We start from the raw sequence: 72,089 nt of genomic DNA, 5'->3' as shown, positions 1-72,089 counted from the left end.
ATGATTATACACTGAAAAAAACATATGAGGGAAGTGGTTCAATGGCAATTGGAAGTGTTTTAGATGAGGACAAAGACGATGCAAAAATGTCAATGTGGTCGTTTTGCCAGTTATGTAGAGAAATTCATGGAAAATGAAATTGAACGGCACACAAGGCTGTACTGATATACTGGCTGGACTCGCTATTGGGTTTGGGAAGTTTGATTTACTATCTCGGTTTGCCATGATTCCAATTTTTCGTGATCCTGTTCATCCACCCACATTCAGTACAATTTGAATTGATGCTCATAACATACGCCCATTGGCCCGGTTTGAATCCACTGGAACACTTCCACACCACAATGAGGCAGTGAGTGTGGGCTGGACAAACCAAAATCACTGAATGCAAAACCTCATATCCTCATATCTCACATTACAAATTTAGCACAAAGTAAAACTTCTCAGTTTAGCACAAATGAACCAAGCGAACCAAGCAAAGAAATAGTTAACATAAGAGGATCTACAGTATTATAGAATAGGCCAGCTATAGAATGGTCTACATAAAGTTTTACAATGTCACCTGTTCTCATTATGTGACATACATGCTGCTGGGCCCAGTCCTAAATTCCAGGGGAACTAATCCATCAGCTGGACTGGTGGCCTCCTTAATACACAGATGTGGATACATAATGAAATGCTGAAAATGTCAACAGTAGAAGTAATGTTGGCATAAAATATGTGCTGCAATAAGGATCCATGGATTTATCCATCTGCACTGTGCATTAATTTGGTATGCAGTTTCAATATCTCTGTATGGAAGTTCTATATTTGTTCTATATTTCACATACTGTATCCTACTATATTGAAAGTAAATACATGTCAAATATGTCATTGTTTTGTAAACATTGTAAACTAAAACTATGAATACATGTACGGTAACTTCCCTTGCTTGATTTCACTCTGTTCCACCTTTTACTGATGTATCGACATAATTTAGCCATGACTTGATTGTGGCCTTGACAATATACTTCACACATATAAGGGGTCTATCATACAATTTTAGCTGTGGAGATGAACACCACTATTAAAAGGAAAGATAAATAATGTAAAAAGATGATAGTAATTATATGATTTAAGGCTCAGCATAATATGCAGAGGTGGGAGGTCAGTTCATTTATGAGGCCAGTATTAACCTTGGTATCACACCAGAGAAACCTTGTGGAAAGGAGAGGGAAGTCAGATAAAGGGCATCTATTACTGAGGTATGGCATTACCACACAAATAAAGGTGAGGGAAACTAATGAGCCAAGTCTAGCAAACCTGTTAAGACCAAGCACACTGTTTGTTTAAAAGGCAAATCAAGTTCAATTAAAACTCTAAATCTGAATTTTCATTGATCAGTGACCATTCAACATTATTGATTTTGTCTGGAATTATAATGTTTAGGCATTAGATATTGTACTGTTATTGGATTATAATTGGTTAGTAAATGTTGAAGTCACAACTATGTGGTAAAAGGATGCTAAAAAGCAGTTCTATACAAAACTGTACTTTTGCAGTTCAGCTGTGAAGTGAGGTCGGCTTTTTTTCAGGAGAAAAGTATATCACTCCCCTGGCTTCCTGGCTATGTCCCCAAGTGTAGGGTGGGCTAGCCTAGGTGCACGAACAAAGAACACCTCTGTTTTATCCATGTCATTCTCAGGGTAGAATAACAACTTGGCAGTGGTGCATGTGTGTTTTAATTTAAGACCCTGCGAGCAGTTGAGAAGTGCACTTGGCATCGGAAACACCCATGTGCTCATGAGAGTGTGAGAGAGAATTCCACACCATTACACCAGCAAGACACAGAGAAGCAGAACCAGAATCCAACCCACTCTGCAAACCCATAGTCAAACCCACTCAGCAACAAGTTTTGCATGCAAGAATATTGTTACTCTGTAACAATGAATGCACTGTGGACAGAAGAAAAAGTTGAATTGTTACACATAACACATTTGCATTTTCCTTCTACATCAACATTGCAGGCGCATTAGCATTTACCACACAATGCTGACATTCAGAGGCAAACAATTTGTTGTCTATGGAATTCATTTTGTGTGGTTTTGCAAAAGTGCATTTTTGAGAGAACCTCAAACATGTTTCAGGCTGACTAAAGCCACTAACAACACAAGATCTATCACTTGAGACCAAAACACAAAATGTACTGTACTTCAGCAAAAACTTTTTATCACAAACATACCAAAAGCAATAAAACAATAGCTGTTGAAAATGAAGGAATAACAAAGATGGAAAAAGATCCAAACCTACTCACCCTGTCTTTGAGAATACAGACGTACTCTTATGGTCAAGAATAAAAGAAGTTTCCTTAATAGACAAGAGGAATGAAAGGTTTCCCAGAAATGTGCTGGGAAGGCATCACAGAATAAGATGAAGTGGTGATAATGATGCCTTGATGCTGGCCATGATATTGTTGTATTCCAACCCGAAAGACAGGTCCATCCTTTGGGATGAGACAGTTGAGGATGATAAGGCTGTCTCTATCACAGGCACTGGACCAGTATAAGACACAACTCTGTCCTTATCAAAGGCACTGGACCAGTATAAGACACGACTCTGCGTCTGGGAAACTGGCCGCCCTGCTCCCAGTCCCAGTTTGGAGCATTCCTGTCTGGCGCTGAGTGGGCAGGCTCAACGTTGGCCTGGTCTACACATGGGGCAGCCTGACTCCTGGTACATGCATATACAGTATGCTTCAACATTGACTACTAACCACCACGTCAAAGAGTCTGAGTTTGAGTTTGAGACAGACTAGTAAACCTTAGCCACAGCCCCAGGCCTCTTGTGTTCAAAACACAGCACAACAACCCCTACATAGTATAGCTCCCTAGATTCAGTATCTGATGTCTCCCTATGTAGACAAACCAAGTGACTCTAAAAGCAGCCACATTCCTCTGATACTGCTAGAGTTATTTTGGGTTGGCTTTGCCTGCTGGTGACACAGGACAAACCAATTCCAGAGGGGAATTTTCCATAGTATATATTTATCTTTGAATGGGAAATGCATAAAACAGGGGTTCATTAGGGTCTCATGAAAGTAACTGTGGAGCTTTCCAAAGTCTTATTGGTTGGGAGAACTTAATCTGGCGTTCAAGGGTGTTGCCACAACCATTGCAAGAGACTAGTGGTTATGACTTATCCAGACACAGATCTGAGACATGTCCCTGTTTTTTTTTCATCATGACATATAACAAGCTAAGGAATTTCTTTCCAAAGTTATGAGCTATGTGACAGAAAAATACATTATATGAAACATTATTCACATTTTAAATAATAACAACACCTAATTTGGCTAGTTTGTTCATGCCTTTCCCATTTCTAAAGTTACCTTATACTTTAAAACTTTAAGCCACAGTCACCAAGAGCAGGAAGTGGGTGTGACTTTCCTAAACCCTCCTGTATCTTTCTAGTAGTTGTAGAACTCGAGGAATGAATCATTCTCTGATTTATACACTTGACTTAGTCCCACTGAAATTACAGAACCATTTTTTTTTTGTGTTGAAATGTACATATCATTTCCATAGTATATCATGACAATGTAAATTAGTATCCTAGCCTGAGAAAGCGCAGGATGTGTTATATTTTGTTTTGCACTTAAAATGGCATGACATGATGTAGATATTGGTCTAAATTTGGGTAGAAACTGAAATGGCACCAATGCCATGGTTTATTAACTCCTCTACCACCCACACAGGGGCTCAAACTCGGGCTGTCAGAAAGATGTTTTTCTGAAGAAGGTGGAGCTCAATCATTTCCGACAGTGCAGTAAAAATACCAGGAGCCCATCAGTGGAAGTGACAGCCTCTGCTGTCAGCTCAGGCTTACACAATCAACCTGCATCCACGCTCAGATACTCTCTCACAATGGCAATCACAAACACACACACACAAATATTCAGATAGGGAAGAATTTAACAACATTATGTTAAGCTGGCCAGCACACACTCATACACACATGCGCACTAAAGCACACAAGACTTGGGAATCTGTGACAACAGCAATTTTCCCATACTGCAGATAGGGAGTGGACAAATGTTGCCTCAGATCGGTGCGACAGGAGTTGTTTTGGTTAATCACCCCTCAGAGAGAGAGGGGGGGGCTTAAGGATACTAGGAATTGAGATGCACCACAAAACATTTTTTAGAAAGAAAGCAAGAGAGAAAATCAAAAACAAACGAGAAAACAAAAAGTACAAAAAAGCTTTGGTGTTACAGAAATACATAAAGAGACAGACACCATGTGAGATATGGCAGAGAAGAATCCTACAACACTAATACAGTAATGTCCAGCAGTACACAAGTACTTAAGCTTCAGATTAAGCCTACTGTAAACAATGAAACTATGCCTTCTGAATTCAGCAACTGCACTTAAATATTCCCTATATGATTTTGCAGTGTCTTTCAAACCTAAAGCTATTCCAGAAACACAGCCACGTGGTTAGAAATAAATAAACCTTCCTACATTTTAAACTCTGATATTTTATTCAATGAGAGAACGGCCCTTACATTTACTGTATACCAAGAGGCCCACTGTCCATTAATCATTACTGAAAATTATACCACAAGGTATTGTGAGGTATGGAAGAGTGCACCGTTTTTATATAAAAAACACAATATTTTATAAATGGGTGTTTTTTTATAGTTACTTATTTCTTAGTTTTTTATCTTCTTCTTATTTGGGGGCATACTAGCCTGACGATGTCATACTCATAATTCTAGTCAGAATATGAGGTTGATACTGCTCCATTGAGCTGTGATTATGGGGCGTGTTTCACGAACCAGGAAAAAAAATGCCTCTTCACCAATTGGATACCTAGAACCAGAGCAACGTAGTATGACCATCTGATACATTAAACTATTACCGGATCCCGTAGGGAGGACGGCAAAAACTTCTTTTCGATCGACAAATGCCTTGATCTATGTTCCTCTTACAAAATAAACGCGCTGTCAATATCTGTGAGCAGCGAGGCTAGCTAGCTACTATGTGTTTCAATGGCTTTTTGGTCTAAGCGTTAGTATTAACCTAACAATAATGGCCTTAAGCTTCAGTTAAGACCTACAATACTCATACAACATTCGTGTAGCACATACACAACTAACCGAGTCAATGTAGACATAAAAAAGTTGTGTAGATAGCTTAATTCACATAAAATATTTCCCACTTACAGGCTCCCGAGATGCCGCCATCTTGGTACGATTTCGAATCTACCGGTAATTCAACTCAAGCCTTGGTTGATCATCTGTCCATCATCTTATAAAGCCCACCCTGACAATTTCATTGGTCAGATCATTTTGCTGAAAACTGATAATTTCTCCCCAATGGAGCAGTGCCAGACCGAACTTCCCAGACCACAAATGTTGTGGGCGGGCTAAGTTCAGTCTGGTATCCAGGCTAGGGGGAATACTATTCCATAACAGAGAACAGGCTTCGTCTCTGTTGATTCTGCGTGATGTCATTTACACATTGCAGCCCGATTCAGTGTGATGCTACTATCCCAGTTCAAAGATTACCTAGAAGGGGTCCCCCTGCACAGCCGGACACAACTAGATGGCTGCAGGCCGGGAGTTTTGGGGCTGTTTTTCAGGCAGGCTACCTGTCATACCAAGACAGCATCTTTGGGTGTTGTGGAGAGTTTGGCACTCAATCCTCATGCTTCAATCCTGATTTGCATTCAGCCCTAGAGCCGATCAGTGAGGCTTCTCCTTTTGCCGTCAACTGTCATGTGTCATTCTAGCCGGTCTGTTGAAACTCAATCCTAAGTCAGCAGGTTTCAGGGTAGGATACCTGTCACACTTGGACAGAGCACCTACCATTGGCTACACTGGCAGATGCAGAAAAAGTGAGACTTCCACCCATTCCCTCACTTCTTGGTGCTAATCCTAACTGAGCAACCACCTGACAAGTCACTATGAAACATCGTACAGACCCTATCAATGTATGCCTTAATGAACAGAAACATCGTACAGACCCTATCAGTGTATGCCTTATTGAACAGAAACCTCATACAGACCCTATCAATGTATGCCTTATTGAACAGAAACATTACTTCCATGTCAGATGTGACAGGTGGATGCTTCTCAGTTTATTTTTCTTTGATTCACTAAACCAATTCAAGTTTTTCTTGGCTTGCAGCACACATTCCCTGAATATTTTTAGTGTTACTGTAGCCCATTGTCTGGAATGCACACACAGACCAAACAACAACATAGCAGTGCTTCTTTAAGATTAATACTATAACATGCAAGGGGTAGTGGCGCTTCCATGTGCGTAAGAGACTGTGGGAACTCCCAACATGATGTGCGTAAAATGGTGTGCATAACTGTTCTGTGTTCTAGGAATTCTGTGGGTATTTACCTCCTTTTGTGTCCTGCGTCGTATGACTGTTATTTATTTGTTTGTGTGCTCTTTTGTAATGCTGTGTGTGTTAGGCCCTGTGTTAGTCATCTGTGTGTCTTCAGTAACTTGTTCATGAATGGACCTCTCTGCCATTTCTGCCTTTCTGTGTGTGTGTCCTGCTGGTTTGTGTGTTCAAGCCACCAATAAAGTGGCACTCCTGGGGTCATGCAGTGTATATACAGGGCACAGGGGCTGCATTCTCTGTCTCGCTAAGCTTTCTTCCAGGCTACCTACCATACTGTAGCGTGCAAAGGGATTGTGCGTGCGTGTGTGTGTGTGTGTGTGTGTGTGTGTGTGTGTGTGTGTGTGTGTGTGTGTGTGTGTGTGTGTGTGTGTGTGTGTGTGTCATGCAGTGCATGTGTACCTGTTAGAATAATTGATGTTTTATTTCTGTGCTTTTTTTTCAAATGTTTTTCGAATGTGTTAAGGTTGCCATGTATTTGTGTTGTCCTTTTTGAGTTTGTGTATTTTGCATAATCGAATGTATGTGATTCTCTGTTGTTACCATTTGCCCACCCCTACCTAGTTGTGTCTGCTTTCCCTTCGCCCAATGTCAGTCCTGTAAATGCTCATGTGTGCGTTAATAAACACCAAAGACAAGCCTGGTTATCCATTCCCTACAGTAGGCCTACTTGGGTGTAGCATTTTTGTAGCAATGCGTTGAAAGGTAGCCTACACAAACCAGTGGAGAAGTCATGTTGCATGCTCAGTCTGATTATTTAGGCTATCTGGATTTAGTTTTGTATGTTCATTTAGCGTCTTAAGCGAAACAATGTGACACGAGTTTAAAATGTATTATCTCAGATATTAACTCACCTAGATGAGTCTGGAAACGTCGGATAATGTCCCACGCCATTAGGAGCAGCATTCACTGGACTGTATCCATGGGCTGACAATTTAGTTGCCCTATATGGTGTTTTATTTTAGTCATGAAACCTACTTAGATACAAAAAAAAATGTTTACAGCAAATTAAATTGCCTGGAACATTTGGCTACCTGTTTCATGATTCTCATGATTATTTACTGTCTGAGATGTCACCACAATGCATGTTACAATTCATAGCAATCAAGAAGCACGCGCATGTCATGGGAAAGGTAAATGTCAACTTCTGTGGGTAAGTATAGCCTTCTTGTCTCGAGCAGCAGCTAGTTAGCCATAAATTGCAAGCTAGGTAGGCTAAACCATAGACAAAAATGTATGACTTGCCTATGGGCTAAGCTATGAACTTAGGCTGTTATAGTTAGCTTCACCCGATAGCAAAACAGAATGTTTCATAATACATGTATAATTTGTATTCATGCAACAAAGGCTTACGTAAATCATTGTAACCTTTCAAGCTTGAAGAATACCGACAAAAATGACTAAGGTTAGTCTGGCCTATGCTAGATCTATTTCAGATGGACACAAACCTAGGAGACACTTTTAGGAATGCAACAGTTGCCGCTTAACACCGACAAATTCATGGTGTTTTTGTCATAACCTCCGTAACTGACGAAGTTGATTTTAAGATGAAGGAATTTGGGCGGAGTAGCCCATACCAGGAATCGTTTAAAATGGGCAGGCCTATGTGGACAGTGAAGGTCTAGGTCCTAAAAGTGGCGGTGGCCATAGCTGGGGCTTTTGTGATTATGAGTGTAACAACAGGTAAAATATAACAAACCTCACATCATAGGTATACTAATGCATTGCACTTTCATGTCCAAATCATGTACGTTATGTTTTAGATCAATTTTAGATCCATTCCAGTGATGCCAAGTTAACAGTATCAGCTAGAGCAGCTTGTTTTGGTCCATCATAACAGAAGTAAAGAGTTGATGTTTTGGTTCAAAACCAGGTAAGGTATGCTTTCATTCTTTGATATAAGACACATATTTGGCAAATGCTTATACATTTTAGAGATGAAGGCCTCTAGTGGCAGCATGTTCAAAGGATCACTCCTGATTGATGCCGGAGGTCAAAAAAGGGTCCTCATCTCTCATCTCAGGAGAGCCTGCTTGACAGGCTTGTTGAGATCATTGGAGGAGACTGGTTCAATGATGTGAGCGCAGGTGTTCTAATAGCTTCAAAGCAGGGTTCTTCAATAATTGGCCACGGTCAGGAGGGAAAATTCAGATCAAGCTCGCTAAAAGTTCCACATTCTTAAACAAATAAATATATAACACACATATAAACATTTGATCACATTTGGATTAGGTTATTTTACCGATAATTTTATCCCCGTCCTGCATCCAGACAACTAAACTGAGTCATTAACTAGTTTGATTCCATGTCAGTGGACATAAGATGTGCATGATTTCTGAAACATTCTAAGCAGCCTCTGCTATCATGGAAAAAATATTGTATGTCCCCTCAAACTTTTATCGTCAGAATGAAATGTAATTTATCAGGTTAGGTCTCTAAATGATAACTTATTTTGCCTTTAGTTAAAGGAAGAGTGTAATCACTTGTTTGGTTGTATTTGTGGGTTTAATGCATCTTGTATATCTGCTGGCTATTCCAACCAAATGGCAGAAACTGAGGACACAAATCAAGCCGCCCACTAGATTGACCTCTTTCTCGCTTATTCATCCACATATCATACTGATGTCTATGCAATGTACAGTAAGGCCTAAACCTGTTTCCCCAAAAGCATCCCAAGTTAACACCCAGAAGCACCAGAGTTCCCTGCCTTGTTAATGCTTATCCTTATTAAAGAGATATTCTGGACTGAAACGCAGCCAGCAACAGCAGGCATACTTGTGTGGAAGCTAGCTGAGTAACATAGGCACCGACATGAAAAAAGAGGACTTTGGCAGGGCACACACAGTTCTGAGGTGTTTGGTGTGTTTCTGCCCGTAGACCTTTCACAGCTCTCATCTTTGAGCATATCAGACAATGCTGTTGTTGTGGCACAACTTACAAATGTTGTTGACATTAAAAATGGATGGGGATTAGATTACGGCTTTAGACAGTCCAAGAACAAGGTGTAGGGGTGCAAGCTAAAGTGAGTGAGTGTGTGTATGTGTGTGTGTGTGTGTGTGTGTGTGTGTTACGTGATACTATGAGATATTTAAAAGGAAGCACTGGGAATGAGCTTTTAAGTTAATGGTAGAGAGTAAAAGAAACATACAGTGCTGTTTAGTTCCTTTTTTCTTATATAAAGTGATAGAATCATGAACTGGAACTTTGGTAGAAAAGCCCAATGGTTAATATTGGATCTTGATACATTAACACTTCCTGAAGAGCCACAGGGGGAAAAGGTAGTTTAAGGATGAGTAATATTTAGCCAGCGCACAGTGGAAAAAGCTAGCCAGCACACACAGCAACAATATAGCCTGCTTTCACAGCGAGAGGATAGAATACGATGCAGAAGAATGCCAGTCAGACAGGCAGGGGAAGATGGCTCTATGACATTTTAAGTGCATTTTTCTTTTGTCTGTGAGCATCCGGTGGATGCTGGGAATGTCTCAAAAAAGCTAATGATGCACTTCTCCCCTCGATCTGCTTCATCACCACCTTCTCTCTATGTATCTCTTTTACTCTCTTTTTCTGTCTGGGTATGTGTGTATGTTTGTTTCTTTTCCCCCATTTATAAAGTAATAGTGTAGAAATAAATCGCCTCCACATTACAGTTAGATTTGAACATAACTGAAGAAAACAAAACTAAAAAACTGTTCACTGGCAAAAAAGTATGCAAAGAGGACGATAGGACATGCTTTCTATTGTAAGTGGATATCCCAATGCTGTTGTAATTTGATAAATAAAAGGTGAGCATCTATAATATTAACATCAGAGCATACGTTATTCTTCCACATGTATGAATACACTAATGTTATTCATTGTGCCTATATGCACTGGCTTTGACATAAATCTTCATATGCCTGGCTAAATGTTTAGGCAGCCTGCCGTCTCCTGCTCATTCCTTATGTAACACTCAGTGAATGAGATCATAGCAGGTCATATTACACAGGGGGGTTAGATGGTTAGATGCTGTGGCCCCACCCAGTCCATAGACCTGACCGTGCAGACAAACCACACACACATACACCCACACACACACACACACACACACACACACACACACACACACACACACACACACACACACACACACACACACACACACACACACACACACAAACAGACATTTGTGTACATGTTATTGACTTATATGACAAGGCCAATTGTACAAGAAAGGTAAACGGTGACAGGGTTGCTATGTAAACAGAATAACTTTTCTATGGGTGAGCTGTGATCCCTGGCCCATAAACAACCCACTGAGAGCATTTAGAAGATGCTTTAACTAAGGATACACATTAGAGATATGACTCACCAAATCTGTTAAAAAGTAACATGGCACGATTTAAATCCTTTTGGCAGGGTAATAAAACCATTCATCCCCGGATACTGTCATGTTGTTGAATGAAATAAGTGTGTTATGCTCTTGTTGCCATACCTTCATATAAGGGGAACAGCCAAATGAAAATCTCCATGCATCAGTAGGCCAGAGGAGCTGTCTCTTTGTGCCACAAAGGAGGTTTACACAGAGAGTAGTCACAGACTAGTAAAGTCCCTTCAGGAGCCTGTTGTACTGTGAGGATGTGGTTACAACTTTGTCTACTTAGGGCTTGAGATGGACCCTGAAGTTCTTCTGTCCAATGGGAGTATTATGTGTTGTACCCCTGAGGTTCTCCTGTCCAATGAGAGTGTATGTGTTGTACCCAGCACGCCTCCTCTTGTGGAGCTCCAGCCCTCTAACATCCAGAGACAGTGTTAATAATGAATGAGCCAGAACGAGACACCCCATAACACACATGGTCAGGTAAGATGAGCGCTTAGCCTCATATGTGTTGGTGGACCTTCCCAGAGGAGAATAGAACACGGCTCTTGCTAAAGTGTATAAATGACACCATTCTAAACGGTATGTGTAAAGCTGCTCAGAGAGAGATCTTGATAAAGACAAAGGGCCCCAGTTTCATAGGGCAATGAGCACCACGAATGGGCTTCGCACATCAGCAACCATGCAGGGAGAATAGGCGGGAATAACCGTACGTTTACTACCTACAATTCATGCAAACAGGTGCTTCTCTCATCATATAAATCTGTTCCATAAGACGTGTACAGAGCCGGCCCCAGTGAAGTGAAGTGAGTGAAGACCCAGGGTTAGAGCAGAGGCCAATCCTGTTTGAAGGCATGGATGTGAGGAAGGGGGTTTGGAGAATAGGGTAGAGGGAGTTGGAAGCAGTGACTCATGTGCATTCAAAATCCACAGCTGGTTGGTATTAAAAGGGAGTGTTTGGGGTCTAGATCTAAGATCAGCGCCCAGACCTGGACCCTCACTGCTTGCCAGGGAACCCAGACACTTCAGCTGTGCTAAAGAATGTGCTAGGTGTTCCCATTTAAATATTTTTCTTAGTCTGGCTTAAGATGTAGACTGTAAGGTTAGTCCATGTGTCCCCCAACATTGATCGGTTTGTATGATTAAATGGTGCCTGAGGGTTGAACACACACACTCTTTCAACATTGTTTTCCTGTTGTCCTTTTTTGAGGTAATGCTCAATTGTAATTGGTCTGAAGCCTATTAGTTCATAGCTGCATGTGTGAGCCATTTGGATAGATATAAATAGAATCATTACAGCTGTACGGAGATTTTGACGGGCTATGAAGGAGGTGGAGATGTGGAGTGAAAGAGAGGGCTTGAGGGTCTAACAAACAAGGGACTAGAAGAGTGGGTATGGAGGACTTGGGAGAGTATGAAGGCTCCCTGAGGAACAGTTCATACTCCACTGCCTCATTTGTGTCTGATAATATCACTAGGTAACACTTCTACATTCTGAGTAAGATAATCCTGTTGAGATCATCCTAATTCCCCACTCTATTCAGAAACAGCGATATTTGCTTTCTAATATACAATACAGGCTTTCAGGGATAGCTTTTGAAAAGGGGATCAAAGTCGTCAATACAAATCATTAAAGTTTTGTGTACTTCAATGGATTGTGGAAGCAAAGCTTGCAAAGCAAAGCTTGCAGGGCATCGTCGGACTGAATTTAGTTCCATAACAAACAATGAGGTCACTAATCTGTAACACCCGTAGTTTCAAAAATACTCTGCTGTGTTGTACCATAAATCTTTTGATTTAATGATCTCAAGCTCTTTCAGAAGCATTGACACAAACACAAGGGTATTTGTATGGTTTGACAGGAAGCTACTGGCCTCACCAATTGGAACATTGTCATGACATTCATCAAGACAGGCTCACCGGTTCACTATTGTCTAATCACGCTGGGTAAAGAAAACAGCAGGACAGATTGTCATATTAAGCAAGAAAGCCTTCCTTTACTCTTGTCAGAAGTCCTTAATAAAGGTTTCAGAAATGTTGTTTTCTGTTAGAATTATTAAGAATAAGATGAGCCGTGCTCATTGGTGGAAGCCAATGGTGACAAATTATGTGATTGTTTACTGTCATTCAAAGAGCTCTGGAACATTTGGGTAATAGGGGAGACCCTGGCCTGGATTATGTCCATTGAACTAGGATATTTGGGTACCCTAATGAGAAGACCCTTAGGCTAATCAGGATGACTTCCTGGTGGAACTCTCTTGAAATTGATACCACGAATGCAGACTGCACAGGCTGATGGCTGTAGTTATTTACTGACTACCAACTTCTAAATGGATTACCAGCCATATCCACTTCACTTTAATAGTTTAACTTATTATCTGAAATAACCGTAACCAACAACAGAGCTATAGAACTATGGGAATGCCCCAGTGGGTAGCCCCGACAAAACAAAGTGAGGGAGCTGCTAAATCACAAATGTACATGTCACATCAGAAGCATTATAGTTAACATAAAGTCAAATAAAAGCAAAACATTTCCTGTGAAGGTCAGTTGGTTACATGGGCATAAGATCATACGGCCATTAGTTCTAAACTGCTACAAAATATCTTCCCTTCATTGGTCAACAGCTGGAAGTTAGAGGGATGTTGACTGGTGTCTGTTGTCTTGACAAGTCTCTGTTGTCATAACAATAGAGAAAAGTATGCCCAGAAAGTTCATATGCGTTTGTTGATGTTGCCATTTTTACTTTGGACTAAAAATCATCAAAGCATCATTGGACTCATAATCCAAAATGGACTGTTCTCAAGTGCTGCAGCATTGGCAGCAAGCTAACTGAAGTGTCCAAAGACAAAGTTTTTACATCTCTGTTTACTTAAAAATAGAACAGACCGTGCTGGGTCAACACTTGTTTTTTAAAATATTTAGTTTAAAACCATGTTCCTCTGCAATTTACTGATTCTAAGATGAGCCTCTTTTGTCAGATGGAGGAATTGGTGGTTGTATATCCAAAGGAGCCCACGACTCGACTTATAATCACAAATGGTTGGATTGGAAGTTTGTCATCATTTGTATCATTTGTATGTATGGTTGTACAGTGGCAGGTAGCAATTAAGTTTATGAACACCACATTTGTCTTTCAACTCATGTGCATCTAGCACCTTCAGTTAGGTGTGACATTCACTTGTTCATCAGACCTCGCAATAAACAAATCCTAATGTTACCACAGAGGCTGATTATAGAACACAGTTGGAAGGGCCTTGAACATAAATGCAGGGATGTATTAATATAAATGTAAAATACAAATGACTAGAGGTGTATTTAATGGAAGCTTAAAGATATAGAAGCCTGTTTACTTAAAAAAAGGGCTTTATTTAGCAAACATTTGTGTAGTAGCCTACACATTCTTTTCAATGTGTCACACACATTGATCTCTCACAAATCAGAATGCCAGTAAGTGCTACACTTACCTTCAACTCTGTTTCACTGTCATGAACTACTGAAGGGATTTCCAAAAACATGATGTTGGCCTTTAGGACTGCATGTTAGTTTACTAATCTTGTTCCATGATTTCTCATGACTGTGAAGTATGAATTTTAAAAAGTAGTTATTTTAGATACCCTTAGCGATATAACCCTATCAAGTCAACCATGAGCACATAAACAGCTGTAGAATAATTGATTTCAGCCTCTGCTGCCATAGAGAAAAACATCAGAGGTTCCAGCTGGAAGCGCAGGGACAGAATGAACACACTGTCTAAGTGCTGCCTAGACTGTGAGGCGAGAAATAAAGCATGACCTCCACGTGACGTTCACTCTTGAGTTACACCGACACACAGACACTGGCTGACCCAGGATATGAAAAACAAACAGCAGGTTAAGGGTAATTTATTGTAGCTACTTCGGCTTCATTTGAACCCGTTACAGTACATAGGAAGGGAGCTGGATTTGTTTGTTATAAATGATGGCTTAGTGAACATACTTGGTATAGAAGTTAGTTTGAGGTCAGTATTGCCCTATTGCCTATTAGGGCCAGTGGCTTTTCGCTGGTACAGCGAATGTTGAAATAGTCATCAGCAACCTTCAATTAGGTCAGAAGTTAAGTCAAACGTACCCACTGCCTGAATAGGAAAATGTTGGTAATATATTCATGATGAATGTTCATAATATGAAACTTTGAAAACTTTAAACTGACTTAAAATGGAATTCTCTCTTATTCTACCCTTATTAAATTTCCTCATTATCAATTCTGGTCTGTTCTGCCAAAAGCGTGTCAGTATAAAGACTGAGTGAGAGGAACCCATCACATTGTAAAAGGAGCCTAATGAAGTGACTTTGTGATTCCAGCAGGGTATTTCCATCTTGTATGGTTCCAGTTAGTAGCATCCTGCCTCAAAGACGTTTTTCATTGGAGTTAGTTGTCAAGAGTGAATCTTCACATTTACCATACACAAAAGATGCACAGAAATGAAAAGATGTGCCTACAACAATACATCCGTATTATCATTATAATCAGCAGCAACAACAGCTTTTTGGGGTTCGTTTTTCATAGACAAACAGCCTCCTTAATTTTATGCACATCTCAAAGAGAAGGCAGGCAAGAAATTGCCTCTGTGGTTAGATGTGCTGACCTGACTGAAAGAAATACAAAGAGTCTTTTCTTTGGGGGCACAACCACATCTCCCTATTTTTCTTTCTATTGAGATGAATTCTGGTTCGAGAAGGCATGCAGTAAGGGCACAAATAGTGAGAAAGGGGAGTCTCCGGTGAAATCTAGGGTCTATCATTAGCTGTGGATCCCCTTCAATCACAGCCTGGCTTAGCTGCTGTCAGTCATTAGCTAACCAAACACACCCTGCGCACAGATCTATTCTTAGAAAAAGATTAAACAAACTGAATCAAACTATGTCTATGTGTCTAAGTGTGAAAAACAAACTGAAGGAAGGCCTTTCTAAAACATTTCTAAAAACCTGTTTTTGAGGAATAGTCCATTCTTATTCAGTGAATGAAGTTTGTTACTCGACATTCACTAAAATCAGTTTTATGTAGCTGCTTGAAAGTTGTCGTGCATAGAAAATGATTTAACATTGATATTATCATCTTAAGCCTTTTCAGTAGATTCAGCCTGGTTTATTTTAGAATCAGAATGGTTTTGTCCAAATGCCACTGAAGCCCTCATGACTACAGAGTAGAGTGACAGCCAGCCTTTTCTCTGGATGCAGTGGTGTGGCAGTCAGACACACCTGACAGCATACATTGTAAACTTGGTTAAGTTTCCATGCCTGAGCTCTGACTTCAAAACTGCTAACCTACGTGACCAGAGGTCTTTTAAGACCTCAAAAAATCCCAGATGTCTTCCAGACCTTAAAAAGCGAGAGTATTTACTTGACCTACCCCAGCTTTTACAAAGCGTCACAATCTTGGAGCATTCCCACTGGTGTTCATCATCAACAAAGTTACGTCTCCTTTCCAGTGATCACAAATGAAGGCTCTAGGCTCACTCTAGTTACTGTTACGAGACTCGAATGTCCTCAGAATTTTCCTTTTGGAGGTAAAGCAACCAACCCTCTCTCTCTCTCTTTCTCTGTCAGACAGGCAGCTGAGCATAGTTTCAGCTGGGCTACAGTCCAAACAGACATGAAACTATTCTTATTTCTGTCTGCCATTTGAGGAGCCGGGCTGTACTTTTGGAGAGATTCCGTGGTCAAGCATGTAATTACACAGTGACCAGTTATGGTCAAATGTAATTGTAGACCTCATCAGTTCCTAGTCTGACTGCCAGAAGAACTAGGTAGAGAACTTTTTAAAAGTCCCACAAAAGCAAGACAGACCACATAAATAAATAAGGAGCTGGGATCCAGATGTGGGCCAGAGGGGAGGAGAGTGAGGGAGTAATGGGGGGGAGGTACGTGCTCGTGGGGGAACAGAAAGCCATATGTCAGAATCGCCACCGCAGCAGAATGAAATCATATTTCTGACACAGCAAAAGAGTGTGTGTTTACCTTCGCGTAGAAGTCACAGGAGAGCTATGGGAAGGATGTTGACTGAGTGTATGTTATTCCTGGACCCTGACAGGGAAACTTCCAAAGCTTCTCATTTCACCTCAGTGTTAGGAATGGGTAAGGAATCTCCTTGAGGATCACAGGATTAGAAAAAAGCAAACACTATGTATATTTTTGTATATACAAAGAAAAAAGCACGTGCTACAAGGATTTAAGTTACAGGGACCTAAAGTGAGGCCACTGCCAGCAAAATGTTTTTACTTTTTGAAAGACTTTCTTCCAGGTATTATAGAAAGACTTATTTTTTCAGATCAATAGAATATATTTCCAGTGTAAGTATTCACATCACAAAAGTCTTAATTGAGAGTTTCCATTACACTGATCATTGAAATTACTCAAATGTTCTTTTTGTTTTTCAGTTGTGTGTCTAGCTTTATGTTTTAATACTATCCCACTAAGCCGGTTGCTATCGTGTATGCCTTACAATTTGCAGATTGGGCTACTTATGGTAAAAGGGTATAAAGGTCTAGAATGAAGGAGTAGGATTCTAGCTCTCCACCATCTTATTTTCAACTGAAATGACCAAATATCTCCCAGCTGTTCACCATTAAGGCGGTTTTTCCCTTGCTGGCAGAGAGAGGACATTGCAAAGGGAGAGACGCACAAACCGACCAAAACAAGCCCATGACTTCCAGTCTCCCACAATTATCAAAATATGGAGAGCTTTTCCATCTTGCCGGAAAAGTTTCCAGACGAATCAAGAGTGTTAAAGGCTCCACGACTTATTTAGTTCAACACAGGACGGCACACAGATGAAGGAGGAAGTTAGGGTAAAGGTTTGCATAGAAAGATTGAAAAGAAATAATAGATGAAAAGAGAGAAAGAGATTCACAGTAATATCAGCCCTCCAAGGAGGTCTCTGGGGGAAACTACTGTGGTTTTTAATAGCTGCTGATTTCACAGCGATTGAGATCAACCTTTTACTATAGCCTCCTTTGTAGAAAGGCCTGAGAGCTATTCTCCTCTGAATAAGTGAAAACTTGCTTTGATTCAATAGTGATTAAGTCACATTTCAAGACCATTTTGGCAGCTCTAATTTGAACCATGTCACTTGTGTTGAGAGGGATTTGTGAGCTTTATTCAGCTTTGATTATTGTTTTACTGCTTGTCCTCCTGCCTACTGCTCCAGAGGTGACTTGCACATCCATTTTTTTTGTAACATGTGTGTCCATAAAATTCACATGCAAGTCTATACATTTAATTTATAAAAGAGGAATTACAGTGACATCTAGTACCGAGGATTATGCAAACAAGCTTTTCTCTACAGATCCTGAGATAAGTGTTTTGAGGAGTTCCAGGCCAAGGTACAATGCCTTAAAATAGGTAGAATGTATTCCTTGTAATGTAGACCTTTTCTCAGAGGGCTTTACCCAAAAGCATTTGACATTTCTCAGGACAAAAAAGCTTTGAAGCTTTGGAGATCATGACCTCAGGGTTAGGTGACTGTGGACAAGCAACCCATGGAGTGTTCCATCCGTCTTCCGTCTTTTTTGTTTACCCAGGAGCACAACCCTTTCTAACATTGGCTGGAATCTGAGACTGTTGTCATATATTTACACCTTGTATGATAACAACAGAGAAAAGACCTGTGTGCATTGACTGCGCATGAAAGTTTTAAACCACCAACTTAAGATCAAGAGAAAACAAAATCCACTCATGCTAACAGACGCTTTTGTCCAAAGTGACTTACAAAACGTTGATGACATGAGAGTTTCGTCCTCCGGGCGGCAATCATAGCTGATTACCAGCAACAGTATTTTAAGGTATGCAGCTACCGCTATTTAGGTAGACGATCATGAAGAGGCAGAGAAAACCATAGACCTTTTAAAAGCGTTTCTGTAGATTTGCAACATGTAGAGAGATATTATATCAAACACTGTGACTGAGTTATTGAGCTTGTGAGCATCAGCTAAACTAGTAGGCTACGTACTTTGGATGCTTCCATACACACGTAGCAACTAGATATCATTTTTGTTGTCATTGTTTTTTTATTCTCTCAATTGCCTATGTAGCCTTTTGGATGAGACTTTTTTTTTAAAGTTCTGTGATCAAATCAGGGATTTGCACGTCGTCTAAGTCATACCCCTTCAGAGCCATGCAAGGAAGAAAACTCACAACAGATTTCAGACATTTAGAAAGGCTTTTAGCAGGGGGACCACTGTGACAAGAAGTGGCAGGAAAGTACTGGGATGTATCGTTATCTTCAGGCAGCGTTTGTTCCTTTTTCTCGCCACTCAAATATGTTTTATAATCATATTTTTGTTGTTTTTTTTGTTTATTTCATCTAAAGATGTTGGATAGCTATTCTACAAACTGTAATCAACAGAACAGTGGGTTTATCATTGTTTTACAATGATGATCATTGTAGCTGCACTGTAAAATACTAAATAGCAGGAAATCTCTATTTCCAAATAAATTAAATGTATTGATTCAAAATATGTTGGATGAGAGGTTTATGTTCAAAACTGTGTTGGCAAAAGGGAAAGCACAAAGCCATTTCCTGAATTGTCAATATGAATCAAAATTCAGATTCGTGTTCAGTTGATGCTTCGCACCTCATGAATTGAGCATTGCTCAAAAGATTATAAGAAATCCCAAATCTGTTCATGATGCACCTCACTTATTGTACTCTCTCACTCTATGAGCAGGAAAATCAAAGACTTTAGAGAGCTTGTAAGTCCTATAAGGTTAATATTGAAGAGTGTGCACCTACTTTTGTGTGTCTCTTAGATAGTCACGTATGTGGCTAGTGGAAAATATGTCTGATGATACATCCCCTACTTTTCTGAGAGCTATCATTATTCTCTGTGGTGGCTTTGGTCACTCCCATAATCAGTTTCACTCTTCAAATACCATTATCTTTTTTTTTTTTGGTTGTCACATATCTACTTTTTCCATCTCACGGGTATAGTGTCCTACTACTGGTAATGTTGGCTATTGTCATCCTGCTTGCTTGCTTAGTCACAGAGTACTTTCACAGGATGTTGGACAGTAGGCAAAGATGAATCTCAAATCTTTAGATTAGTCTAAAATATGATCATAGGTTGATAATGATTGTTATCCAGCCAATGGGCTCTGAAATAATTGTAATCAATATATAGGGAATGGAAAAAGGCCAATCTCTAAATCTCAGAAATGGTGCAACAGGAGCTCCAGCCAAGCATTATAACTCATGATGACCTGAGGTAATTAACATATAATAATGCACAGCAATGTTTTGTCCCCCTTTAGTTGTTCATCAATGTACATCATTCAGATTTTTCATTATAACATCTGACAATAGCATGACAACACACAAGAGCATGAGGCTTGATACTCCCTACCAAATGCTGTGATGTGTTCATATTTGTGTGTAAAATATTTTATCAAACATAGTGGAAAATAATAATAAAAAAACATGTTTGTGTGGCAAGTAGACTTACCACTGAATGCCTTTGACAGTTAGTTCTGTGAACAATCACAAATTAGGTACAGTACTTTGGACTGCAAATAGGACTTTGATTACAAACATTAAGAATGCCCCCTGTTGGAGACTGATTGTATGACAGCTAACACATTTTCCCACAGCAAAGCAGTAAAAGTTGTCTTGGCTCTATTAGGTGTTATCCCTATTCAGTTTGTCACTGGGATACGAATCTGAAAACGCAGAGTGCAGCCCCTGAGTTGGACAAATGGAATATTTTATCACATAGGGAAAATCGAACTAATTAGTCTGGATAGTAATATTAATAATGCATTTTATTTTTAACACACTTTTCATTCAGACGAATCTTAGTTAACATAAGCATAATAGAAAACTTAATGGTGCAGAAATGCCCTCCTGAATATTTTTTTTTTTAAGTCCAGCTTTAAAGGAGTCCAGCGTCTGCGTTGCCCTTAGGTGGTCAGGGATAATACAAATGTAACTTATAAGTCTGTATATTAAAAAGTAAAACGAATGAGTCTGGATAATACAAGGAATGTTTCTGCTCCCTGGATTCATTTCCTTCCGTTTGTTCAATTCAATAATTGGTATAAAATGTGTGGTCTTGTCTTTGGGTGTAAATTTAGATTAGTCAAAGTTGCTAATTTCTGTTAAACTCAATTGCCTCATATTCATAATGAGAATTAAACTTATCAAAGTTTTTTGAGTATATGTATCGTTTTTTTCTGAATGAATAAATGTTGAATGCCTCATCAAAAATGATATACTTTAAATTACATTTCTTTATATTCTAAATTCTTTCTATGAAGATCAACATGTCTTCTTAACACCTTCCTCACTGCATGCGATTGACTGCATCCCTAGGTGTGAGCAATTGCGAATAACAACCAAACTATATAAATAAATACACTTTACAATAAAGAGTAATCTCTTGTGTTAATTCTGAAGAACAACACATGTACCCAGACCCAAATGTATCTAAAATACGTTTTAATCTTGCTGAAATTCACAGTCATTACAATATTAATATCTTGAATGTCTTGTCTTCTGTCTTCTTCAAAGTACAGGAACAGACTGTACAATCATGTCATGTAAATGTTTTACATCAAGGCACAAGACACAGCCATGGAGAGGGAGCCATGGAGAGGCTGAACTTTAATGTTGTCCCCGAGGTATGGCAGAGCACTGCTGGGACATGGACAGAGGGGTGGGGTGCGGTGCCATGATACATATGTACTCTATGCCAAAGAAAGGAAATAAACACTGTTTCTTTATTTTATTTCATATCAAAAAATAAGATATATTTCCCTCTATATTTTGTGTGGGGAGGGGAGGGGGGGTTGGTTTGTCGTGTGATAGCAAAAGTAATATTTTTCGTCTTTTTTTGTCATGATTGCCAAAAGCAAAATGGAAGGGTTATAACATCAAGAGAGCATGTGGGAAGTCCGTGTTGTGTCCTGGAAGTAGCTCTTCTGTTGACAGGGAGGATGAATGTGGTGGCTGTCAGTTTTTTTTCTGCCTAGATTGGATATGATGTCATCTTGTTGAGAAGGGTCAACCTCTGCAGTAGAAGAGCAGGGGAATAAAGTGGTTAATGTTGAGCCACCTGAATGAAGAGGGCTGTAGTGACTTCAAGAGACATTGCTCATCTGTGCTGAGTAGGTATCATAGTGCGCACAGTTTTGCTAATACAACTCTCTAAACACCCAACTGAGAGTTAGATGATAGCCAACAGTCCATTGTACTAGATCGCAAACATGCAAACCTAGAAGTACAGGGAGACCTATTCACCATTTCCCTGAAGGCAGGTGGAATCACATCTGGATGTTTCTCCTCCGCCGTCCAAATGCATGGGCACCTACATTAGTGGGCACAAAACTGCTGCTGCCGATGCTTCCCGACCTGCTCAGGAAGTCAGCCAGGCGATGAGTCACGCAGGTGGCTGTGTTGCATGCTCGCTTCTGTGCTGTAACGCTGCTTCAAGAGAGACAGTGACATGTTAAACAGGTGTCATTCGCATGTCGCCGAACATAATCACATACATACATCACACACACACACACACACACACACACACACATATAACACACACACACACACATACATAACACACACTCACACACACACACAGAGACACCATGCCTTGGGTGTTTCTTTCACTCCCACAACACATCCACATACATTACATAAACATGCTTGAAATTACTGTGTGAAGCATAAGAACATCTTAAGAGGATCTTACCTGTGGCGATGACATTACAGAGGTGTCATTGCTCATGACATGCAGGTTGTGTATTTCAGAATAACCTTTTAATTTAAATAAGCTACTTTCAGTTTTTGCTATGTATAGGAAAAAATGAAAAAGCTTCCTGATATAAAAATAAGTTTATTAAACAAATAAAAAACAGTAACACATGAAAGAACCATAGCTTTTTGTTTAATTAAACTGGATTTGACTGCTGCATTTAACTGGTGACGTCTTTAACCACGGCATCCAAGGAGGAAACGAAATATATTCACATTCACACAAAATGAATTACGTCTAAACAAAAACATACGATTCTTTGAAATTTTGCACATTTTTCTCTGTCATAACTGAAAAAAAATCAAAGGGATCAGTAGAAGATTACTGATTTGAAGACATGGTTCAGGAGGAGGGGTTTTTCTCTGAAGTCAGTCAAGCAGGCAGTATCCACATGCACCAAGACCACTGAGTAAAGAACAAACACACTGAGGGGACAGGCATGAGAGAGGGGGGGGGAGAGGCGTTAGTTGGCATCAACAAGCTCCAGGTTGCTGGTGTAATGGTTGCTGACAGGTAGGCTGCGTTTCCTGCCGGGTGTGCCGGCTCCCACGTCCGTGCGGAACGTTTGTAATTTGTGCAGCTCCTGGGACAGTTTGCCCAGTGCGCAGGTGCTGAGATTGGAGCAGCGCTTGGACAAGGGTCTGTCCCAGCTGTGAGGAGAGACAACATGCAGAGATAGGCTCACAGACCTGAGGAGCATGCAGGGATCATGCCACCCACACTCCCCCCTCATTAAACCCCTGCCCCAACTCATCATACCACTAGCGTCAACATCCCTTGCTCGCATGCATTCCAAACACAACTTATTTTTTTAACATTTTGAAAAGCTGAATCTATTATTCATGCTTGTCATCAAATTATGCTATAATCGCATGCTCTTGCATTCCACCTTTATTTACCATTCGCAAAATACTAATTTCCCTTCTACCATGCAAGTCATAACATGATATTGAAAAAGGAAATCATGCTTTGTTAGATCATCTGAGGATTGGTATATCCTTAGGCAGGCAAGCAGGCTCTTGCAAAATGGTCTTGGATTAACAAAACATTCTTCATCATGCAAAGCACAAAAGAAAATGACAAATCATTTGTGTCATTAATTTAAACTCTTTTCAGAAGAAAAGGAAAGAAGTCGCTGACTACTATACAGAGCACGTACCTCTAGTTTCAAAAGGAACAGTAAATAGGCTACTGCTCAACAGTCTGAAAGAGGACTGTATTATTGATCCAATTCACTTAAAGACACTGATCTGGTTGCTTATAGAATTTCACATGAAAAATGATGATCTTGCAGGAGGAGCAAAGGGCAAAAAGATATTAAGTAAATATGTACCTATTTCCTTCATTCACTTGCTGTTCCAGCTCCTCGGCTGTCATCTGCACAAACTCCTTGACAATGGCGTTTAGTAACCGCCGGGCTTCATAGTCTGTCAGCGTGATTCGGTCTGCCATAGACTCTAATCCAGGTCTGCAGAGAGGAAGCCACAGTAGTCAGAGACCAGAGCAGACCAATGACAAAATGGCCCCCAATGAGTTCTTGAAACAGTTGGAGGCTGTCTGATGGCACACCGGCTAGAAGGAAATTACATCTGCGCTGGGGAAGGGATGCTTGCCAAGACTGTGCTATGCTATGGGTACTCACCCTAAAAGGCTGGGAGGGGTTTGAGTAGATTGTATAGATTGAGTATAGACTTTATGGGTATGCATGTGCATATGACATTTTTTTCAATTCTTTCCATTAAGAGTACCTCTACTAAAATGATCTCCTCAACGATAGGGATTTTATTTAACAGATTATTGTTTGTTTGTAGCTATCTGATACATTTGTATAGGCATTGTTTTGTGAATCGGTAATGCTATAGGGTTAAGTGAATTCATTCACTGGATCAACATCTGTCATATTCTGTCCCACAATCTTCTGAGTTGTAGTAATTCTGTCTGGCTACTGTACTGCAGGTGTGTCTCACCTGGCAGGAGCTGCTTGGGAGCTGTACATCTGGCAAATAACCAGGGCATAAGCAACAAGAAAGGCAGAGATCTTCAACATGAACATGGTTTCCTACAGCAAAGAAAACGTCAGAAAAATAATGTCAGTTTCTAAAATATTAGCCAACACAGGGCTTGCATATAGTCAAGACTTAAAACTCTTTGTGAACCCTATAGATTAGCAGTAAAACTTAGGCAATCCAACAAAATTAGTGAGAAAATAGTAAACCTGACTTGTAAAAGGGAGCCAAAGAGAACTAGATCAATTTATTGCACTCTGAAAGGAAATAAACCCCAGCAGGTCAGCTATCATATGCCCCCTAGTGCAGATATCCCTCACACACACGCACACACACACAAGCACACACACACACGCACACACACACAAGCACACACACACACACAAGCACACACAGGAGCACACACAGGAGCACACACACCACGGTAGCCTTTAGACTGTTGGAGTCTCCACACCAGCTGCAGTCCATATTTAATAACAAGGATGGAATTTGTAGACGGGATAGTCCATGAGAGGGCTGAATGGATTGGGGGTCCAGCGAGCGCCACCATCCCACTGATAACACCAGCCCCCTCCCCCCCAGAGACCAAGTGCATTAGTGTAATGAGCTGCCACCACACTCCCATGGACAACCAAAGGGGAAAAATCACTCTACGTCTCCTTCAGAGAGCCTCCACATGCAAACTCCTCTCACTCTCCCCCACTCTGATGTTCATGCCAGCCACACAGCGCACACCAACTGACAGCCCTGACCCCTCTGTCCACTCCTCAATCCAATTAAGGCCATCTCATCATCACCACTCCTGTCCCGAGTGCAAGTCCCAGCTCCCCTCTGAGTCGGAGCTAAAAAGACGCTGTCAGAACAGACCTCGCACTTTCCCAGTCACACTCTGAGTGCATCCTGTCAACAAAACAAAAAAAAACTCTCAACTTACCTTAAAATTGCTGGGTCTTCCGGCACAAAAATATACACCGTAGGTAAATGGATAAATTTGTATGAAACACTGAGTGGACTTCTCTCAACTTGGAGACCAACTCTTGACTCTGTTGCATGCAGCTACAATGCACAAGCCTATATATCCACCACTAGGATTTGTGTATTGACTGTGTAGGTGTTTAATTATGTGCCACCAGCCAATCATCCTGCACAGATACTCCAGCCAGCCAATGTGAAGCTATCCTTGGTTTCTGGCACACTAATAAGTCCTACGGCTTCGCAATGACGTCATGTTTGAGCCACTAAGTGCTCCATTCACAAAATCCACCCCTCCTTTGGAGCATTTGATACCCAAATTTACATTAATGTCATCAATTAAATGGGAGCAAATCAAATGAATGGCCACCATATCTATTCCAGGCAATTTATATTTCATGGGCTTCCAAAAATCTGTAACAAGATAAATTTTGAAATGACAAATCATGAAGGCTGCGGACTTGCTGGCAGAGCCATCTACTGGTCAAATAATCACACTTCATGCCATTTGTCTATGTCCACAAATGACACAAGCGTGCTTGTGCGTCATTTATTGCAGTGCTTAACTCAATAGAGAGTGTAAGGGCTATATACATTTAGGATAAATATAAAGCTGCTGCCTAAAGCTGAAATGCTTCTAAAATTAACTTTGGTGGCAAAGAAGGCTGTTTTAGTACTTTTTGTCTGCATCAGGAAAACTAAACCAATATAGTGACTTTTTTAGAATGAATTAGAATTAGAATTTTAGAATGAAGAGATTGTTCATGCGACACACATTCATACCTGATGGAAGGAGCTGAGCTGTTCTTCACTATCTGCATACCCCATGACAACCCATTTATGTACATGTAAAATAGAATGCCCAGAACTGTAAGCATTAGTCAATGACTCTATTACCCTGGGGGCTAGCATAAGACCATAGCCATTAGCATTTAAAGGCTTCTACTAGATGTGTTTTGTTTTACAGTATTTAAACCTATTTCTTTATTTGTTTATGTTAATGTCCTGTGTCTGTACAAATGTTATAGGTAGGTTTACAAGATGTCTCTCTCTCTCTCTCTCTCTCTCTCTAAATATATATATATATATATATATATAAAGCTGAGGCCTGAGTCCTGCATCACACACAGAGGAGCCCTATTAGATAGGATGAGCTTTTTTAGTGCTATTGACCAGCGAGCCCCATAGATGACAGAGGAGCTAAATCACTGCAAAATGGACCTCTGCAAGGTCCCAGCCACTACTTGGACACTGGGGAGGTGAAACGCGTTCCTCTGTGTGTTTAAGCCAAAGATTCTTGATGTTTGTGTATAACATCCGGTTGAAATGTGAAGTGATATATGCCTTGGAGTACATGTGAAAAACGCAGTCCCAGTCACGGTCACCAGTGGTTGGATCCATTAGGAGTTGTGCTCCCTCATGACTAAACTTTTATGATCAATGAGTTACCCTTTTAGCTCATATTTGGCTTGGTACACCCTGGCTCGTCCATTGTACTGTAAGTTATTGTAGTAGACACTTAATGATTTTGTTTTCTGAGCAAAGTGAAGACTGACATTTTAAGCAATGTGAATCTGTGTTCAATGTACTGGTCCCAATGTTCTTTTTTAATGTTCTCTTTTATACTGTTAATATAGCAAGCATTCATTTTTAAATGAGGTATATTTATCAGCTTCCATTGAAGTTTTATAGGTAACCCTCGAGGTCACTGTTTAATTGCCCTTTTCCTTAAGCGTAAAGAATAAATACAGCACACAGCAAATGAGGTTGTGTTTGGTTAAGTGGTTTCCTAAAGACTTCCGTTTAAGAATTTAATTAAAAACAGTAGAAGAGAGAGGTTCATTGAATTCAAATGCATACAAAGAGTGCTTCTCAGATGCCATCATGTCCTGTCAATGAGGATTGTTTGTTCACCTGCAAGGGTGTCCCCTTTAGGTCCAGTCCAGTCCCTTGATTTCTTTAAGCAAGGCAACACACACAAACCACATATACACCCAAAGGAAAAAGGGGATGAGAAAGACTGCCGTACCAACACTGGACGACAGGCAATCATTTAAAAAACTGAATGCAACATCGTTTAACTTGTTAGTTCAAACTGCGCAGCCCGCTCGGTGCATCCTCAGACATTAAGGAAATTAGATTTAATCATTTGAGTGTTTGGGCATCAATCAGACGCCCACAGAGCAGGGCGGGGATCTTTAGTTTCCCGTGACATCATCTGTTGAAGGAAGAAGAGCTATGAATGTCTGTTTCTTTGGTATTTCCACTGAAATCATTTAGACAGAGAAGGAGAGCTGTGCACTTCCTGTGTCTTCCCATGGCTAGACACTGCATTCAACTTAATCAGTAATGGTGCAGCTTTTTCAAAGGAGGGGAGAAGAGAGTGATCAAGCCTCTGATATCTTAAAGAAAACTTGGCTCTTTGGATGGATCTGGATCAGGATCAATCCCAGAACTTGGACTGGGTCCCACAGTATTTATAGAAAGTCAAATATTATGCCATGATGAAATGTGGCCAGGGTCCAGACCTCACTGCAATTTCTGCCACTACAGCAAAGCTGTGAATTAAAGACACTTTTTGTGAGAGCTTTTTGTGGGCTATTTTTATTTGCAGAAAATGTAGCACTTCTTAAAATCCAAGTACACCTAATATGTTAGATATATCAATACATATCATTTTTAGATGTCTGACTGCATTTATTGTGGATCATACTCGTCTAGACTGTGGCCTTCAACGTCATCTTCAAATTACCCAGGCAAAGGGAATTAAATATTTCTTTACATTTAGATTAAGATGATAATTAGGGCTCTATAAGGTGTTTGCATGTTTGTGTGGGAGGAGGTGATATTCTGGAATTTGTTGTTTTATGGGATTAGTATGGCTGTGAAGTTGACCCTAATGGCACACCATAAGAACTAGTTTGACCAATGACAAGCAACTGGCTCAAATTCAAGTGTGACAGAGTGTCATGTGTGATGTGGCTGTGTTGTGACGCTGGCACTTGGCCCTTGTAGTTGTCATTTTGTGATTGAATATATAAACATGGCCCAAGGCAGCCTTTGGCGGACACATTTTAGGTTGGTAGTCAACAGATCTATGAGCTTGTTCTATCACTATTCTTGTTCTGTCTAGCTAACTAACTGTGCATATGAGATTGTTTTACCACTTTTATTGTTCTGTCTAGCTAACTAACTGTGCTTATGAGATTGTTCTATCACTATTTGTGTTCTGTCTAGCTAGCTAACTAACTGTGCATATGAGATTGTTCTATCACTATTCTTGTTCTGTCTAGCTAACTAACTGTACATATGAGATTGTTCTATCACTATTTGTGTTCTGTCTAGCTAGCTAACTAACTGTGCATATGGGATTGTTCTATCACTATTATTGTTCTGTCTAGCTAACTAACTGTGCATATTTTCAAATGAGGAGGGAGGGGACAAAACTTTCCAATTAACAGCAGTTTTATACTAAAGGCCACAAAATTACAAAATGTGCATTCAAAAACTTGTCAGTTGGTGGCTCTCAAGCTGGATAGTTCCAGGGAAGAGTTGTATTGATTATGTTTCAGTGTCAATAGACCATTATCATCTATGAGGGGGTAAATTAAATAATTCAAGCATTTTGAACATGTGGCTCTTTTGGTGTGTGAGGTTTGCTGCAGTTATTTTATTTGCCTTGGCAGTTAACAAGCTTGTTATTGATGGGACTTGACAGTCAATGATCTTCTGAGCTGACCGAAACCATAGGGTGCTGCCTGATCTTGAAGAGAGAAGAGGCAAAGGGGATTCAGCCCGTGACGTAGAAAATGTTGAAGGTGTAGGTCAAAGCTGACTGTATCCACAACCATTTATGGGAGCATATATTTCACTGTATTCCTCAGATGTACGCAATCTCTTCATGGTTCATGCGTCATGGGTCATGGTTCGAGCCTGAGCAGTATGTTTGATACGATCTGCATGTAACATGAGCTGGCAGTGTTGGTTGATTTTAGCTTTTCACATGATCATCTGTGAGAACAACCAACATCAGCATGGCCAGAGGAATCCACAGAAAAAGTCAGAATGCCCCTCTGATGTTTCACTGATTTAGAGTTCTGTCCACACTCATGTGGAAGCTGACAGTATTCAGACAGATGATATTTAAATGCTACATGCAAACTTCATGAAAATCCCCAATTTACGGGTGTGGATTCAGCACAAACCAGACCAGAGACAGAATGTAGACCATAGGATGCCTCTTTCCATATCTAGACAAAGCTGCATCCCTCTATTCTAATGAGAGACCACACCTTGCTACGGGCAACCCAGAGTAAGGGGTGATGGGGAGGGGCAACCCATTGGGAATTATCATGAGGGTAAAGGTTGTCATTGGATACGAACCCTGAATCCTTCTTGGCTCCAAAAGGGAATAACACAAACAATGTTTGATGACACCTGAAGCAAGATATACCATGTCCTCCACCACAGAGAGAGTTTCCCCACAACAGACCCAAAGAGATTGATGGTATGACAAAGAAAATTATGTTATGATACCTCCAGTCTCAATGAACCACCCTCGTTCTCCATAGTCAAAGTCAGTTTATTGTGGCACAAACGACACACAGCAACACACTTGTGCATTTTAGGTGGTGACACAGGACACACACACACACGCAGGCCTAGGTCGCAGTGAATTTTTCCTCTGCATTTTTCCCAACCTGGACCGTCCTTCCTCCAGGACCCCAGGAGCAGTGGACAGCCTTTAGGCGCCCAGGGACCAAGTCAAGTGATCCGTCTGTCTTGGTCAGGGGCGGACAGGAGAGTGTTCTGTTCTTCTGCATGTTTTTCTGTTGGGGATCTTAGTGGAGGACCCCCCCTTGTGAACATGGGGAGAACATGCAAACTCCACAAAGAAAAGGCCCAGAAGATAGCCCACCTGAGCCCTGAAGGCCTGGGAAGAACCTGCCCCCCAGTACCAACAGGGTGCCATGGCACACTTCCATCACTTACGTCACTCATGTATCCTATTGTGCTGGGAGAGTATCTACCCTGAAGCAGAAGCTACAAAAGTCCCTCAAAATGGCGTTTGAAGAACTATGATCGTTCTAACTTCCTGTAAAAGTTTTTCATGAAAAAAGACAGTGTGCAACAATTTACCACTTTTTCAAACATGTATTTATAAGCAATTAGTACTGGTAAAGAGTACTATCATCAATTGGTACTATCATCTTCAAATTCATTTTCATGGTATATGATTATGTCAAGGACAATTAAAACACCTGTTATTCCAACTGCACTGCACAGCAGTTGTGTGGTCCTGGTCAGAACACCCCACGAAAATGTAAAAAAATAAAAGCTTTCACTGCTTTCAACATCGGCAACTAGCAACAAGAGGCTTTTTTCAGAAATTAGATTACTAGTTTTCAATCCAAAACTCCTTACTGCTGCTTTTAGGCCCACAATGCCTTGATAGGGGTTAACAGTTGTACCTGGCAATCTAGCCCCAACACCTCCATACTTGCAGTGGTTTGAGGCACAGGTTCCAAAGTGAGTTTGCTTCACCTCGGCCACACACTCCCCATGATAAAGGCTGAAAACAGCAAGACACTGTTGTGTGAAACCGACCTTGTGAGAAAGCCATGCAGTCCTACACTGGACTCAAACCCACAAACGTTTTTTTTTTTCTTTTTTTCTGGTATTTGTTTTGAAAATGAAAATATAATGACCAAATTGACCCTACACAAGACAAGATTTCTAGTAAAAACCCATTCAGAAAAAAAAAATCTGGGATGTCTATTCTGCTGCAAGGTGGGTTCTCCCCTCAGTCCTGAGCATGGGGTCAACTGTGAGCCGGACATAATGTTTCAATGGGATTGGGGACATAGTGGGCCTGCTGGGCCTCTGACTGGCAGAGCCTTTCAAATGATGAATGTTAACATAAGCAGATTTACATATTTGAAATCTGTTTGTCTTTGTCTGCTTGTCTTGAGCAAGCTTTGTGTGTGACTTAAATCAATTGGTTAATGAATAGTTTACGTCCAGGTCATGAGAGCGCATTCATTATTTTGTATACAGGTACGCAATTGTAATAATCAGTCGAATAATCAATTTTGTCATTTAACCACCATTTGAACGCTCTCTCTCCAGGGTTAACATGGTGGTTGGTCAACGAGGCTTTTTGTCAAATCCAGTCCTGTATAGGACGGGTAACTATGACTGAAGAGTCACAAAAAGAGTGTTTTGCCTATCTGCCTCTAATAAAGATCCAGAACTACCCCGACCCACTTCCCCAGTGTGTCAGAGCTGCAACATGAATTACCCCGCGCACACACACACACACACACCCACACACACCCCAGTCTTTCCCAGTCTCTTTCTTGCAAACTGCCGGTCACTTGTCAATAAGATCGACGAAATTAGGCTGAGGATTGCATCGAACAACATGGGCAACTGTGGACTGTAATCACAGAGACCTGGCTGGATAACTCCGTTCCGGACAAAGCCATCAGACTGGCGAGCTATACTGTGCATCGAGCTGACAGGACTGCAGATTCTGGTAAGACCAGAGGGGGAGGAGTCTGTATCTATGTAAACAATGACTGGTGCACGGCTGCAGATGTCGTTGGGAGACACTGCTCCCCAGATTTGGAATATATAGCTTTGAAATGCAGGCCGTTTTACTTACCAAGGGAGATTTTTGCAACTCTCATCCTAGCTGTTTACATCCCACCACAAGTGAACACTACACTAGCTCTGGAGGAATTGTACAGCTTTATTAACGGCCAACTAAATCAACATCCAGAGGGTGCCTTGATAGTGGCAGGGGATTTTAACCATGCAGAACTCAAGAAAGTGTTACCAAAACTCCACAAAAATGTATGCTTTCCAACCAGAGATAAAAAGACACTGGACCAAGTATATACAAATATACAGAGGGCATATAAAGCTGCACCATCCCCACACCTCGGATCATCAGATCAAATCTCCTTGACACTGATTCCATCCTATAAACCAGTTGTCTGTAGATCCAAACCAGTTGTGAAGACAGTGCAGGTATGGAGTGAGGAGGCTGCTACATCATTACAGGACTGTTTTGAGAGCACAGTATGGGAGGTATTTTCGCAGGGAGCCAACCTGGAGGAGTACACCTCTAACGTCCTGAGTTACATTCAGTTTTGCGCCGAGACAGTACTGAGCACCAAAACCATCAAGGTGTTCCCTAACCAGAAACCGTGGTTTGACGGTAATGTCAGGTTGCTGCTCAGGACGAGAGATGCTGCCTTCAAGTCAGGTGACACACTGGCCTACAGCACCGCCCGACGAGATCTAAAAAAGGGCATTAAGGAGGCCAAAGGCAAGTACAGGCAGCGCATTGAGGGTCACTTTGAAAGCAAGGACGCCAGGAGCATGTGGAGAGGCATCAAAACCCTAACTGACTACAAACACAAGAACACACTGGTTAGCAAGGACAGGGACCTCCCAGACACCCTAAACCGCTTTTTTGCCCGCTTTGACAAGCAGCACAGTGGGGTAACAGTGGAGCATCAGATGTCAGGGTCAGAGGAGGAGCAGGCTCTCACTCTTCAACACCACCAAGTGAGGTCCACCTTGAGTAAAATTGACACCAGCAAGGTCACTGGCCCTGATGGGGTGTCGGGACGTATACTAAGATCATGTGCCGACCAGTTAGCAGGAGTTTTTACAGACATTTTTAACCTCTCCCTGCAACAAGCCGTAGTCCCCACCTGCCTCAAGACCACTACCATCGTCCATATCCCCAAAAAATCTGCCATTACCTGCCTCAATGACTACCGCCCAGTCGCCCTCACCCCAGTAATCATGAAGTGTTTTGAGCGGATGATACTGGCGCACATCAGACACCACATCCCTCAGTGCGGGCACATGATGGCAGCACTCCGATCCTATCCGATTCTCTCCATGGGGTCTCCATGGGGGGTTAACTGCTCTATCTCAAAGCACATGGAAGTGACAAATCTAGATCAGTTCAAATCAAATGCGGAATGTTTACATCTGCTACCGTTGATTATGCAGTAAATACGTTGTGAAATGAAACAAAAACACACCACAGTTAAAGTTGTATTAGTATTGATTGATTCACATCGATATGAATGGATTACATGACTAACAACGGGTGGAAAAGTAATATGAAAATATTTGTTCACTGAATTAGCGCGTTCTGTCCCAAACAGTTGCGTTCCAGTTTCTAAGTTTCAGTTTCGCTTTCAGTATTTCAACGTGAATGAGAGGGAGCACAAGAACTGAGCGTCTAGCAGCGTTTATCATATCATATACATTATATATGATGCATGTATATGTCTGTGGGCACGATCTCAAGCACGTGCAAAAGTTGTTGTTGTCCAATTTGAATCAGATACGAGAGACACATGCGCGCCCAGTCCAATTACCAGCGGAATCGAACTGTGTGTCCAGGGGTTTACATCGGAGTCCAGTCGGACTCAAGTCGGACACAATGAATCTAGTTCTGGGGAGACACATGTGTCCAATATCCAATTTAAATCGGACTGAAATCGGAAATTGGACACATGTGTCCACACTGCCTGTGGACCTGGACAGCCACCAGTTTGCCTATAAGGCAAACAGATCCACAGAGGACGCTGTCTCCATCGCACTCCACACAGCCCTGTCCCACCTGGAACACCCGAACACATGCTCTTTGTGGACTTCAGCTCTGCGTTTAATACAATAATCCCCCATAAACTGGTCCTCAAACTCATTAATCTTGGTCTCCCTACCTCACTGTGCTCATGGATCCTGGACTTACTCTCAAACAGACCACAGAATGTCAGAATAGGGCAAATGACATCCTCAACTGTAACCTTGAACACAGGTGCGCCCCAGGGGTGTGTACTCAGCCTAGCCCTCTACACGCTCTTCACCCATGACTGCGTGCCTATACACTCATCCAACACCATAATAAAGTTCGCCGATGACACCACTGTGGTGGGGCTCATTAGTAACAACAACGAGTGCCATTATAGGCAGGAGATCGAACACATGGCAGAGTGGTGTGTGGACAACAATCTGGTCCTAAACACAGCAAAAACAAATGAGCTCATTGTGGACTTTCGGAGGCCCAAGAGGACCACTCAGACCCCACTTACCATCAACGGGGAAGAAGTGGAGAGGGTGGACTCTGTTAAATTCCTAGGGACGTACATCACCAAGGACCTAACATGGGCAACTAACGTCTCCAATCTGGTAAAGAGGGCCCAGAAGAGGCTCTTCTTTCTACGGAAGCTGAAACGGGCTGGCTTATCCACACACCTGCTCATAAACTTTTATAGGAGCACAATTGAGAGCATCCTCTGCCAGGGCTGCAGTGGGTGGTATTCAGGCTGCACAGTGGAGAGCAGGAGGGACCTGGCCAGGGTGATCAGGTCAGCAAAAAAGATCATAGGAGCTGGAATCTGTGTGTAATGACCGCCTGAAGAGGAAGGCAAGGTCAATAAGTACGGACAAAACACACCCTGGACACACCTTGTTTGTTTCCCTACCATCAGGGAAAAGGTACCGCACACTGCGGGCCCGCACCACAAGACTGAGGAACAGTTTTTTCCCAAGAGCTGTAGCCTCCATCACCCCCTAAACCCCCGCCCCTACCTGACCCCCTAACAAAGCACTAAAGACTTGATGGGCACAATATGTGCATGGTGATGTGTGTGGGTGTGTGAGTGAGCGAGTGAGTGAATGTGTTTCTGTGCATGTGTGTGTGTAATGATATCTTTGCACTTCACAACTGCTTTCCATTTTTAAGTATTTATATATATATATATATATATATTTTAATAATTTCTGTAATTTGGTCTTTGTCCTTGTCATATTTGTCATGCTCTTATTGTGTCTTTGTGTGTTGATGTCAATTTTATATATCTAAACAAACTGCTGCTGGAGAGTGCCAAACTGTTTTTCGTTGTGTACTACAATGACAATTAAACTCCTTGAATCCTTGAAAATCCTTGAATCCTAAATAAAAACAAGAGAGTGCCGTTGTCTAACTAAATAAACCGTAAAGACATACTCTCAAATATACACAAAGACTCTGCACCACAAACTGCTGTCTGCAAATGCTTGTGGAAAATTCCCTTTTACAGACTTGTTCCTCTATCAGCAGTGGAATTTTCCTCAACTGTCAAAAGGTTTCTTCCATATATTAATAATTTCTTTCTGCCTGCCTACCACCCTAACTGGAATAACATTAAAGAACCATTTCCCCATAGTTTGGGCCCTAGCCTTGTTATTTCATACATTCATTCTGAGACAACTGGCCTTAAAGAAAAAAACAAGAGTGAGATGTATATTTTTACCAAATTGGAAGGGATTATCCCTTTTTCATTCAATGCCTTGTAAAATATGTCAATCTGGCTTGGCACGGGAACAGTCTATCAGTAACTGAGGTTGATCCGCAGATTGGGTTAACCTTTGAATGGAGGGACAGACACAGTCTGCTGCTGGAGTTTGATGATGGGTTGTGATAAAGGATTAATGTGGGGGGGAAATAAAACTGGTAAAGGAAAAAATTCCCACCACAATGACCACAACTCAACCCCATTAAAACATTTGGGAAAGATGTGAAACATATTGTGAACATTCTCTGCATTCTATTTGGTATCTTCTAAAAGAGATGGGATAATGTTAAAATTCTGGGAAATCCTGCTGAACCTTTCAAATTAAATGTAAATGATGGTTCGAGCAGCAGTGAGGAGTTCTGGTCGAAAGGAATACCAAAAGCTTGCACAGTTGCCACTGATTAAAGCTTCCTAACATGCTAACTGGTGTCTTTTGGCTATACAGTCTTACATTTTCACAGGATGGGCCACTCAAAACCACTAAACTACACTGTGGATAGCCTAGGCAGCTAGTGCGTAAGGTGTGCGTGTTGATCTGTCTTTAACGTGTCCATATATCCATCTGAATTTGAGGGTGATACTAAAACCATTTATCTTCACATACAGATACATCAAAAAGTGGTTAATTGGCAAATAAGATATGATTAAGGCAGTTGTTCGTATAATGGTGATATCATTTTTGAGAGTAACATTTTGCTGATGCTTAAGAAACAAAGTATTCCACATTTGGTTGATATTAAACAAAACAAAATGTAATAATAGTTTTCAGACTTTGAGACCTTGCTATATCTTGGGTCCCACCATCCACTGTGCACAACACCAACCATTCTGTCAGCCATAGCTGAGAGTTCCGCTGTGTCATCTTGTTGACTATACCCACCTGCTGCAGTGCTATTACACGCACTTATGACACTCCTTCATGCTACCATCCTTTAAAGGCGCCCGTTCCAATAACGGCTTCACCACCCCACCCCACCCTCTGTCTGGCTGCTGCGGCTGCAAGAGAGCGGAGCTGGAGTAGCCCTGCGCAGTGACTCAGGCTCCTCTCCATTTGAAAAATTAAAAAGCAGGCCGTTTGGCAGACTGAAATGAAGCTGGCCAAAGTGCTGAGCTCAGCAAAACCCCTGTGATCTCAATCACAAAGGAGGTGCATTGATGTAATGCCCAACGCCGACGCCACCGCAGCCACTGCCTTGGCAGAGGTGCAGGTTCCGTCATCAGCAAAGCACTTTGATTCATCCCTCCCCCACACTCTTTACCAACCATCCCCTCCTCATACACACACACACACACACACACACACACACACACACACACACACACACACTCCCACCCCTGACCATGGGTACATCAAATATCATTAACAGTGAGGCCACTCAATATTCCTCCTTTTTTTAAACTCCCAAACTGCACTGCTGTGGTGGGGGTGCTATGAATAGCAACATCATTCTCTGGAAGGGTTTGCGGCACATCTTATGATAAACACTTCCTTGGTTTAATCTATGTGCTCTGCTTCACTTCACTAATTAAACAGCAGGAGCGTCTCCCCATGTGCAAGTGTCTCAACATTGAGGAGCCTATATAGTACAGTAGATCAAACAATATAGGATTGCAGATATAGTACATAATTTAATACATAATTATATATATATATATATATATATATATATATATATATATATATATATATATATATATATATATATATATATATATATATATATAATCATTCAATCTAGAAGCATGGCAAAATGCCACAATAAACCCCCACACAAAATGAAATACTCCTTTTGTGTTTTATTCTGAAAAAATTCCATTGTGTGGAATGTCCCTCTGAGTTCTGTCAAACCCTGACAATTATGTCATTCTTTTGCATCGAGATGTATTTCAGCAGACCATCTAAGGAGATGTAAGCAGCACTTAAGTCTCTAAAGTCAAGGTTGTGAATTATATTTGGGTTAATACTGCTCTCTAGTGGTTATTTGATAAATAATACCAACCCATGATGTACCTGTCTTCAAAGTTTTTGACAGCCCCCTGAGTCCTGTATGGCCTGTACATTTAGCATTGTTTTCAAACGTTGCCTTCCACCAATAATCCATAATTGTATATGTATACAGGCCTACATGCATATTTTTCTAAACTTTTTAATAAATACCATGTAAAGTTATACAATGAGTCTCATATTGTTCCTTATATACTGTATACATGTAGTATACAAGTTCATCACGTCGATATATCTGTAAAAAGTCACATTCATCCTTATGTTCAATAGACAGTTCACAAATCACAGAACTCACAGCTAGGCTACTGCTTCACACCCTTTCAATTGCCCATCCACAAACTAGCTCCTTTCATTTTCACTCAGAATAAGACTTTTAGTCTATTGTTGTCAAAAACATAATCATTTGGAACAGAACAGAATCTTGAAAGACAAAATATGTTTATTTCACTTCATTCTTCCTGTTTAGCTCAGCCATGACAGATGGCTTTTTTTATTTGAGCAATATTGTGACGTTTGTTTTGTCTCTGTATGTATCTCAGTTAATTGGTGATAAGTGAATTTTCTTAAAACTCCCCATGATAAATATTGAAAACAGCAAGACACTGTTGTGAAACCAGTCTCACACAGCCCCGCACTGGACTCAAACCCACAAACGTTTTTTATTTTATTTTGGTAAAATTCAGAACAATTTAATTTTGGGATGTCTATTCTGCTGCAAGGTGGATTCCCCCGCTCCCCTCAGTCCTGAGCATGGGGTCAACTGTGAGCCTGACAGAATGTTGCAATGGGATTGGGGAATGGGGACATAGGCCTGCTGGGCCTATTTGGCTGGCAGAGCCCTACAAGTGGTGAATGTTTACAGAAACAGATTTACATATTTTATATATATATATTTTCAATTTTTTTTTTTTTAAGCGTTGATGTATGTTATCTTAGTTGAAGTTAGCTACTCCGAAAAGTAGGCTACTGTCAAGGTAAGGTTAGATCTAGGCCGTTACTCCATGAGCCGTTGCGAGATCACTTGTTATGGTGTCCTTTTTATTTTATTTATTTCATGCGAGTAAAATGAGATCTTGTGGGGTCTCACAAACGCGAATGCATGCATATTTCCCGGTGTCTTACAGCAACTTTTTATTGAACCTGTTTCGCATCAATCTACTGCTTTGCGCGTCTATCGATGCACATGTCTGCTCGGAGATCCATTGTATTTCCTGTACTTCAAGGAAAAGAAATAGATTGCTAACATCGTTGTTCTGGATAGGCGGCTGATTCAGAGGCAAACATGGTGAGGATGAATGGATGCTGTTTTAATCATTGTACCATTTCACATGTTATTGGGAATGGGATTATGTTTGATATTTAAGTGCTGTAGTAACACCTTAGTTGAGCTCTGTATGATTAATCTGTTGGTCATAGACAATACAAAATATGTGGCTAAAAGTAACGTTAGCCAATGCTAGCTTGATACCGTGAGTAAGCGTAAAACCAACTCACACAAACTGATTGGCTAGTCAGTGGCAGTATCACTCCTAAGTTCAATTCTGGTCCAAACTAGTGCTGATCACCTGTTGTGTTTTTGATTTGATTATCTTTTCTGAGGTTATTTGGGATGAAAACGTTTCCGCAGTCCCAACTAATTGGAAGGTTAACATTTGCGGCCGCGCTAGTTGGGTTAGCCTGCATGTCCAGTAACGTTAGGCTATTGTTAGCTAACTAGCTGTCGTTAACTTGAGCTGTTACATTGCTTGAAGAACTTGATGCGAACGTCTGCGATTTAGGTATTGCAAACATACTAAGTTGAATAAAACAATTCCAATGAGTAGATGAACACATCTGAGATCAGAAAGACGTGTATTGGAAAAAAGGGGGAATTAGTTTGTAGGTAAGTAGATAGGTAACTAGCAAGCTAATCCGCTAATGTCAGTATTGTGTGGCCACTTACTTTCGATTTACAAAACGGTGTATTCGCTGACTGACATACTGACTGTCAGTGTCTATAACAACGCAAAAAAAAAAAAAAAAACTCTGAACAGGCAGTGGTTGAGGCCAGACAAGTGAGGTTAGGTAACCATATCACAAAGTCAAGTAGGTGATATTTAACTGTTTGCTAGTTAATTATATTTAATTTTTTCATTTTAGGTATGATCGTATTAATATTCCACTATCACTAAACTATAATTGTATGCATTCAAATGAGTGAACTGTCTCCTGTGTTATAAGTTATAGTGGAAGCCTATTTTGAAATGATGGATATGTGTTAGATGATCTTTTACTGAGATGTTTTTCTTTTTTCTCTCTCAGTTCCGCAACCAGTACGATAATGATGTCACTGTATGGAGTCCTCAGGTAAAGTCAAATCAAGTCAGCTGTTATTTGCCTCTGTTCTCTTGTGACTAGGTCACAAACAGTAATATGATGTATGTTGATGTCTTTCCTTAGGGACGCATTCATCAGATTGAATATGCCATGGAGGCAGTAAAGCAAGGATCTGCCACAGTTGGACTCAAATCACGCACACATGCAGTTCTTGTTGCTTTGAAGGTACACAGTATTCTTAAAATATTTTCTTCTGTGCTAACTGCAATTCTTTATTTTGCTTAGATTACTATATTAGCAATTACGTCAATTAATATGTGTTGTCTTCAACATTTATTTTAAGATTTTATATTTATATGACTTCTAGATAAATGCATCTGCCATAATAGTGAACATATAATTGTATGAAGTGTATGTCACATGCAGCCTTTGAAATTTTTTTGTATACTGCATTCATAGAGAGCTCAGTCGGAGCTTGCTGCCCATCAGAAGAAGATTCTACATGTTGATAACCATGTGGGTATCTCCATCGCTGGACTGACAGCAGATGCCAGGCTTCTCTGGTAGGAATGGTTCCTCCCCTTGACTTGTAGGCCAACCAGTAGAGATTTGAAACAATGGGTCTAAGAACCAGTGAATATAAGTGCATGCTAAACTTCAGTGTTTCATTTAGAAGTTGTTTTGATACAGGAACTCAGTCATTGCCTTTCTCCTTCATCACAGTAACTTCATGCGACAAGAGTGCTTGGATTCTCGGTTTGTGTTTGACCGACCCCTTCCTGTGTCCCGCCTGGTTACACTTATTGGAAGCAGTATCCTTTTCATTCTGTTAAGAGTTTCTTGTTCTGTGTCCTGAGTGCTTTGTCAGCCAGCATCCTCTCTAGACATATCTGTGATCTTTAACCCTCCCACCAGAAACTCAGATTCCTACACAAAGATACGGGAGGAGGCCCTATGGAGTGGGACTTCTTATCGCAGGTTATGATGTAAGGGCTACATGCTGTAGAAGTTGATACGCAGAAACTAGTTTGGCTGAATCATAATCACAGAGCAGAAAGGTTTAATTTTCATTCTTCATTTTTAGGACATGGGGCCCCATATTTTCCAGACCTGTCCCTCAGCAAACTACTTTGACTGCAAAGCCATGTCCATTGGAGCGCGCTCTCAGTCAGCTCGCACTTACCTAGAGAGACACATGGAAACCTTCTTGGACTGTGAGCGATGCATCCAAACACACTTTTGAACAGAGAAATATAATGTGATGGTGTGTTATGTGATTGGTGCATGTTCCAGTAGGACTTAAGAGTTGCTTGTTTTTTTATTGTTTTCTAGGTGAGCTGAATGATCTTGTGCAGCATGGCCTTCGCGCACTGCGGGAAACCCTGCCTGCAGAACAGGATCTCACCACCAAGGTTCGAATTTCAGTTAGATTACCATTTCACCCTTCTAGTGTTTCAAGTTCTCTGTGTGAGTTGCTAGGTAAATGTACCTGCCTTTTTCACCATCTAGAATGTCTCCATCGGCATTGTGGGGAAAGAGAGGGAGTTTGCCATTTTTGATGACGATGTCGTTGCACCCTTCCTTGAGGGTTTGGAGGAGAGGCCACAGAGAAAGGTGATGTTTTTCGCAGTTTGAATAAGCATTCAGCATCTTTTGCAGATTCTGCATAACAGTTGTGAAATGTAATGCCATACATCCTACTGTCTGGTGTCAGTAGTTTTTTGCCAGTCTTCTCCCAGTGTTTTTTATTTATCTGTTGATTGATTTGAGGCATAGGTAGTAAAACCTGCATTAATATGAACGTTATGGTTCACAGGATCAATGAAGCCTACTCACAGCTAATAGCAAGACTTGTACTGCACATGGTTCTCTGTCACAGAAACATTGTCTAAAGGCAAAATAGCATCCACAAAGAAAATATGACGGTCACCTCCGCACAGTTAGGACTGTCACGTGGAGATCTTCATAACCAATGAGGGCCCCTGTGCAGCTCCCTGTGTAACACTTGATCAGCTTGAGAGCATTTGAGCAGCTAGTGGTTTCATATTGACTCCCAGCAAGTGTGAACAGCTTCCCTGGTCCTGGTTTACTTCTCAGTTTCACTTAGATGCTCATCAAATAACCAGCTACAGACCAGGTCTGTATCAGTTTGATCCAACTCTTGGAAAGTGTTCTGACTGAAATCATCTTGCCAATAGGGTTAGACTTCGGTGGACTTAAGGCTATAAAGACAGGTTATTATAGTTGAGTTCTCTGATAGGGAAATGCAAGCATCCTATTCAACCTTGTCCTTTCCCAAAGCCAAACAGTCATCTCTATTCTGTGCGTTTTCCTGATCACCACCCTCAGACACACATTTCAAAACAAAAGCAAAACACTGATTCAGGGACTCTGTACAGCAGTAAATTGCAATGCGTGTGTTTTTTCCTGTAAGTTGCAGTCAAAATGAAGGCCATGAGTTGCTTTTCTCTAACCAGTGCACCTTTTGTGTGATGCAGGTAGCTCAACCAGCCGATGAGCCCATGGTGTACTGAGGTGGCCAATCAGCAGCCAGGATTCTGTCGAGCTGCTGAGCAACAATCAGCAGCCCTGTATTCGGTTCAGTTACCAAACCACAGCAGCTGCTGCTGCTCTAAGGAGTCACTGCAAGCAAACAGCTGTAATGTAATACCATATATAAACATTTACATCTGTGCTATATGCACACTGACCGTAGGATGTCTGTTTTCTATCTTGATGGGGTTTCAAAACCAATTAAAAGTTTTTGTTTTCTGATTCATGTTTATTGTGTGGCTCAGCTCATATAACACGGCCTCTAGTCTTGCTACCTTTTTTAAAGACAATGTTTACACAATGTAACAGACAAAAACCTCTTAGGATGTATTGGCAGTGCATATATTGGTACACGACAGTACACCTATTGAATTGAGGTTTGCAAAAGAGGATGACCATAAAACAAATGAGCTGTAGCACAAGCGCTCGGCAGTATCAGGGATTTACACGCACTTCCGGAAGTTGTTAGTTGTCTAAAGAGTTGGTTAATGTTTTTGTCATGTGCAAGTGCATGACAGTTCTGCTGGTGAGAGGGCAGAAAGCTGCCTATTGCAGTTTTATACAAAAGGAGGAAATGACGGCAACACACCAAGCAATAAGATAATACCTTAATAAATTAATGTAAAGATTTATTTCAGTAATGTTCTAGGATTCGCTGTGTGTGGTAAGGAAATGCACGATGAAAGACATGTCTCATTAGTGGATGTATGGGTGATTATGTGGGAAACGAAAAACAAAATCACATCACATTAAATATAAACCTGAATTCCTACTTTACATACGTAGGAAAACTGAGAAATTGCCGAAAGCTAATTTTACCTGTATTATAGTTGAGAACACAATGATGCGGTTAAACACAATTATATACTGTATGTACAGTGTTTAATGAGAGGTATTTATTCAGTAAGCATTCTTTGTGCATGAGTAGTTATAAAGTTGTGGGTAGGAAAATAACTTGATTAATGACTTCAGTAAGCATTCTTTGTGCATGAGTAATTATAAAGTTGTGGGTCAACCTATTTCTAGGAATGCAGAAGGAGAATAACTTGATAATGACTTCAGGAAGCACTATGTCAAAACAAGCCCTGAGTTAGTGTCCCTTGGTGAAATGGTCTCTTCATGATCTCTGTAACCCATACTCTTTTCAGGGCAGCATAATGAATGAAACATAACAAACATGACCAAAAAATATTTTAAAGCTTGATATTAGCAAAAAAACAAGGGCACATACCTTAGCATGAGAAAACGCTACATTCTGTCCAATATCTTCACAAGCATGCCGTGAATGTTAATCAAGATAAGGAAGGGACAGTGGAAAGCATTAAAGGTATATGCATGATAAAAGGTCCATTAAATAAAAACTTAAATCAGTCAATTGATCCTCTTTGGTTACTTCTTGTTCCTCTTCCTCAGCTGAGTGGAGTTCTTTTCTGAGAGGACTGACGTCCAGCCTGAGCAGTCCTCATCCGTTATACCTTGCTTCATCTCCAGCACCTCATCGTCACCGTTATATTCCTCATCTTCCATCAACTCTTCCCTCTTCTCCCCATTTGCAGCACAATCACGATAATCATCCGTTCTGACTTGCTTGATCTCCAGCACCTCATCGTCAACGTTATCTTCCCTCTCCTCCCTGTGTACAGCACAGTCATGATAATCTCCCATGTTCGCCCTGAGCATGTCATCAGTGTCAGCCATTCCATGTGTGCCATCTTCAGTACACCCAGGACATATGTCTTCAACCCCGCCCATACTCTCAGCCTCATCCTCCTTCAGTGAGTCTGTCATCTCCCCATCCTCTGGCCTCTTGGTCCACTCATCTGCCATGTGCTGGTAGCCATGGCAGTGCCCATGATGGCAGCAACCACCCTCCGACTCTGGGTGTGTATCTTCTTGATACTCCGTTTCTGTGATAAACCCATTGAAAAGAGAAAATCGATTGCAAACAGTCTATTGCAAATATTCAACCCCCAATTTCAGTTTCCAATCCATGGCCCTTTTTTGTGGTACACCAAAAAGATGCAAATACAGATCTTTTTATTTTTGCTTAGGTGAGTATGTGAAATGTTCAGTGCTACATTTTTGGGAGTAGCAGATTCAAATTCAAACAAACCCAATTTGATTTTGATTTCACCAAACTATCTTTTAAGAGGTCCTGACTACTGACAAACAGTATAATACTGACAATATTCTAAGTATGTATGTAAGTTAATCTGATGCAATCAAAAAAGGTGCGGTACCTTCCCAGTGCTGTGAATATGAGCTCTCTGTTTTCCTCTCAGGAGTAATACCCTCCAGCAGGCTGCCCTTGTTCATCATAAGGGTGATTTCCTTAAGCTGAAGCAGCAGCTCCACCTCCTGAACTGTGCTCACTCCTTTTATCGTCCTGAGAGAGGCAGAGAACAGAGCATCCGGTTAGTGTGAGCCAGTGGATCATTGGATGAAAGAGAGAAATCCAGAACAAACCTGTCTGGACTGTCGCTAGCCTTGGAAACAATCTCCTCCATCACCTCCTCAGTCTCTTTCAGTTTGTCCTGGAGCTGAGCCAACTCAAAGTCAGCTGGAGAGGAGCGAAAGAAGAACGAGTAAAGAATAGTGGAAGTAGATTCAAATACCACAAGTTGCACACTATGGCTGGCTGATTACTACTGCTATAAATATAACTTAAGTGAACACACCTCAGAAAGACAGAGAAATACTGTGATCCTAAAAAGATGATAGGATCTCAGCAGAACTTAAAGTTAAACTACAAAGCTTTTGAGACTTCATAATATAATAGGCTACTGAGCCTAGCAGGTAAAAATCAATCGGTAACCAATGGATAATCAAGACATTTATCAACAATTATTTTCTTGCAGGTTATCCCTCACATCGGGTCAATCATGTTTCCCCAAAAATGACAGTTGATTATGCTGTCTCCACAGGACTGTCAATGACTCAATGAAGTGTATTTGACTAGTGCAGCAACAGTGTACGTACATGAAACAGATATGGCTGGACTAAACCAGCAAAGCTACTTTAAGAGGACTGCTAATCAAAATGTTAAAGGCCCCTAAAAGAAAAGGTGATCATCTAAAGTCTCATCTCACAAGATCATCTTAAGATACTAAGAAAACAGCCATGTTTTATAAATACACTAAATAAACTCCTCCTCCTCCTCTAATGACAAACATAACTGAACCCTCTAATTTACTTAGTATGAACGTAATGCAGATTAAACAGGAGCTACTATGTTCAAGCCTCTTTACTTTATCAAAGTAGCAAGCCAAACACATCCAGTTTTAAGTAACTACATTGTGCCTTCAAGGTCAAAGCCGAGCAATAACTATCACGTTATGACATTTATACTTAACACTTCAATCAATTTTCTTGGGGCCTTTTCACCAGAAGTGACAATAAGAAGTGATTATAAGAAGCAATATGTTATCATAAAAAACACAGTTTGGTCCACCAACAGATAATAAATGCAGGAGAAAAAAAAACTTACAAATTTTTCTCTTCATATTCTCTGATCTTATTGTAGAAAATCTACTTTCAGGCGGTTTAGATGTTTTCCCTTTTGATGTTATCTTTAAAAAAGACAAAGACAAAAAATACAACATATCACAATATGCTTTGTTTTAGAATATCTTACCCTTATAATGGCAACATTGCAATGATCTTCTCTATTTCTGACACCTTTATTAAGACGCCATTCAACTCTAACCTATGTCAAATTATTATTTTCCTATTTAACATTTTGCTGGGATTTGTCCAAAAGTTTACCCATTTGAACAATACTTGCATGCCAATAGCCCCTTATACATGCGTCAATGTAAAGCTGTTACATTGCGCCTACCACGATAGAAACTCGCGAACGTGTTACAATTGCCTCATGTATAAGGGGTCTAGATGTAAACCGTTAGTTTTTCCGCCGATCGTCTGAGCCTTTCGAGAGAGGTGGTTTACCACGTTCATTCGTCTTAGAAAAGGGCGTGTCAAATCAGGCCGATGTGTCATGGGGGAGGCCGTGCGTGACTGGGGGGAGACGGTGACAGGAGGCTAGAAAGTTCACTCCATCATCTCTTTGAAATTCCTTATTCCATGAGTGGTAGGCTACAATGACTGGCTGTTTTAAAATATAACTAATAGCCTAACGAAACAAAATAACCCAGGAAGTTTCATCTTCGAGACGTTAAGGCTTCTTCCAATACTGACAGCTGACTCATAGCTTGCAGGTTTGCGGGAGACGCGACATTTGAGGGATGTCACTTAATTTAAACCTTTTTTGCTTCCGTTAGTGTGTGTGTGTGTGTGTGTGTGTGTGTGTGTGTGTGTGTGTGAGATAGAGACAGAGAGGACTCAGGAAAACATCGGAAAACACCGTGTCTCGTAAGCCTTAAACTATCAATCACCCCAACAATGAAATATGCCATTACAGTCGCGACAAACTTCTTGGCATTGTGGTGCGCCCAAAACGCAAGCTATAAACGTAGCCATCCTAATGTAACCAAAATATACCTCTGCTGATATGCCTAACCTTCGTTCTATTTAGAATTTGTCTTAGCACTATGCAGGAATAAAATAGCATCTACAGTGTCAGGATTCAGGCGCTCTCGCCTGGCTTCTATAACGCGCCCTGCTGCACTGAAGGAGCGCTCACTCGCAGCACCTGTTGCTGGAACGCATATAATTCGTTTTAAAAGGTGCTGTAGTCGTGGGAACGACTGGCCTGGTTTCTCCCAAAAGGAAAGTAGATTTTCCTCTGCTGATCCCGCGTCTATATGGAAGTTTGTAGAGAGATTGCCGGGGAGTAAAATGCTCCCTTTCCGTTACGTCTGCTGCTGGCTAGTAATACAGACAGCCGGAAAGGTTAATAAACGGAATGAAATAGCTACACATTACACACGCTATGTTTTAATAAAAGCCACGTTACTCACATACTGGTTAACACTGTTTGTTACAGCACATAAATGTTTGTCGCTACATCCAAACTGCGTCACCGTTGTCCCTCCCTGTGCTCCAGCCGCACCATTTTGCTTGCAATGTGAATCATTTAATTTAAATATGCTTATTGGCATTTGTTGCACCTTAATCATTTTCTACAAACATGATATGCTATGTATGGTGTAGTACACTGAGACTCTATTTACTGCACAAAAACTAGACACGTTTGAAAAACTAGACGTTTGCAATGAAGTAGGTTAACTTTCGCCAATATCTCCGTAAGGGAGATGGGTTATGTGCTCAAATTTCCTGGGATCAAAGAAGACGTTAGTATTCATGTGCAAACTAAAAATCACGTCTCAGGATTGCTGCGCATGCAAGTTAATTCGGGTGTCTCAACTGTAACTAATACCACTGTCATATAATTATGAGTCCAGTAAAAGACCGAGCAAACACAGTTTTCTACCGTTGTTGAAACACATCCACGCGTAGACTCGTTTTCTTTCCATCCGAGAGTGGTTATTCAAAGAAAATATTAAGAACTATATGCTGATAGAAAGAAGGGAACTTTAAGCCACTACACTGCGATGCGGATCCACGTTGATGTTGTTATCAAACCAGGTGGGAGCACATCTCCGTGGTCTTTGCGCATGCCCGAGGCAATGTAACCGCTTCACATTTTGCACATGTATACAGGTAACGACAAGAGCCGTTTCCCTTGAAAATATTCACACCTACACGCGAATACGATACGATAAGCTGATCTGATCTCAGTGGCACATGTATAAGGCCCTATTGTGTCTTACCTTAAAGAGGATGTAAAGAATGTAAAGAAGAATCCCAAACCCATAGATGGGGATGATTGTTCCAGCGAGACCTGACTTGCCACCAAGTCCGGCCCCTGTGCCTCCACCTTTGGCACGGGCAACAGCTTCAGAGTTGTGTGCGCGAGAGGATTGTGCCCCGCTACCTCTCTGGGCCTCAGGTGCCACCTGACTTCGTGCCATGGGTGGGAATTGTCCACCTGACATGCAACATTCGAATGTTAAACAATGAGCACAGGTTCGTGAACACGATTAAAGAAACGAATCAACAAGAAACTGGACAAACAGAATCTAAAACCACTAAAATACATTTCATTCAGCGTCAAATGGTAGGACGGCATGTCCAACTGAACCTCCTTTTGGTTAACTTAAACTTTGTACAAGGAAGAGTTGCCTATGCAAGGTATTTAATATCCTGCCATTCCTCGACAGCGCAGGTATACTGAAGGTGTCAAGCCACAGTAAATATGCCACAATAAAAAAGGTCCCCGCTGGATGAACTGGGCACCGACAGAGGCTAGGCTAATCGTGTATGCTATAGCCTACATGGGTTAAATACAAGTACAGTGTAAGGTCACTCATTAAGGAATATTGTTTAAAATCTTACCCTCCGATTGTTGTTTTTTGCCTCCCGACAGAAGCATTTTGGGAAGAAGCAGTGCAACGCAGAGCACTAGGCACGATACAAGGGTAACCTTTTGAAACGTTGACATCGACATTTTCGATTTCAGAATATAAAAAAAATGTTAAATACGTAATCTAAACTAATGAATTGAATATTCCTCTGCTCTTATTTTTGTTTACATGACTAAGGCTATATTACATACACATCTACTCCAAATGCATCCGCGCACCGCTTCCAACATAGGCGCATCAATAGCCTAGATATGCCGATGTGGGACAGTGTAGCCTGTCATAGGATAGAAGACAGTTCAGGCTTGACCAACCGAATGCAAAATTTGAACGTCGAAATGGAGCGTCAACAACGTCTCGACATTAATGCAGTGTAGCCTCTGAAAATGAATCCCACTTCGGTAGGCCATGTTGGTAGGACCAACAATGACCCAAATGAGACTACATTTGTTGTTGTTCAAGAAATAAAACCCCTTGAACAGAAACATTTCATTAGCACCATCGACATTTACAAAGCATCTTGTTTTACTCAAAACCCAGGCCTATGTATTTTGATATTGTTACCGCTTCATTTGCTGCCTATTAATAGGAAACTATTGCACGCGCCCTCTAGCAACTTTGTATGTGAATTGCAGATATCTTTCAGTAGAACAGGACGAATACATAGAATTGGGTCCCACAAACTTGTCCATACATACCTTCAAAATCTCAGCAGTTACGAGTATATTGCAGACAGATTAAATCTGAATTGCACAAGGTTCATCCAGATATTTACTACAATGCATGCTTGTGCATGTGGTCTTTAGCTCAGAATAATGACATCCACCCCAGTTATTTCTCCAGCAATATGGTTGACTACAGACATAAAATAGAGACAAGACAGACAATATAATAATAATTTTATAGTGCTCTAAATCAAACAAAAATATGAATATTGAATCTACTTCTTCCTACTTCCTTTTTAAAAGAATTACAATACAGAATAATTATTCAGAAGAACTTTTAAGAAGTTTACTACATCTCAGTTACTGCATCAGGTAGGATATGCTGTGCAAATTCAATGGCATGAAAGCCGCTGCTGAATTATTAAAGATGCAGTCTGTAATTCTGGCAAAAGGATGTTGAATGTGGGATGTAGGATGTATTTAATTCAGAGCATCTCTTATTTAATCTAAACAGCCTATGGAATTACACCCCTCCCCTCTATGATCCTGAAGCAATGAGTTGTTTGGCTGGAATTGTTTATGGCTTGGTTCAAGCCATTATGTTTGTTTCCCATTTACAGAGCCAAAACTGTGTACGAACAAAATTTTTTTAGTAAAGATGGTCCACATTTATACAGACTTTCTCCTCTTGCCAAAGACATTGTTGATGAGTTTGGCCATTGACTTTGAGCCACTGCATCGCCGGCGGTCTGATCTATACTTCAGATGCTCCATCACCTGGCGTATAAGCCAGGTAAAAAGGTCGGCGATCTCCTGGTATCCCTCCGAGGCAGAGACCTCTTGGAAGTGGCATTTGTTCTCCAGCGCCAGAGAGCGGCCCTCCTCTGCCTCCACTTGACGGGCATGACACAAGTCCTGCTTGTTTCCAACGAGACAGATTGGCACCTCTGTCTCCCTGCAAAAGACAAACAATCAACAAGTTGTATTACAGTTTGTCATCTGTTTCTTTGGGCCTTACATGTGAAATACCTCACTCCCCTGGTAAATATTTAGAAGAAACTCTGTGAAAGCTGCATAACTTTTTGATGTATGTGAACATTAATATACGCTGTAAGGTAGTCTTTTTAAAGGGTGTGACTTGACAGGTAGTTCATCTAGTAATTAGACATTTTATGAGACCATAAAAATATGCAATTCATTTTGACCTTGACTGGCAAATTGAAATTAAGTATTGAATAAAAAATCAATCTGTTAATTAACAGGTACATCTTAACAAAGCTTAAAGAAGCTCACCCTTTGTATGGCTCCACCCTTGCCTCTTTGATCTGCTGCAGGATGCCTATGGCATGGAGGAAGGAGGGCCGGTCACTGATGTTGTATACCACCACAAACCCATCAGCCCAGTCTACAGGTTCCTCGGTAATACAGCGGCTCCCTGCACTCTGAGAAACACAACGCTGTCTGCATTATGTTTGTAAATCATTTTATCCATAAGTTCATATTACATTACATTTAGCAGCAACTTACAAGGATGTATACACATTTTACACTGATGGCACACTGCACATCGGGAGCAATTAGGGGTTAAGTGTTTTGCTCAAGAATGCTTCGACAGGGAATCGAACTAGCAACCTTCTGATTACTAAACAACTTCTCTACTTCCTGTACCACTGTCGTAACGTATGTTACATAATTCGTAACTAGAAAGGCACTCTGAGAGTGCAGACCTCAGCCAAGGCTAATATGCCCTGTGACGCAATGTTAAAGGAAGTGAAAAATTATTCCTGGATCAACCACTTGATGTGGATCCCCTCCAAAATGCTATGACAATTGCTTAGTTTTTGCGTGACCCTGCTGACAGGCAAAAAAAAAACAGAGAGAACCAAAAACATAACCTCCTTGGTGGAGATGATGGCTTTTTGAAATGTGGAAATGATTTTGGATTTGGGCTGTTTCTATTATGAAAGATTTAAGTGCAGGTAAAAGCCTGTTTTTACTGCAGAGTCTTCATGTACAGTTAGCTCAACCTACACAGATACACCTTACACAACCACTTTCCTGGAAGCCGCAGGGCTTTTCAATAAAAGCACTGCTCTGTAGTTAAAACCCTGTAAGGGCACTCGCTTCAGCGGTTAAGCACAGTGCTGGTTACGTGGTTTTTCTTCAAAGACCTGTTTGCTAGCAGGCAGCTCTACAGGGGTCTTCAGTAAATCTCATCCAGGTCATATTCACTCATTCAGCTCTAAACCCTTCAGTAAAAACAAACCTCTGTTAGGACCAGAAGCAGAAGCGGTCACAAGAATGTGTTGTTGATGGTAATCAGTACAGCTACACTTACTGGGCTATGGATTCAGATGAACATATTGATGTATATACATATGTGTGTGTGTGTGTGTGTGTGTGTGTGTGTGTGTGTGTGTGTGTGTGACACTGAACTGATGACAAACCTCACCTCTGAGCAGGGGTCAAACACATCCAGGTTCAAATGCCTGCCATCAATTGAGAGCCTCTTGTGGTATAGAGAGTCTGTAATGAGGAAACGGAAGTGCACACGTTACTGATGTATGGTCCAGTGATGACCATCTTACCTATGGTGTGATATAACTGGCTCATTTCAGAAGCAATTATTTCCTTAAGCCATTGCAAGTCTCAGGTATTTGCTGGAAGTGCATGGGAAATCGGAAGAAGACTTTCACGTGCTTAACACTCAAAGAGTTGTTGTAAAATGAATGTGCCAGTGATTTAACCACAAGCTCACAGCAATCACAAGATCAATGTTCATATCATCCTCTGAGGTAAGACAGGAATGTAAACCAAAGCTCAAAATCATCCAGTCCTCCTTGCATGATTACATGGGATCTGTCTCATTTCTCATATTTAGCCAATAAACATCCAAACATGCTTTAAATCATGTGTTCCTCAAACTTGACCAGTGATCAGTGATGGACAGTAACAACAAAAATGTGTCAAAACATTTGTGAGGATAGTTTTACTCTGTTAAACAAAGTATTTTACCAGGGTGCATGCCAATATATATTCAATGTAGATCATGGCTAAAAACATCGGAGCTAAATATAACAGCTCAAGGGCTGTTTTATACAAGTTGCATATACACATGCTAATTATATTATATTACATATATAGCTAATTATACTGTATTACAGCGCAGTCTTAAAATGGTGTCCTATGTAGTTGAAATGAAATAACTACTCACTAGCATTGGAAGCATACTCTCCAATGAAACGTTTGGTCAGGAATCTCACCAGCACGGCTAGAGAAGGAAAGAACAATATTCGAAGATCCAAAGAGTTGGTGAAAAACGTAACCGTGAATAGCACCTGTGGTGACTGATGGATGTAAAAATAGTTTTTATCTAAATCCCATTATTGTATTCAATTATCCCATGCTTCAGAAAGGCATAAGACCATCCTCATGGTAAAGTTGTCTAGAATAGGGCATCCCAACTGGTGCATATTTTGGCAATGTAAAAGTTTTCCTTTCCATGGCACCTTGGCATTTGTCCTCTACCATATGATTATTGGCACCAGACTGCCGCACCAGACCAGGCAGGGAGGCATGGTGTTTGCATAGTTTCTTCCATCACACATTCACTGTATTCAATGTGCTCTGAAACTATCCCAGTAGATTCAAATTAGTCTCTGGGCATACACAATGAGAGTCCATCCAAAGACTATGATAGTACAAAACTAAATAGTTACAGTTGGTAAATCTAAATTATCGAACCTAGTTAAGACATTAACTACCTAAAAGTATCTGTTTCCAAAATTGATGTTTCCTAACAAAAATGTTCTCTCTCCCTTATTGCATGTTCCAATTGCTGATGGATGTGGAAAATGTGTTCCTCACCCCGACTACTCCTCATCTACGCATATGGACAGCCAAACTCTTTTCTTCGCTCTGGGACGCTGCTGTAAAAACCCATAGTCCCATAGTCCACCACCACAGAAACTAAGAGTTAGTTGGACAAATGGGACAAGTGGTCTTCTGTGAAACTCCGAACCCCATTGCCAGTTGCTCTCTGAAACTCTTTGGCTCATTTTCTAGGCAATGCTGTGAACTGCATTCTGATATTTAATGTCTTCCACAGCTAAAGCACTTTAACACTGACATGAGACCACCCTCTGGGTTACCTAGATGTGTCATCAGATGGATCTCATCTCACTTACAGAAGTAGAAAAACAAACATTTCAGTTGAAATACAAATTCTGTTGGCTTTTATAGACCATTGCCTTTGAAAGCTTTACAATTCACATGAGACAGAGACAGATAGAAAATAAGATAATCAGAAGTATTTCCTGACCTGACTTTCCCGTCCCCTCGCTGCCCAGCAGGGCCAGTTTGATGTCATTCATGACTGCATGTGGGTGACCCTGATTTCACTAGTGTGCTGTGTGGCTTCACTGGGCTTCTGGGCTGCCCCTCCTCTGGATGCTTACTTGTGGCAGCTCTGGCTAGCTACTTCAGCTTCACAAAGAAAGGAGAGAGGAAAGCAGAGCCACTCACATACAACACACACACACACTCTCTCTCTCCCTGCCTCCCTTTCGTGCTCTCTCTCTCTCTCTTGCCCTCCCTCCCTACCTCTCTCTCCCCCCTCTTTTCCCCCTCCCACTGCTTTGTTGATGTCAGGTCACAGTAGATGGGAATTACTGTACTCTCACCCACTGATCTTGGCTCATTGTGAAACGTATTCAACTCAGAGAATAAAGTCACACTCGACTTTGTTAAACCTATATGCCATTTTGTTGTTCTTTTGACAAAGCTGGGTCTTTGGTTACCTTGTACAGCGTTGCTAGGAAACTTAAGAAAGGTTGAGCACCTGTCATGAACTACAGTTCAGAATGAGCCTTACACAGTTTTCAATATATCTATATGTTTACATGCCAAGGAAAAAAAACAGGAACAAAAAATGACTTGCTTATGATTATTCCAGTGATAAAAATGGTCATGTTCGTCAAGGGGAAGTTTAGAAAACATCAGAATGCATACAAGGCATCCATTACAACTCATTTGTACCACTACACAGACAGGTTGAAATGCAGTACACCATAAACCAATCTCTCCATAAACACAGCAGTCAGAATGGTTCTTTCAGATAATTTGCTCCTTTGGTTTCCACAATAACATCCCTTACTAAAATACAAATAGAACTAAGTATTTCACTGGCAAGTCTTAGGCCCACATTTTATTTCATACTCGTCAGACACATTTATAACTGACTAACAGTGTGATACAGGTATACATTTTCTCAATACGTATGCTCCCTGGATATTGAGTATAAGCTTGGTGTTTGGTCCAGGAACACTGTACCAAATAATAATACCTGCCCAAATAGTAATGTTGATTAATGTCAAAATCTTCTATACCAAAGTGAGAGTAAAGCACCAACTTGCTGTCTGATATTACCTTGCAGTACACAGCTGCTGGTGTGGGTGGATGACATTGTGAGGGTACACAGATATGTGATGTTATGTTGTAAATTAAAGTGTCAACTGAAATCCAACACAAATAAAGTATAAATAATAAGTAATAATTAGTTTGCTAAAGCAGTACTATTGAAGAAAGGGGGACATTATTAGCCATCCTGCTGTTGTGCAGTGTAGGACTTATGATCGATTTTAGATATTTATTTAAAAGGTTTAGGTCAGGGGTCTCAAACTCAAATTACCCTGGGGCAGATGAGCGTCCAGTCTGGTCATTGGGAAGTCAGATTTTTACCGTAAACGCTGGGGTGGCCCAATTAAAACTGGAACTTTTCTATTTTTTTTTTTATATCAATGGAACTTTGCGGGCCGGATTTCACCCCCGGGCCTGAGTTTGAGACCTCTGGTTAAGGTGATATGGGGAACAGTTTAAGTAGGCTTGAGTAGTTTTCATGTAACCTCCTAGAATTATCATCATTAGATCTACACACTCACAGCCACAAGGTCACATTAAAAACGGTCCCTAAGAATGCTGCAAGGAAATATTTATATAATTATTTAGAAGCTTTTTCACATTTCCAAAGGCCATAGTAGGTCATCAACCTGGCAAAGGTAACCATCTCCGCCTAACAAAACTAAAAAAAAAGTGCTGGTGTTAGTGGTAATGACTCCTGGCTTGATGTAGAAAAGGAATTACAGAATGAGTATTCACACCAAGCAAACAGACTTCAAAAGCCTGACAAACCAGGACAATTTCGGTTTGTATGCAGATCCATATGATTTCTCACACTGTTGGTGTACAGGTAACCAAAACGTAAATTAGACCTAAACTCTGACTGCCCGCTCCTTCTGAATGTAAGAGTGTGTGCAGTTTAGGTCTGTTTTAACTAATTTACGTTTTGGTTACCTGTACCCACACCAACATAAACAGAGCATATGAGTCTGATGGTGTAGCCTACAATGACACGTACTGTGCTGATTATATTTCTGCACATTTAAGTGGACTAGGCCATTCATTGGATCAGAAGATCTTTATCATGGTTCTAAACCAGACACATATTCCCTGAGCTACTTTATTCTCTGGTTTATCTCTTCACGAGAACTACCTTGCTTTAAAAGAACAAACTGATTTTAATTAAATGAAGTAGGCCTATCATCCCGAGTTTGGTTGTCTGTCCTAGTCATATGCATCAAATATAGGCCACATTGCTTGAGGAAATGCGGGTGAACGGTTTTTTCAAGAAGAAAATATGCCTACTGGACTGATGTTTTACTGATATACGACTTCAATACAAAATACAGATTATCTTAAAAACTTCAAGGTAAAAGGGTAGGACTAGGAAAACCCTCTGGAGCAACGTTTTGTTCGGCATTTCCTACACATAGACATTTCACCTCCGATACAGCAGATGGGAGCACGTTCTTGTACATTGGCCTGTGGACCGACAGAAATCCCCTAGAGAAGACCACGAAACGTACCGGTAGGAGTCAATCAGCGTCAACACACGCCCCTCGTTCCTGAAACTCAGGGTAAGTTGTTTAGGAAACGTTGCGGCTGGAATGCTTAAATATTGGTAAGTTAACACCTCATGTTTTGTTTGTGTCTAAAACAGAAAATAACGTATTTCACACAGTACAGCATTACTTGACTGGCTAGCTAGTTGTGCTAGCTCGATTCTCACTAAGCTACGCAAAAAGCTAGCAAGCTGACTGACTGGCTAACGTTTCATATCTGCAATCGTCTTACACATTGTAGTATTTGTCTTGAACTCTTTGACGTTAGTGAATCCACTTGTATGAATTATTTTAGAAACCATACATGCATGATGACAGCATGAGCAAAGTGTGAACGGAGTGACCTTAATATCAAATCATTCGCTTACACTTTGGCTAACTCACTATTTTCTTTAACACAATTTAAACAGGACAGGACGCACTGTTGACAGGGGTAACGTTAATGTGGAACAAATATTTAAGGTAAGTTCTTATTTTTTAATATAGCTACCTATCATTACTTATTTGTTTTTTTCCTCCAACCTATCGTTGTGCATTCAAAGTATATACCCCACCGATCGAACAGTGTTCTTGTAGTGTGCTCATAGGCCGCCGGATCTGTGTCCTGGTGAAGTGTGTTTTTCCATTCTTTTGACTATCACGTTGTTTTCCTTTAGGGAGGAGGCAGTCTGATTAAGCACATGACCAACATGTGGATAGTATAAGAAGGCATAAATCATATGCCATTGATTGAGTTTTGTATTTTATGTAGTAGCTCCATAGTTAACAGTAGTTTGTGAAGTAGTTTATGATTTAATGATGAAAAGATAAATCATGACCGAGGACCAGCGTTTTAAAACGTTACCTCAGGATGTAGCCTTCAGGCAGACTGGTAGACTGAATGTCAGGTAGGCAGGAATGAGTTTCCTGTTGGCACACTATAAGTGACTGAATTATTGTGTTCCGTTTATTATATGGCACAGGTCATGGTTCATCATGCCCTCCTTCACCCTCTTGCAGTGCCTGAGGTAAAGCTGCACCTTTTTGGAAGAGCTCTGATAGTTTAGAGCTAATTGGATCAGGTTCAGGTACAGTGCTGTGATTATATTCTTTCAGAGGGTAGGAGAGGAAGTTGTTCCATAGTTTTATAATATTGGTTATAAAAATAGTGACAAAAATAGTGACATTGTAACCAGAATTATACAACTCCTTGTTTTCTGAATTTGGTTTCGTTCCTAGGGATAACAGATCTTTTTGTGAATGTTAGCCTGTTTATCATTAACTAAATGTACCACTCCTTAAGACGTATCCTGCTTTTTTCTACTTTTAATGAAAGAAAGAGTGGGTATAGCTTGTGTGCGCATAACGTTCCCGCCCTAGCTGTGTAATCATGTTGAATAATGCTAGCCTACTTATTAAGCAGGAACTCCAAATGTCAGCTGTAAATTGTGTTTAACAATCAACACAATCATTATTTCTCCAGGTTATGTTCAAATGCTCCAAAGTAGGCTGTCATGACACAATCATAACAGTCTTTGTCTGTACTTCCCTCAAGAGAAAACCTGTTGTAAATTACTTTGTGCTTACAACATAGCAAGCATCAAGTGGCTATCTACATTTTACACAATCTCTAGCTGAGCAAAGATGTATGTGTATCTACATTTGTTTACTTACCGAAGCCCTTCACTCAAAATCTTTCTTTCTTAAACAGCTTATATGTTTAAATCAGGGGTAAAAATGTGGAGAGGGAAAAAAACTGAATCTATTGATGAGCAAAGCTAGTTAAGACACATTGACTGAGAATATTTAACCTCAGTCATTTTTGGGTCCACAGTGCACTTTTCAAACACACAGGTAGGTGGAACCAATGAGTAAGAATTGATGTGTGCAAGTGTTACTAAAAATGCACCCTGCATTCATGCGAAATGTATGTCAAATTGGCAGCATACTCAGAACAATGTAAAAACTCTTGGTTAAAAGGAGTTGTTGTATAATGTACTAGATTATGCGAACATCATACTGATGAATTCAACAACTACATGCACCACAGTGTAGTACAATGCATCTCTGATATGTTACAGAATAAAAAGTATACAGGTTGGTCTACCTGTCTACTGACTCTGTCTCTCAGAATCTGTCATGTTGGGTCATGTCAATGATAAGCTTTGGGAAATTTAAAAATGTAATAATGACATCAACATGTAGTCTTTCCTGTATCAGAAGAGCCTGACCTGAAAGATCACACAAACGTGTTCTCCCCTGTGTCCTGTAGATGTCCCTCCTGTGATGGTGATGATCCTCATCCCACCCAGGTTCTTGAACCCCACCATGACCCTCCACCCTCTCATCACCTTCTCCCCTGTCCTGGGGCTACTCACCCTGCAGTTGTTCTCCGTTGGCAGTGCCACAGTCACTGTAGTGGCCAATCAAACAGTCCAAAGCCAATACAACTGTACTACAGCTCTGTGTAAGTCTATATATTTCATATAATAACAGACATTGTAATGAGACATAACAGTTGGGGAATCTGTCTCAAGAGTGGGAGTTGTCTTGAACTTGTATGTTGAATAGACTAATGAAAGAAAAAATTAGCTAAATTTTTTTGCTTAATCCTATTTAGCTGGCCTGTAATTTTCTATGTGTGGTTACTGGTAGAGGATCAAAATGCTGAAACTGATGAGTACTGTGCTGAGTAAGTTTTTAGTATTGACATTTTTCATGACTAACTATGCATCCAATGTAATCATTTATTTTGTCTTGAGTATATATATTCACTGTTTGGTCATGTTGTTTATAGAGCTGCAATTACACCCCTTCTATCTTAAATATTAAACTAACCAAAGGGTTGTTTTGATCTCTCAAATCCTGTCTGGATGTTCTCAAAGTAGTTTGTTTTGCATGCATGAAATACATCTCAGTGGCTACCTCTGGAGATAAATCTGAAAAATCAGGAGTCTGTAAAATATCATATTTTGGATAAAAAAACGAAAGCCATATGTTTTTTTCTTAAATCCCATATTTTGACTTGAAGGACATGTAATTTCAAAGGGGCCATGTGTTTTAGATTTAAGATGAAAGGGATGCTTGGGCCTTGCTGTTTTGTTTATGAGCCTGGCGCTGCTTTGGCGAGCCATACGCTTCAAGTCTTTGTCATGACACGTTCTGTCTTTCTTTTTTTTTCTTTTTTTTTTTCAATTAAATCACACAATGCCCTTAAAAAAGGAAAAGTAACACACCACACATGTGGACCTACCTGAGCTTCAGCACGTGTGTGCACAGAACATGGAGGATATGATGCCTGGGGCTATCTTTTTGTTTTTTTTTGTTTCGTTTTTTTTTGTCTCTGTCACTCAGACATAGACATACTCAAATATTACAGCACCCAAACCTGCTCTGTCAGGATTCTAGTGCAGGAGTATGGTTATAAGTAGCTAAGAAATGAAAGCTTGGACTCACCATCTGGAAATGTGAAATGCCTGGTATGCTGGTGAGCTATAAATATATAATCATTCAGCATCCCAGCTCTCAGACCTATACACACACAGTCAGTGTGTTCAGGCCACATTATTCTTATAGCTTACTATAAGGTGACTCCAAGTGATGTTAGGGAAAGTGTCCTTTTCAATTTCAGTCTGCCCACCCCCCCCAAACACACACACACACAGACACACCACAGCCAACCATCATCTTGCCCGCCCCTCCTCACATTGTACTCCAGTCCCATTTGGAACAGCTGGAGAATCATTCGAAACAAGAAAGCAGATGGCCTTCCAATTAGTTTGCTTAAAAGATGACTGAGGTGCCACTGCCTGCCAGCGCTGTCATTGTACTTTCCTCAGTTGGCGGCCCTTGCTCTCATTCTCAATTTCTTGGTGAACTTTTTTTGTTTATTGGCTGAATTCATCACATTGAGTGATGTTGCACATATTGGGGTGGGGACCTGATTAGTTTTACCCCTGTCAGTTTTGCCAGTTTTGAGATGTTTCAAATGCGGTATTTCCTAAGCATGATAATCAGTAATCACTTCTGCCACTGATGTGAAGTTGTATGAAGGGTCTCACATGGAAAGAGGAATGCTAAGACATAACATAGCACACCTCCATCTCACAGCAAAGGATCAGGTTACTGGTTTCCTCCTTAAAAGCAAGAAAGGGAGGCTAGTGGTTTGCTTGATGTCCCACTATTTCTAAAACATTTTGTATGATGCTTAAGAAATGTGTGATCCTGTGCTGCAGTGAACAATAACTCACAAGTGCTCTGGCTGACTTCTCTTTGCGTTTTATTCCAGGCATTCATGTCCTTTGTGACTGGACTCTCTATTGGGCAGATAAATCAGTATGTTTCCTTTTGAAATGTTCCAGCAGTGAAGTTTGCCAAAACATCACCGTTCAAGACCTGAACATAGACAAAGGTAAATTCTCAGTTTGCATGCTGCAAATAAATAATCAGATTAAAGGTGGAAAATTGTGTCTTAGGAACGGAAGACATTTTGATTGGTTCAAAGCAGCAGTAAGGAGTCTTAGTCTAAACTTAGGCCCAATCTCGATTCTTCCCCTTGCCCCTTTTTCTTTGTCTTTGTCTTAACCCTAGCACTTGCAAGTGTAAGGGCCAAGGGCTGAAAACTTTCCCCTATGAAATGAGACGCCACTCGGTTTCGGGTATGTCACTTGGCGTCCCTGGATAATACAAGATGGTACATGTAAAGCACAGGTCGATGTCTTCAAACAAGTGCTGTCATTCACAGATATCAAACGGAATTCGCGGATAAGTTATCTGTAGACATGCGTGACTGTATGAGCTATGAAACTAGCGATTTAAAAAAAGTTTCAATTATGGTTGCAAATATATATACGACTGTATAGAGCACAAAACTAGACTGCTGTAATTGTTTTGTGGACGGTACATGTAAAGCACGGATCGATGTCTCCAAAGCAAGTGCTGTCATTCACAGATATCAAACGTAATTCGTGGATAATAAAGTTATCTGTACACATGCATGGAGTCAGGCTAGTCCTAGCAAGCTACCATATAATCCGATGGAGTGGTGGCATACGCGCTAGCTGTAACCTAAAACTACTGTTTGAAAGCTTCAGTTAAGACCTACAATACTCTGCATCGTTTGTGTAGCACATTTCAGATCAAACCGAGTCATTATAAACATATAAAAAGTTGTGTAGATAGCTTTATTCATGTAAAATATTCCTCACTTCAAGCAGCCATGTTTTTTTGAAAATTCCCGAGCTGGTTTCGCTGTGTGCTCTGGGATAGCCCTTGGAGGAGCAAGTAAGGTCTCGGATCATCTTAACTCCAAGGGCCATATAGCCCTCAATCCTTATCCCTTAATCTTGATCAAATTGGGTATTGAGACACCACTAGCTCTCACATGAATGCGCAACTTCAAGGGTAAGGGGGAAGATAAGGGGCAAGGGGAAGTATTGAGATTGGGCCTTAGTCTTAGTCTAAACTCCTTACTGCTTCTTTAACAGGGTCTTCCATCCTGGACCACAGAACTATATAGTGCATTACCTGGATGACTAGTGAAAAAGATAGGTGTGTGACTCATTCACATAAAAACATAGTATCTAAATGGGTTTGAAGACGATGCCATAACTAGTTTCCTATAAAAGCATGCCTCAGAAAGTGGCAAATTGTTGCACAGTGTTGTTTTGAAGTGTCTGCTTAAATCCACAACCTCTCATTCCCCTGATTCTCTCATAATTGTAACATTACATACTATAAGAGAATACCACAGCATGGGTTTTGTGTGCAAGCTTGTGTGCGAGTTAGAGTTTGATAAAGGTGTGGAAGATATTGTATCTCAACCTAGAAAAAATAATAACAGGAAAGACAGAAAATGACACATTCTGATAGGCAGGTGACCATGTTATTAGTAAGAATTAGTAAGTATTCACCTCGACCTGACTGTCTGTCAAAGAGAAGTAAAAAATCAGTAGATATTTCAGTAGATCCTACATCATCAGGAATCAGAAAGGAACAGATTTTAGTCAGTGACCCCATATATTCTGCCTTTACCGCTCACATTTTAGCTACATAAAGTGGATGAGTAACTAAGCCTTTCTGACCTTGTACTGATTTAGATAAAGATCTGTTTTTGGAGGTCAGTTCTATTTCAAAGCATATTCCCACCATCCTGCTTTATGCCTCAAAAAAGCTGATAATGTGTTGTTACATTTATATATCAGCTTTCTTAATAATCACTGCAAAAGACATCTCACATTTTGTTATTTTTGTTTTGTTTCAGGTGTTGGTAGTGGACCTCCATCTCCCGTCATCACCAACTCTAACCCAGCAGATACCATACCCCTGAAGACTACAAACAGCACTTTACATTCTGAAGCCTCTTTGGTCCAGAAACAGAATGCATCAGCAGGAGCCAACCAGGCTGTTGACAGTGAACTTAACAAACATAACTTAGCCTCTACTTCTGAACAGCCCAAGGCCACCACCACCACAACTATCACCACATTCAAACCAAAAGTCTCCATAGCCATATCACCAAAAACCAACTCAACTACACCCCCTTCCTCAATTACCAATCCGCCAACCAACCCGCCACCACCCCCTAAGAGCACTGCAAGGATAGCACAATTAACACCTTCTACAAAAACTGTTGCAGTAACATTATCTCCAACTACCAATACACCAAAGCCAACAACCACCACCACCACTCAGACACCAACTCTGCCTGCAACCACCACAACCACCACAACCACCACAACCACCACCACCACCACCACCACTCAGACACCACCTCTGCCTACCGCCACCACCACCACCACTCAGACACCACCTCTGCCTGCAACTACCGTGGCCATCACCACTGCACTACCACCTCTGCCTGCAACCACCACCACTGCACTAGCACCTGTAGCTCCTACCACAAAATTGCCACAAAAAAACAGCTCGACACCACCCCCTCCTGAAGAGAAGCCATTGCCAACCACTCTGAAGATCCTAAATCCACCTTCTACGTCTGAGAACCCCAAAGCCCTGGCCAGTTCTCCCGAGCCTACGACCAAAGGGCCAGTGAGCAGTACCAAGAAACCCATCACCTCTGGTGTACCTCTCACCCGTCGGCTGGTGGACACCAGCTCTCTTCTTGCAGTTCTACTGTTTGGTCTCTTGTTCTTTGTGGTGACTGTAGTCTTGTTCCTCACACAGGCGTATGAGAGCTACAGAAGGAAAGACTACACCCAGGTGGATTACCTGATCAATGGAATGTACTCTGACTCAGGGGTCTGATGGAAGGAATACGTTCACACTGCATCATGGTTCTAATTGGTCTCAGTTATGAACAGGGTCTCAAAGGGGAAATTGACGGAGGCTTGCAACCTCTTCAGCCACAGATCAACTTGTTCTTCGGGTACTAACTTGGCGAGATACATGAAGAGATTGCATACTGATTTGTAGTGGGATAACATTGTAATGTCTCTGAAGGCTTAACACAGGATTGTGGGCCAATGTGATTACATGAAGTATATGTTTATTTTTTTTATAATATGCATTTTTTTCTATGCAGAGGATGCTTCCACTTTCTTCTCATGGCACATAGGACTTAAGCCTTAGTATTGACTTAATATTTTTTTGATTGAATGTCATTTCATGAGGTTCTGTAGTGCAATATGTGGAGATGTTTGTCATGTTATTTTAAGGTCCGGTGTTTTCATTTCATAGCAATTAATTTTGTTTTGCACTATTTGTCTTTTTCTTTTTCTTTTCTCCAAAGTGTATTCATTCCGTTGACTGCTAAGGAGAATTTTGATAATGGATGCCTTTTGACTCTGGTCGTCGCCAGGTTATTTTCGTTGTTTACCATTCCATTCCTTGGATTAAGATTGAATGCCAAAACGGTCACTGTGGAAGGAAGCACATTATTGTTAAGCTAAGGGAATTGTGTAGCCATTATGAACCACGTTTCCAGGAGCCAGAGAGTTTAGTTTGCTATCCAGATGAAACCCTGGTGATTGAGAAATGTTATGAGGAGGAAAGATACAGGTGTGGTAGCCTGTTTTACGTGCCAAGTTTTTCAAGTCTTAACTTCATGCACTTCTGCAAATGAAATGTACTTTACAACAAAATAATAAAGACTAAATGGGCTGATATTTCATTTAGTTTTATTTACAGAGACATATTCTTCCAGATGTTTCCTTTGATTGTGATCCATGACTATGAATACGCTGTTGAGACTCTACAGTGCCCTCCACAATTATTGGCACCCTTAGTGAATGTGACCAAAACAGGCTATGAAAAAATATATCTTTGCTGTTTATCATCTTGGTCTTTCCCTCAAAATATTCACAAAAATCTTACCTTTTCATCAAAGTAAAATTCTTGAAAGAAATATTTTTTTTGACATTACATAAAATATTTTTCTCCAAAACATGGGTGCCACAATTATTGGCACCCCTAGAAAATCCTATAATTAAAATCTAACTGAAGTATATTACCAGTCGTGTTTTACATTTTTGAGTTCACCTGTTTCATTAGGAACTCTTAAGTGGTCAACCATGGCTTCCTGCTTCGCTGAGGTATAAATATGAGGTGACACAGGCCAAATACCCTTAGTCATTCATCAAGATGGGAAAGACAAAAGAAGTCGGTGTAAAAGTGAGACAAAAAGTTGTTGAGCTGCTGAAATCAGGATTTAGGGAAATAAGAAAATATCTGAACAGTTGGAAATACCCACTTCCACAATCAGGGCAATAGTTAAGAAGTTAAAAGCGCCAGGAGATGTAAGAAAGCAGCCTGGAAGAGGACCTATCTGTAAATTAACCCCACGCACCGTGAGGAGGATGGTTCGACTGGTAAAAGAATCTCCAAGGATCACAGCTGGATACTTGCAGAGGTTAGTTAAGTCCTGGGGTCAGAAAGTCTCCAGAACTACCATCAGACTGCACCTACATCACCACAAGTTGTTTTTGAGGGTTATCAGAAAAAAGCCTCTGCTGTCAATCAACAACAAACTAAAGTGCCTACAGTTTGCCAAATGTATGTCAGACTTTTATATTAGAGTTATATTGTCAGATGAGACCAAAATAAGGCTTCTTGGCAACAAACAGCAAAGGTGGGTTTGGCATAGACAGAAAGATAGCTATACAGAAGAGCACCCCATACCCACATTGAAGTATGGTGGCGGATCTCTGATGTTGGGCTGTTTTTTTCCAAAGGCCCTGGACATCTTGTTAGGATACATTTTATCATGTACTCCATCAAATACCAGCAGATATATACAAAAACAACTAACAGCCCCCCTCTAGGAAGCTTAAAATGGGCCGTGGTTGGACCTCCGAGCAGGACAATGATCCGAAGCACACCTCAAAATCAACACAAAAATGGTTCACCGACAGCAGAATAAAGGTTTTGCCATGGCCATCACAGTCCCCAAACCTAAACCCCATAGAAAATCTGTGGGAAGAGCTGAAGCCGAATCTGCAAATGTGTTGACCTCAGAATCTGAAGGATCTGCAGAGATACTGTATGTAGGAATGGTCTCAGGTCTGTGCCATGTGTTCACCAACCTCATCACGCATTAAAGGGGAAGACTTGGAGCTGTTATCTTGGCAAAGGGAGGCTGCTCAAAACATTAAATTAAAGGGTGCCAATAATTGTGGCACACCTGTTTAGGAGAATAGTATTTATTTAATGAAATTTTATTTCAATGAAAAGGTAAGATTTTAGTAAATATTTTGAGTATAAACAACAAACAAATATTTTTTCATAGCCTGTTTTGGGCACATTCACTTAGGGTGCCAATAATTGCGGAGGGCACTGTAGCTGCATGAGTCAATCTCTCTCCCCCCGCCCATTCCTCTTGGAACCAATAAGCTATGCTTCGTGTGGATTCAAGGTGTTTTATTAGAGGGGCATATCAATCAGTCTTTGGTGTAAACAAGACAGTATTCATAAACAACCCACATCTGTAGCATCATAATTGCTCCCTGGAAATATGTGATGCACATGCAGTGTCTGTTTGGAAGAGTTTGAAGGTCTGGAAACATAATTGGCACAGAGGAAACTAATGAGGGAGCCCATGGGGGAGGTGATCCAACACCTTTACAACATTCTCACTCAACAGGGAATTTTTAGCTTTCAGAGAAAACAAAGGCAAAATGGAGAAACATGGATTCCATTAAAGATGGAACACTGAGGAGTGTTTTCTTAAATAGACAATAGTACCTCACACATCCTTCTGCACACTGTATAGTGTTTTACACATCATTCTGCATTCTACACTATGCTCATTTCAGTGATTTTAAAATGAAGAGTTTAAATTTTCTGTCATTATCACCTTCTATTTCTGACCATGCGTTTGGTTATCCTGAGATGATCTGAACCCCTCTTCTTACCTCAACTCTTAGCCAAAAGTAGTTCCCTGAAATGGAGTATGCTGATGAGTGATTTCCCTCAGTTGGTAAATATGGCCTATTATATATCATTGCTGCAAGTGTCATGGATTTTTAATAAGTCATGTACCACACCAGTGTTTGCATGCAGTGTCTTTGGTATTTGGCTTTGATAATAAACTGTCCTTAATGCCTAATGGCAACTGCTGGGGAGATCAGAGGTTGTGTGTTAAAATGGTGGGAGTGTTGCAGTGGGGAATCATATCCTCCAGGTCCAGGACATGCAACCTGAGTATCAATGTTATGAGCCTCGGGTGAGAAGTAAGTAGCAAAAGGTTTAGCATTAAGCTGGTGGACACGATGCTTGCCTGCACATTTGTTTTGATAAGGTCTGTCCCAGATGGACTTTATTACTGTCTGAGAAGGTATTCCTGACACTGAGGCCTAGGAATTTTCCTCCAAAGCAATAAGCAACAGAGTCCACCAGAAAGGAGATTTTTTTTTATTATTTGTGGATGTGGACTGCTGGATCAAAGGGAGCGCTCAAGGCTATATTGCACAGGTGACTGTAAAGGCAGGTTTCATTACAGATTTTTTTTTGTTGCTTTTTTGTGTGGGGAATTACTGCCTGCTTTGCTCACACGCACCAAACAGGACATATGCTTCTACTTTACCACGTCAACTTGGGGCCAGTTGGAGAACCTTAGCGTTCAACGCAAGGAGTAGCCTCTCTCTGCCAGGACTTTGTCTTAATCCTCAAGTTTCATGAAAAACTGTTACATGAAACTTCCTTATTGTTTTTCTCCTTTTTTGTGATTTTAAAATAAAAGGATATTAATAATAACTATCCACTGACACATCACAATTGTTCTGTATTTTGTGAGACATGAAATACTTACCTTGTAGCACTACTTTTTTTACTTACTTTCAACTTCTGAGGAGGATTCTATAACATCAAACATATTACTGCATTTGGATGTCTGTGGATACAGTTCCACAAGAGGATATTACGGCTACATCTACCATAGCTCACTCCAGGAGTGTCTATGGGAGTCACCCTTAAATGACCCACCACACTGTTGTGCATCATTCACATGACTTCTGATTGGTCACTTTGCTGCACTAGTAGCTGCAGCTGTCCATGCCTTGCCAAATGACCTACACTGCAAATATAGTTCATACTGTAGGGTCCTCTTGCTGTGTGTAGTATGCCTCACCTTTGGGTCCAAAACCGATACATGGGGCCAATCTGGCCTCGAACCTTCCACAAACGAATTTCTTAATATGTAACTCAGGATGCACTTCCTGTTCTTGCCATAGGTATTGCATCTCAATGGCAAACAAGCCCTCACTGGTTGGTTCTGCAGTCCAAAGACTGGGTTGGCATACCCTTGATCATTATAAGAGGGCATCATTAGTGCTGTACCAATAGCCATGCCAGGGACTGTACCATGTCAATAGTCACCTGTCACTGCTGTTTCCTGTGACTGCAAAGCTGGGTGAGGCTTTAATGGTATATACAGCAGCAAACAGCAGATGTGGAGGTAGGATGCAGAGGTGCCTGAAAACAAGCCCACTCTGACGATGTTGGTGTCCAATATTAAGGGACCCTGCACTGCCAGATAAGCCAGGACAGGAATATCATGTTTAGAGCAGAGACAAAGGCTCAATGCAAACAAAAAAATCCTTTGTCCAATAACTAGGGCTGGCCAATGGGCTGGCTGGTTAAAAGGGCTGGCCAATGTTATGACTAATAGTGATAAAAACAAAGCTCAGACCTACCCAATCGTGAGTCACCATACTAGTGGCCCTACAGTGTTGTCTTGCAAGTGTGTCTCAAAGTGGCACTTGGTTGGAGACCAGCATTTGTCTTGCAGCCAGTGACAAAACACCCTTCAATCACTGAAACACTTATTTCCCTGTGACTAGCAGGCCATGCAACAGCTACATGGCAGCAGCACTCTCTGCATGCAGTATAGTGTAACCTGCAGTGTGAGACACACACTCTTCCACTGGGCTAGGATATGAGAGCCAAGTGTGGTAGCAAGGAGGCTTAAATTAAACACGTGGTGTTGCTAACAGTTCTCTTAAGCCATCTGTGAGTAAGGGTTGCTCACTACACAGCTCTGTACCCACTGGCCACTGTTAAGATTCAACAATCTTAAAGTCATGATCTCAAATCGCCATAGCTCTTGTCCTATGGTGAACACTTCCTTAGGTCTCTTGCGGTGACAGCTCCATCTTTCAGTAACCACTATGAGTTGTCCAGTGAGCTGAACCAGTCTACCATGTCACACACCTCAGAAATGTCCATGGATAGACGGATGACTCTATTTACTCGATTTGATTCGATTTATATTTCCTTTATTTTCTACTTAGGTGCTTTATGTTTGATCATAGATAGAAGCAACGCACATTGAGACTGATAATGTCACTGGTATCAACACGGCTTCTGTGTATTTATAATAATTCCCTGCTATATCTCCAACTTTGCTGAACAGCTTTTTCAGCCTCTCACTCTGTCAGCATCACAGCCGTTGTTGGTGCATTGCCACAGCTCTCATATGACCTGCGCTATCTCAGGCATCCCTGGGCACATCAGGCCTTTGAGTGGCTTCACAAACAAGACTAAAACCAGTGAATGGTGGCATTTGGCCACAGTGTCTTGAGGGCTCTTCAGTTAAGTGCTGCAGTGCTGTCTACTGCACGTTCACATTTAGACAAATTCCTGACCTGAGTTTTTCCAACACACCTGTGCTTTATGTTGATCATACACGTCTATACTGGACAACTTTAAGAGATGCTTGGTGCTGGGGCTGCCTTTAACCAGGTCTCAGTCTCAGTATCCTCTAAACATGGGTAGGCAAACCTGATGTAAAACTGTGCAATAGCTATAAAAGACATTTGCTTTTTTGACTGCACCTCTCAGACAGCAGTTCATTTCAGTGGTGTTTTTCAGCATATCTCTCAGTGCTAGTGAGCTATTTCTCCAGTCCTTTTGGACTGTCAGAAATAAGACGTTTCTTGTGGCTGATGCAGAAATCAGACTTTACTCCAGTAAAATGCAGTAATGAAGCATATGGAACATACTCTGGAGTCAGCTGTGTAAGTCTGAACATAATCTGGAATCAGCTGTGTCGATCTGAACATACTCTGGATTCAACTGTCTAGATCTGAACATACTCTGGATTTAGCTGTGTAGATCTGAACATACTCTGGATTCAGCTGTGTATGTCTACAACTGAACATACAACAGAACATACTCTGGATTCAGCTGTGTAGGTTTGAACATATAATTGTTTTTTGTCTTTCACATTCCAGCTTGTTTCCTGAACCCAGGTGATGCAAAGGTGTGGACCTTTCCTTTGTTACCATGATGAGACCAACATTTGAAGATTATTGTGACCACATATTTTGCGGTCACAGTGAATGCTTTGTCATGTTTCTCATATTCTCAGAGAGGATATATTGTAATTCCTTTCACCTTCTTGCCAAAACCTCCCTTCAAATGACCATGTTGGACCACTCTTTGAAGTGACCATTCCTGACGAGGAATTTACTATTGTAGCATGACAGGTTAAATCTGACGTCACCATCTGTTTACTTCTCCCCGTCCCTGTCAATTTACCTGTGATTGCCACTTTGCGAGTCTGCCCAGCCCTATAAATCAACCACAAAATGCCATCTGGGCATGCGTCGTATTTCATGGTACCTGTTGCGTACAGCTCAGTTCACCTTTTCGTCGTGTGTTTAAGCCGGTTTAAATCGTGGTTCCAGCCATTACTCCGTGTCCTGTTCAGTCAAACGGATTACGTGTTCGTTGTGTGCCGCTACAAACAGGTATGTTTGGGTCCTTGATCTGCACAAACGGTTGCTCTGTTTAAGCTGGCTACTCACACAGTTTTTTACACTTTGTATTTAGCTAGCGGACACATAGAAGCTGCTGCCTGTCATCTTGCGTCTCGTGCCCTTGGATGCCTGGTAGGCTAACTTGCTGCCTCTGTTTTAATATTTATTATTAACGTTGTGTGGCGGTAACGTTCTCATCGCTCCCATAGGAATTGGCCTGGGTGGGTTGCCGCTGCTGTTTTGCTTACAGTGACTGTATCGTTTGTCTCCCTTCACGTCTCGTCCTCCTTCCACGCAGCTGCAGTTTGCTAGAGCTGCTCCTGCGTGTGCTTGTGTCTGCGTGGTTGTGTTACTGTTTTCATATTTCTTTTCTGTTTATTTGTGTCCATCTTCGGGTGGTTACTTTTGTTTTGTTTCGGTTTGTTACGTCTTCAATGTTCTGTTGACTGTGCTCGAGGTTAGGTAGTTCCTCCTTCCCCACCCTAGCGGTGGTAATATCTCCTGTGTGTGTGTGTGGTCTTGAGCCCATTTTGGTGTGTTTGTGTGTGGATTCTTCTTCCTTTACTGTATGTGCATTTGGTGTGAGCAGTGCATGGTTGCTGTGTTCCCCCCTCCCGGAGGTATATCCCTGCTTCCTTAAACTCCTGCCTGACTGGTTAGCCTAAGTCCAGTGTCTTTTTGTGTTGTGTTCATCCATCTGTTGTGTTTGTTGTTCCTTGTCTTTGTGTGTTGTGTGTATTTTATACTTGTGTATTAATAATAATGACATTATTTATTATTTATGGAAACATGTCTCTAAGCTTCCTCAGTTTCACCAACCTGTGTGCCCTAGTGTGTGTGTGTGCTAGGTTAAATCAACTATTTCCCTGGGCGAAATCCTCAGGGTGGCGTAGTCGTGCTTTAGGTAGTCCCATCAACTCACCATATTGTTATGCCACAATTTGGCGTAGTCGGCAGGATTTACTGATTTACTGAAGCTGAGACATGTGATCCATTTATTATTTTCTGTTCATTATTGGTTTGGGTATTCAGGATATTGGTTTGTTTTGGTTTCCCCTGTTTTTGTCTTGTCTTGTGTTCTGTCTTTTCCCTTAGAAGCAAAACAGCAGCGGGTGTCTATTTGTCAACCTA

The 72,089-nt window shown here is 41.0% G+C and overlaps 6 protein-coding genes across 7 annotated transcripts in view; 2 read left to right on the top strand and 4 right to left on the bottom strand.

The window, feature by feature from the left end:
• The window catches only part of insc (INSC spindle orientation adaptor protein), a 33,980-nt gene extending 31,534 nt beyond the window's left edge, over positions 1–2,446 (bottom strand). Inside the window, exon 1 of the mRNA XM_080842848.1 lies at positions 2,291–2,446. The gene's annotated coding sequence lies outside the window, so the exon portion shown is untranslated. The remainder of the gene's footprint in view (positions 1–2,290) is intronic.
• Positions 2,447–22,046: 19,600 nt separating this feature from the next.
• Positions 22,047–24,590, bottom strand: LOC308367576 (calcitonin gene-related peptide 1-like; the record flags this gene model as incomplete). Its single annotated transcript, XM_080841517.1, has 3 exons — positions 22,047–22,209; positions 23,871–24,005; positions 24,505–24,590. 3 exons carry the CDS (start codon positions 24,588–24,590, stop codon positions 22,047–22,049), a joined length of 384 nt encoding a protein of 127 aa, XP_080697643.1.
• Positions 24,591–39,118: 14,528 nt separating this feature from the next.
• On the top strand, positions 39,119–42,981 carry psma1 (proteasome 20S subunit alpha 1). The gene is made up of 10 exons (XM_080842300.1): positions 39,119–39,175; positions 40,192–40,236; positions 40,330–40,431; positions 40,666–40,769; positions 40,930–41,018; positions 41,122–41,192; positions 41,291–41,420; positions 41,539–41,618; positions 41,716–41,820; positions 42,705–42,981. Exons 1-10 carry the CDS (start codon positions 39,173–39,175, stop codon positions 42,738–42,740), a joined length of 765 nt encoding a protein of 254 aa, XP_080698426.1. The 5' UTR covers positions 39,119–39,172; the 3' UTR covers positions 42,741–42,981.
• A 1,167-nt stretch (positions 42,982–44,148) lies between these two features.
• ric3b (RIC3 acetylcholine receptor chaperone b) lies at positions 44,149–49,228 on the bottom strand (the record flags this gene model as incomplete). Its single annotated transcript, XM_080841791.1, has 6 exons — positions 44,149–44,666; positions 45,000–45,145; positions 45,226–45,319; positions 46,247–46,328; positions 48,492–48,709; positions 49,117–49,228. 6 exons carry the CDS (start codon positions 49,226–49,228, stop codon positions 44,149–44,151), a joined length of 1,170 nt encoding a protein of 389 aa, XP_080697917.1.
• Positions 49,229–50,476: 1,248 nt separating this feature from the next.
• LOC308367571 (ras-related and estrogen-regulated growth inhibitor-like protein) lies at positions 50,477–54,180 on the bottom strand (the record flags this gene model as incomplete). Its single annotated transcript, XM_080841511.1, has 5 exons — positions 50,477–50,762; positions 51,101–51,249; positions 52,260–52,333; positions 53,022–53,078; positions 54,129–54,180. The coding sequence occupies 5 exons, from the start codon at positions 54,178–54,180 to the stop codon at positions 50,477–50,479; spliced, it is 618 nt and encodes a 205-aa protein (XP_080697637.1).
• Positions 54,181–56,753: 2,573 nt separating this feature from the next.
• On the top strand, positions 56,754–64,893 carry cUnh11orf24 (chromosome Un C11orf24 homolog). 2 transcript variants are annotated; one of them, XM_080842460.1, is made up of 5 exons: positions 56,754–56,781; positions 57,177–57,228; positions 59,018–59,212; positions 61,034–61,156; positions 63,008–64,893. In XM_080842460.1, the coding sequence occupies exons 3-5, from the start codon at positions 59,032–59,034 to the stop codon at positions 64,006–64,008; spliced, it is 1,305 nt and encodes a 434-aa protein (XP_080698586.1). In that variant the 5' UTR covers positions 56,754–56,781; positions 57,177–57,228; positions 59,018–59,031; the 3' UTR covers positions 64,009–64,893. The 2 variants fall into 2 exon arrangements, with proteins under 2 accessions (XP_080698586.1, XP_080698585.1); XM_080842459.1 differs by having other exon boundaries at positions 56,778–56,825.
• The last annotated feature ends 7,196 nt before the right edge of the window (positions 64,894–72,089 follow it).

Source organism: Sprattus sprattus (genome assembly GCF_963457725.1).
Source record: "Sprattus sprattus genome assembly, chromosome: 7".
Taxonomy (NCBI): domain Eukaryota; kingdom Metazoa; phylum Chordata; class Actinopteri; order Clupeiformes; family Clupeidae; genus Sprattus; species Sprattus sprattus.
This window is presented reverse-complemented; position numbering and strand designations above follow the sequence as displayed.

Coding starts and splice junctions, on each gene's coding strand:
- psma1 (XM_080842300.1), top strand. Junction 40,432..40,665: donor CAGTTCTTGTTGCTTTGAAG/GTACACAGTATT, acceptor CTGCATTCATAG/AGAGCTCAGTCGGAGCTTGC. Junction 41,821..42,704: donor AGGAGAGGCCACAGAGAAAG/GTGATGTTTTTC, acceptor TGTGTGATGCAG/GTAGCTCAACCAGCCGATGA.
- cUnh11orf24 (XM_080842460.1), top strand. CDS start 59,032: ATGGTGATGATCCTCATCCCACCCAGGTTCTTGAACCCCACCATGACC. Junction 59,213..61,033: donor CAACTGTACTACAGCTCTGT/GTAAGTCTATAT, acceptor GTTTTATTCCAG/GCATTCATGTCCTTTGTGAC. Junction 61,157..63,007: donor AGACCTGAACATAGACAAAG/GTAAATTCTCAG, acceptor GTTTTGTTTCAG/GTGTTGGTAGTGGACCTCCA.